The 72089-nt window shown below is 39.5% G+C and overlaps 1 protein-coding gene across 2 annotated transcripts; it reads left to right on the top strand.

Moving 5' to 3' along the window:
• Window positions 1-20867: 20867 nt before the first annotated feature.
• On the top strand, window positions 20868-67077 carry UPP2 (uridine phosphorylase 2). Of its 2 annotated transcripts, XM_068968685.1 has the most exons (8): window positions 20868-21038; window positions 25520-25637; window positions 32207-32365; window positions 35524-35638; window positions 42589-42798; window positions 50105-50251; window positions 65231-65382; window positions 66985-67077. In XM_068968685.1, the coding sequence occupies exons 1-7, from the start codon at window positions 20977-20979 to the stop codon at window positions 65380-65382; spliced, it is 963 nt and encodes a 320-aa protein (XP_068824786.1). In that variant the 5' UTR covers window positions 20868-20976; the 3' UTR covers window positions 66985-67077. The 2 variants fall into 2 exon arrangements, with proteins under 2 accessions (XP_068824786.1, XP_068824784.1); XM_068968683.1 differs by lacking the exon at window positions 66985-67077 and having other exon boundaries at window positions 65231-66367.
• Window positions 67078-72089: the final 5012 nt, after the last annotated feature.

Below are 72089 nucleotides of genomic sequence, written 5' to 3'. Positions count from 1 at the left end.
ACCTATAAAGAAAAAGAACCTGAAAAAATATATGTATATAAAACTGAATCACTTTGCTGTATACCTGAAACAATGTAAATCAACTATACTTCAATTTTTAAAGGGACAAATAAGTTAGGGAAAAAAATGCAATTTAACTACCTTATGTGTCTAGTAGCGATCATACTGGACAGTGCAGGCATAGACACCCTGAACAGGCCTCTGGGAGCCTTTCTGAATCCCTCGGGATCTTCTCTGGCCCCTTCCCTGGGCATCTACATTATCACTCTGGGAACACATGGGCACATTCAAGGTTTTTAACTACAGGTATGCAACTTTCCTCAGGCAGGGAAGAGGAACATGCTGTTAGTCCCTGATGTTCCAGACTCTTCCATATCTATGAAATGTTCACTATCCAGCACCACCCACCAGTGGTTCTGACCCAGGGATGGGCTGCAAAGAGTTAACCCTGGAATACTCTTTTTCTGTAGTCTACTGGGTTAGGGATGGCACTGTTCCCTCCTTTCTCATGTGGCTGAGGCTTCTCTTACAAGATGCTGTATCCTCCTCCTCCCTGAGATCACATCCATTCTTTCCCCTTTCCAGGACCATCAGATGGATGAGGTACAGAAAGAGAAACAGCTTAACCACAAGGGAAGGCTATCATATCGGCATTCCAATACATGTCCTTCATAGGACTGCTGCATTAACTTGGTTTGTATAAGATAGAAGCTGGACTATGCTCAGATTCAATGCACATTTGTTGAGTACCTAAAGTTTTAGGCCCTCAACCCACTGCTAGAAAGGACCCACTCTCCCTCTTCTCTCCCTCTTCTCAAGCTGACAAATACAGTTCCTAATTACCCCTTTGACTCTGCTTCGGTAGCTTGAGAAGAAATACTTGCAACATAAGAAGCATGGAGTTTTCTTGAATAACTTACATTTTTCTAAACTATTACTTTTATATAGCATTTATACCTGAAATAGCACTTATCACCTGTCAAACTTGATTACCTAATTAACTAATTTCCTGTTTCCACGTTCAGAATATAGGCTACATGAGAGCAGAAATTTTTTGGTTCACTGCTGTAGTGTACAGAATTGCACCTGAGAGAAGGTAGGTGCTCAAATATTTCTGAGTAAACAAAAACATGTGGGTTATACCTCATAGGATGCCTTTGATATTTAAAAACAAAACACCTTCCACACCAGTGGTGAAGATGGAGATGGAGCAGGCTAAAGAAGTTGAAGGCTGTAGAGAATCCTTCTTCACAGCCTTGGTAGGGATAGTGAGCGGCAGAAATTGTAAAACAGCATGGAATCTCACCTGCATCATGGATTAAAAATCCACAACTTTGAGAAGTTAAACGACGACCCATTGTTGGTGGAGAAGATATATAAATTCACACGCCCTGCTTTCTAAATTTCAAGTGTTCATCCATTCTTTACTTGACTATAACTACTGAGCTGGCTGTGCTGTGCTTAGTCAGTCGTGTCTGACTCTTTGTGACCCCATGGACTGTAGCCCACCAGGCTCCTCTGTTCATGGGGACTCTCCAGGCAAGAATACTGGAGTGGGTTGCCATGCTCTTCTGCAGCAGATCTTCCCCATTTAGGGATCGGACCCAGGTCTTCTACATTGCCAGTGGATACTTTACCATCTGAGCCACGAGGGAAGCCCAAAAATACTGGAGTGGGTAGCCTATCCCTTCTTCAGGGGAATCTTCCCGACCCAGGAATCAAACTGGAGTCTCCTGCATTGCATTAAGGTTCTTTACCAGCTGAGTTACTGGAGAAGCCCTATAACTACTGAACCTGAGATTAATTTCTGAAACTCACTTATTTACCTAAAATTTCAAGTCATCAACTTCTGGATGTATCTTTATTCTTTTAGTAAAAAAATTAGGTTGTGGAGATTACTTAAGTTTTTGTTTGAAATGAACTGGAATCTTTTCTTAATTATGTTTTGCCTTAGCATCTTTCAGCTGCAAAACATCTTCAACTAGGCTTTTTAGTTAAAAAATAAAGGGCTACTTGAAAATAAACTTTCTGAAGATTTATTTCAAATGAAATAATGTATAGAAAAGTATATCATAAATATTAAGTATTCTGCGTTAGTAAGCCTTTGCGACACTATTGTCTTTATCAGCAATCCTGAAAAAAGAAACTTTGCAATAAAGTTTCCTTTCTCACCTTACAAAGAGTGTAAAATTATGTAAGATTTTGGAAATCGCCTAACATTTAGTTCCTTAATGAAAATAGCATAGATTTCCCATTCTGTTGAAGTGATAGGAATCTCTACAACCTCATCAGATAAAAAGTGATGGCTTTGAAAATGCAGGAGAAGGGTTAAAGTGGGAATCAATGGAATTGTTTTTGTACTAGTAATTATAGATTGGGACGTGCCGATTTGGTTTTAAGGGATTTTGAGTGGGAATGTACATGAAGGCAAACTTAATATCAGGGTCGTTAACCCAAGGAGAAACCAGTCTTTATAAGCTTGCTGCAGAGCATTATGAAGACATGTCTTCCAACAATCTCATTTTATGTAAGTGAACAAAGTCTGTGTAACACAAAGAGCCCAAATCTAGTACAAGTGCTTGAGACAAATCCACATATACATGTATTTCTTGTCCTTGACAAACATCTCCCCATTCCCTTTTCTCCCCAGTCCTTGGCAACCACCATTCTGCTTTCTGCTTCTATGAGCCTGACTATTTTAGATTCTGCCTGTAAGTGAGATCATGTAGTATTTGTCTTCTGTGCTTGGCTTATTTTACTTAACATAATGTCTTTAAGGTTCATCCATGTTGACACAAACGGCAGGACTTTTTTCTTTTTTAAGACAGAATAATATTCCATTGCATGTGTATATTACATTTTCTTCATCTGTTATTGAACATTTAGATTGTTCCATATCTTGTTAATAATGTTACAATGAGCTTGAGAGTGCAGATAGATATCTCTTCCAGGTCCTGGTTTTATTTCCTTTGCCTATATACCCAGAATTCTATCTATATTTTAAGAAAAAGAATTGAAGAAAAGGCTTTTCTCAAATTTTCATCATTACTTGCCACTTTTTCTGCTCTCCAGTGATGAGTGTGCCTCTAGCAGAGAAAGACTGAACGAGTAGAAATGAGTCAGTCGTTGACAGAGGGGTGCACGACATGCTGCCTGGTCCATTGTTCCTTCACATCATCATTGTGGATAAATGGAAGGTTAGCTGCATCCAGAGAAATGTATCACAGGGAGCACTTTCTTGTCTGTCGCCCAGAACAATCACCATCTGTGTTTGAAGTCTGATTCTCTGGGGCAGAGCCTTGCTGAAGATACAATACAGTCATGGAAACACTCCCAGTGTTAGTTCTCCTGGAAGCCCTCCTTCTGAGACTGCTTATTTAGCTAGGGGATTTGGGTTCCAAGAACCACACCTAATTTCACATTTCTTTATTTGCATGTTCTGTAATTTTTTTTTAAAGAGTGTGTTAAGATAATAAGTGGTATTAAGATAACAACTGCCATCCTTTATGATGTGCTAATGAACCAGGTATTTAATATATATTTTCTCATTTTCTCTTTCAGAGACTCCCTTATGGTAATTACTGTTGTTTCACTTTATACCAAACAAACTAAAGTTGGGAGAGATTACAAACTTGTCCAACAGTTCAGTCCACCGTATTGCCTCTGTGGTTGCAAATTTTTTAGCCTACCATTTTGAAACAAAACAGCATCCCTATACTGCAATAGAACTGTGCTTACTGTTTCCTTCTGCTTCCAGAGCCAAGAGTATGGCTTTTCTCTGAATGCAATGACTGTCCATTTATCCACACACTGATTATACTTAAGGACAATACATCATTTGATATACTGTTGGTCTATTTTTATAAATTTTCATGTTTTTGTTTTTTAAGCATATTAAAGCCATAATTCTTTTTTTCTAGCTAGCTCAATTCAAGTAAAAACTTGCCAAACTGCAATTTTTTTCTCTACTTTGCAACAGAACTATGAAACTGTTACCAAGATCAGAGCCTTTGCATTTTGTTTACCAAACTATGATCTCATTGGTGTGGGAATGAAGGAGTAATTAAGGCAAAGAAATAGAGGATTAGAACCAGGAGGAACATCGCTGGTACTTGTCCACTGCCCCTTCCTTCACTCCCAGAAAGGAGAAAGAGTAGGCTCTGTCTAAAAGAGAGGGGAGATGCCCAGTAACCCGGGTTATTTGTTAGAAAGCCACATATTGTAGCATTTTAAAAATATTCATTTAAAGGCATTTATTTTAAAATATTTTCAAATAAAACTTGCTATTTAAAAACATGGTATACCACACCTGTGTCCTATTTTAAATGTTGATTTGCTCTATTGTTACATCCCAATTGAGTCAGAGAATAAGAATCAAGTATTGCAAGCAAAATATATGCATAGACATATTCTCATAAAAGAAATTACAGAATATGACAGAATTTTGTGAAATGCTGATATTGGTATCAAGTTTGATAAGCTTAGAAACTACTTATGTCAATTCTTTAGTATTTAACTGAAGTAGAGTCTACTTTTAGTGCTTAACAAAAAATCAAGGCTATCAGCCAGGACATGAAAGCAACCTAAATGTCCATCAACAGAGAAATGGATTAAGAAGATGTGATATATACATATATGTATATATATAATGGAATATTCAGTTCAGTTCAGTTCAGTCGCTCAGTCATGTCCGACTCTGCGACCCCATGAATCGCAGCATTACTCAGTCATAAAAAGAAATAATGCAATTTGCAACAACACGGATGGATCTAGAGATTGTCATACTGAGTGAAGTAAGTCAGACAGAGAAGGGAAAATATCATATGATATCACTTATATATGGAATCTAAAAAAATAGTATCAATGAGCTTATTTACAAAACAGAAATTGAGTTACAGATGTAGAAAACAATCTTATGGCTATCAGAAGGAAAGGCAGGGGGCTAAACTGGGAGATTGGGATTGACATACACACACTGCTACATAGAAAATAGATCTGAGGACTGTATAGCACAGGGAACTCTACTCAGTACTCTGTAATGACCCATATGGGAAAAGAATTTTAAAAAGAATGGATATATGTATATGTGTAACTGATTCATTGTACTGTATACATGAAACTAACATGACATTGTACATCAACTATATTCTAATAAAAATTAAACTACAGCAAAACATAGGCTATTGAAAAACACCAAAACCTTTTGTCCTGATCTATATTCTTTGTAACGAACCATGTTTTTCTTTTGCCCGAGTGCTGGGTCAGTTTTAAAAAAAAAATCTCTGTCTAATTTTTACAGCCAATTATCTGTATTTACTAAACAAAGCATGCGCATGTGCAGGCAACATGGAAAAGTGAACTAGATATCTTTCCTAAAGTAAACAGAAAGAAGTACTGTGCAAAAGTCAGCACTGGGTGAGCTTTAAGGAAGGAAGCTAATCTTAAATTTCAGAAATGAAGAATGTCATAAATCATACTAATATTTTCTTAGGTTAGTCTCCCAAGATAATATAAAAAAATCGAAAATAAACAAATGGGACCTAATAAAACTTACAGACTTTTCCAAAGGAAAGGAAACCATAAACAAAACGAAAAGACAGCCTATAGAATGGGAGAAAATATTCGCAAATGATGCAACCAACAAGGGCTTAAATTTCTAAAATATACAACCAGTGCATACAACTTGACAACAACAACGAAAACACAACCCAAGTGGGAAAATGGGCAGAAGAGCCAAAGAGGCATTTCTTCAAAGATGAAATACTGGTGGCCAATGGGCACATGAAAAGATGCTCAACATCACCAGTTGTTACAGAAATGCAAATCAAAACAACAATGAGGATCACCTCACACCAGTCAGAATGGCCATCATTAAAAAGTCTACAAATAAAAAGTGCTGGGGAGAGTATGGATAAAAGGGAACCCTCCTACACTGCTGGTGGGAATGTAAGTTGGTTCAGCCACTGTGGAAAACAGTATAGAGGTTCCCCAGAAAACTAAAAATATAATTACCATATGATCCAGCAATCCCATTCCTGGGCATATATCCAGAGCAAAGTTTAATTCAAAAAGATATATGCACCTCTACATTCATAGCAGCACTGTTCACAATAGCCAAGACATGAAAGGCTTCCCCAGTGGCTCAGAAGTTAAAGCATTTGCCTCCAATGCGGGAGACCTGGGTTTGATCCCTGGGTCGGGAAGATCCCCTGGAGAAGGAAATGGCAACCCACTCCAGTATTCTTGCCTGGAGAATCCCCTGGATGGAGGAGCCTGGTAGGCTACAGTCCACGGAGTTGCAAAAAGTCGGACACGACTGAGCGACTTCACCTCACCTCACCTCACCTTAAGACATGAAAACAATGTAAACATCCATTGACAGGTGAATGGATAAAGAAGATATGTTACATATATAAATGGAATATTACTGAGCAACAAAAAGAATAAAATCGGGCCATTTACAGCAACAAGGATGCAACTAGAGATTGTTATACTAAGTGAAGTAAGTCGGAAAGAGAAAGACAAGTACCATATGATATGGTACAGACATAGAATCAGGGCATAGAGAATAGATTGGTATTTGCCAAGGGGAAAGGGGTGGGAGAAGGTTAGATTGGGAGTTTTGAATTAGCAGTTGCAAATTTTGTATTAATATATATAGAATGGAAAAACAACAAGCTCCTACTATATAGCATAGGAACTATATTCATTATCCTCTGATAAACCATAATGGAAAAGAATACAAAAAAGAATATATACATATATATATGTTTTATATGTATGTGTGTGTGTATAACTGAGTCACTTTGCTGTACAGTAATAATTCATACAACATTGTGAATCAACAGTAGGTCAATAAAAATTATTGAAAGTTAAAAAAAATGAAATGAAGAATGTCAGCTCACAAGCTGATGGAACTATAGCCCAGTGAGGATTAGCCTTGGAGTAGACCCTCATGCCAAGTTGCTGGGTTTACAGGACACACAGACATGGTCCTGGTCCTTAGAGGTAGAACTTGGACCTGAAATTCCTATATTAAGCTGGGACCTTGGAAATTCTATACCTTCAGTGAAAGAGGATTAAATATTCAGATGACCAGTCTTAAAATGCAAAGAAGCCTGTGTCTAACAGCCGATGTGGTTAGAAAAATTTTCTAGTGAGAAACTGAAACAAAACATGCTATGTGGTTGTAGACACAACTTATGCTAGCCATGTGGTGCTGAAATCATTTTTACAGGGATTTAATGTAAATCTGGTCCTGAGGATACCCCTGGGGCTCCTGGCAGAAGCAAATACAAAACCACCGCCTTGGGACAGTTTCCTGAATCCATCTATACTGTGAAAGGTGAAATGTTACTTGTTCAGTTGGACCTAACTCTATGACCCCGTGGACTGTAGCCCACTAAACTCCTCTGTCCATGGGACTTTCCAGGTCAGGTTACTGGAGTGGTTTGCTGTTTCCTTCTCCAGAGGATCTTCCCAATCAGGGATCAAACCCAGGGCTCTTGCACTGCAGGCAGCTTCTTTACTGACTGAGCTGCCAGGGAACTGTACACACATAGAAAAAACAATATGGAGTCGAAAATTAAAATTATAGATAAAATGAAGAAACAGTCCCTTAGGAGAGAAATCAGGGGACATGACAAACAGAAAGATGAGCACTGTAAGAAATTGACATAATTTAACATAATTTAAATGGTGCTATTTAAAATGATTAAGTGAAAAAATGATGGAGTAGAAATATATAGAAACACTAGGAAACAATTTACAAAGAATAGGCAAGTTTGAAAAAGTAACAATTAGAATACCCACAAATGAAAAAATATTCATCGGAAAAAAGTCTCAGTGGATGGTATATCAGTTACCTATTGCCATAGTATGTTGCCTTGGACTCGAGAGGTGTGAAAGTCTGAAAGTATTAGTTGCTCAGTTGTGTTCAACTCTATGCGACCTCATGGAGCCCACCAGGCTCCTCTGTCCATGGACTTCTCCAAGCAAGAATACTGGAGTGGGTAGCCATTCCCTTCTCCAGTGGATCTTCCCGACCCAGGGATCGAAACTGGGTCTCTGGCATTGCAGGTGGATTCTTCACCTTCTGAGCCACCAAGAAAGCTGAGAAGTATACAATAAGCATTTATTCCTTATGTGCCTGGAATCAGCTGGGGCTGCCTAGGTGGCATTGGTGCCCTTGGCTGGGATTGCTCACTCATGAGGGGTCAGCTGGCTTTTGGCTGCTATAAGTTGGCCTCAGTTGGGGTGACAAGGGTAACTGGGCTCCATTTCACATGTTTCTCTTCCTGCAGTAGACTACTAGGTATGTTCTTATGACAATGATAGAGCAAGGGCATAATAACTGACACACTGTCACTCCTGCTTCATTTTCTTGATCAAAACCATGACCCGACCAAGCCCTGAGTCAAGGGCTTATTCATGATGAGAGAGCATTGCATTGCACAGTCATGTGGAATAGGATATTTCAGGGAGACGGGAAGAATTGAGGACATTACTGCAATAGATTGCAGATGAGTGAAAGAGCTTGTTAAACACACCTGAATAGAGAATGAGTGAAAAAGGAAAACCTGAAAAAAACTCTCAATTTACAGCAAGCAGAGAAGCAAAAAGATAGGATACATGAAAAAGTTAAGACATCAGAAGTACAGACTGAGATGGCCTGTCATATATCTAACAAGAGTGCCAGAGAAGACAGTACATTGAAGGAAGAAATAGTGAGAATTTTCCTGAGTTTATAACAGACCTATTTTCTCGTAATTTGAAAGCATGATGGGCCCTGAGAAGAACTTTATTTTTTTTTAAGTCATACCTGAATGCACTTTAGTAAAACTTGAGAATGTGAAGAGAAAATTTCAAAGCCACAAGGAAGAATAGACAGATTACTTACTAAAATACAACCAATTGCTGCTGCTGCTAAGTCGCTTCAGTCGTGTCCAACTCTGTGCGACCCCATAGACGGCAGCCCACCAGGCTCCCGTCCCTGGGATTCTCCAGGCAAGAACACTGGAGTGGGGTGCCATTTCCTTCTCCAGTGCATGAAAGTGAAAAGTGAAAGTGAAGTCGCTCAGTCATGTCCGACTCTTCATGACCCCATGGACTGTAGCCCACCAGGCTCCTCTGTCCATGGGATTTTCCAGGCAAGAGTACTGGAGTGGGGTGCCAGTTCCTTCTTCATAATACAACCAGTAAATGAAAGCAAACTTTACATCGACAACAATAGATACCATAAGGCAACAAACTATACCTTACGGGGATTGAGGGAAAATAGCCATCAATATGGAATTCTATATGATACAAAAAAGTCACTACAAAATGAGGGCAAAATAAAAGGCTATGCTAAACAACTATTACCTAATGTGCTTTAGAAAGAAAAATAAATAAATCCAGGAGGAAGGAATAAGATCAGAGAAGCAACAATGATCACAGACAGTGCAGATGGGAATAATTTAAATTTTTATTAACTGATGATACCACAATAACTGAAATAATGGCTATGGCTGAGGGAGGCTTGAAAACAGTAGATTACGCTCCTTCACAAGGAAAATGTGAAGGAGTAACTAGAGTTGAAGAATTCCAAGTTTCTTGTGTTACTCAGGAGAAGACTTGAGGTATTAATTAACTGTAAATTTTGTTAAGTCAAGCATGCTTGTTAAAATATAAGGGTAATTATTAGAAGGACAGAAATAGAATATATAGCTTCAGAATCAACAGAGGAAAGTGGAGTCTACAGAGAACCTAATCATTCTATAGAAGGCAGGAAGTGAAAAGAAGCACTCTCTATCTTTCTCTCTCTATATAATTAGAAACACAAAATAAGGTAGAAGAAATGTAATCACACTGTTTGTAAATGTATTAAACTCAAAAATGCTTGGCCTCACTAACATTCAGGGAAACGTAAAATGAAGAAAAGAGATACAATTTTATGACCATCACATTGTGAAAAGAATTAAACTGCTAATAACACCAGATTTGTTGCCAAGCATATAGAAAATAGGTCATGTTATACACTGTTGGCCCAAGTGTAACTCAGTACTTTGTAAGGCAGTGTAATAAAACCTAATAAAATTGAATAGATACAAACATATGTCCAGATGTTAGAGAAACTCTCATGTGCGTACAGAAGGAGATACACATAATGATGTTAACAAGGAAAAACAGGAAGCAACCAAAAACTGTAAGGAAGAGGCAACCTATAAAAAGCAAACAGTAAAGAATATATATAGTATTCTCCTGTCTCTCTGTGTCACATATGTGTGTGTGTGTAACATACACATATATACCTTAAAGTATATACTTATAAGTTTATTATAACTACCTAAGCAAGTTGTATGTATATGCCTTAAACCTGCCAATGCCTTGTGAGTAAATAAAAATATACTTATAAGTAGAAGCTATAAAATGTGCCCTAGAAGGACATCCACCAACCTCAGGGTGGTGGTTACCTCTGGGGAGAAAACGAAAGTTATCTAAGTATAAAGAAGGTGAAGAGGGCTTTAATAGACTCTTTTTTAAAAGAAATCTGTATTAAGTACGGCAAAATGTTGGCAACTGTAGAATTTGTGTGGCAACTTCACAGTCATTTGATACAGCTGTACATTTCTAAAAGTTTGAAAAATTTCATAATTAAAAATTTAAAGAATTCTGGCTAACATAAAATACTCAGAGAAACACCAGCAATCATCACAGCAGAGAATGAAATTCAAAGCCAAGGAGAAGTGTTCAAAGGAATCACATTTTTGGAAAGTCATGACATTCCTAAGGTGAGGCATTAACAGAAATGTAACTGTAATCACGATTATGTACTCAAGATTTCCTACTTCTTTAGCAAAAAATTAATGTTTAACCCAATGTATTGCACTTGGTCGTGTTAGGAGAGCACCATAAACATGCTGTTCTCTGTCCCTCAGCTAGATTCAAATTATAATCAGTCAGCTTTGACATTTCATGACTTTCTGGGTCTGGAATTCACCACCTCCACCAAGTATTAGCATTATTTTCCCATCTGAGCCCTTTTGGACCACAGCAGTAATAACCTTGGTTTTTTTTTGTGAGCGGTTATAACTGAACCTTCCTTGCGTTCCAAGGAAAATAGCCCCCATCTCATTTCAGTGTGAAGTTTGTCAAACTCAGAGCTTCCTTCCAACTGTGAGTCTGATTTCCCAATATTCTTCATGTTCCATCTGGGGCACTTTCATCTGGTGCTGAGAATGAACATAGGCTTTAATCTCCAAGGCCCAAAGGGATTGGAATGAATAGGAGCCTCTCAGTGCTGTGCTTTTTTAACACCCTTTTCAGGGATAGCTCAGGAGCAGACAGAACTTTCTGCAAGCAGGGTGTTGAACTGGACCTAGCTTTTGGGGTAAAATCATGGGAAGTAGTAAGCCTGAGATGAGTTAAACTGTAAAGTGTATTTGAGGCACATTTTAAAGGTCAATTTAAATTTTGTCAATGAGGTGATTTTTTAAATCAGCATTCAGTTCAGTTCAGTTCAGTCGCTCAGTCGTGTCCGACTCTTTGTGACCCCATGAATCACAGCACGCCAAGCCTCCCTGTTCATCACCATCTCCCGGAGTTCACTCAGACTCATGTCCATCGAGTCCGTGATGCCATCCAGCCATCTCATTCTCTGTCGTCCCCTTCTCCTCCTGCTCCCAATCCCTCCCAGCATCAGAGTCTTTTCCAATGAGTCAACTCTTCGCATCAGGTGGCCAAAGTACTGGTTTCAGCTTTAGCATTAGGACCGGGCTACCAATCTAATGGTAGCCACAGAGCACACACTTGCTATGGCTTGGCTATGCCCTCTGCTCCCATAAATGCATGAAACCAACAACCCTTCCAACCAGGGTAAGATGTTTCAGAGAGATGCTCCTCACATCCCAAGAGACATGTGGCAAATTTCCTTCTCTTTTTGATACCATTCTCTGTGGATTACTGTCTTCTTTAAGGGACACTAACATTTAAAAGGGTTTCCCTGGAGGCTCAGACAGTAAAGAATCTGCCTGCAATGTGGGAGACTATTTCTCACAACATTGTAGTTGGACAAACCTAGGTGTGAATTCCAGTCTTGGATTACTCATTGTAGGATCTTAGGTACCTTATTTAACCTCTCTTTGCTCCAATTTCCTCATCTGAAAATTGGGAAAATAATAAGACTTATTTCAGAGGCTTGTTGTGAGGACTGAATGAGATAGTACAGAGTCTGCCCTGGCATAATGCTGAATTAATCACAATTGTTACCAACATTGTTCTTTCCATTAATTTTCCTTGTCCTTCAGATTTCCATTCTGAGTTGAGAGGGATTATTTTGAACTTAGAGAAAAGCATTTTCATTTTATTCTTATCTGCTATTGATTAAAAATATGCTTTATTTCCAATGAAAGAGATTTTTTTGAATTTTTTTTGGTATTCTGTGTCTTACCTTTCCTTTTCTCTAACATCATTAAGAACAGAAACATTTGAAAAATTGAAGTCAAGCATATTCAGCAGTCAAGTGGTTTCGGTCTTAAGGGCCACTGTTCATCAAGCCGCTTGAGGGACTTCTGACCTTTGCTGACTTCTCAGAGTGCCTGTTAATTCACTAAGGCATTGGTGTTGGTGTTAAGATCAGCCATTGGGGAACAGGACATCTAAGCTTTATTACACTGTGGGAGTTGTATTTCCAGTAAGAAAGGCCAAGAAAACAACCAGGGAAGTTATAAGTTAAGTCCTTTCCATTTGCAGGTTGCCAGGAGAATAAGTCTGAGAACAAGTACCATTCCTTTATGTCTTTTAAGCAACGTCAGGCATGAACAAACATAGTTGGTACTTAATAGTCACTTGCTGAGTAATATGTAATCCCTCCCATGGGGAGTCACCTCAAGACAGATTGTCATGGACTAGTTGTGTCCCCCCAAATTCACATGTTGAAATCCTAAACTCCAAGGTGATGATATTAGGATAAACTAGTTCACAGGGGTGGAGCCCCCACGAATGGGCTTAGTGCCCTTCTAAAAGTGACCTCAGAGGGCTCCTTGCTCCTTTTCTACTATGCAAGGATACAGGGAGATGATGTAGTCTATCTATACCAGGAAGCGGTCTCTTACCAGACCCTGGATCTGCAGGTGCCCTGACCTTGGCCTTCCCAGCCTCCAGAATCATGAGAAATAACTGTTTGTTCTTTAAACCAGCCAGTCTGTAGTATTTTGCGGTAGCACCCCGAACAAACTAAGAAACAGACCCTATCAAGGATGCTGACAATCATCAAGTCTTCCCCATCCCCCAAAAAGTCCTGAAACTAAATGCCTATACAACTTGAACTGTGTTCTTTTATTTATTAGTTTCAGTCATTGCCCAAAGGAAAATGTGTGGCTATATATACTTTAAATATCAGAAAATATAATTCTGGAAGGAAAAGCAGATCAATGAAACTTTGTAAATCAAGAGAAATCATTTTCCTCAAGAGAAATTCAACTTTGTAAAGATTCCAGGTATCAGTGCTCTGTGAATCCTGGAAAACCTGTCATTGCTTTGTATTTGTAATCTCATACACAATTACTGAACTTCAAAAACCTAACCACAGTAACTCCAGCATCTCGTGGGACTGAGAACAGGCAGCTGCAGTTCTATGCGGTCATCCTCGCCACGGTCTCATCATGGTTCAGCTTCCACTAGAGAGCCCTTCCAGGGGCCCTGCTCTTGGCAAAGTCTTCTTCGTCTGCTCCCCCTCTGTGTGACCCTGCCTAGAAGAGTCTCATATAGCTCATCCAGACCGAGTATAGCATTTTAACAGAACAACAGAGGGACAAGCGCTCCAAAGAACAATACAAGCCCTGTGGTGTTCCTGGCATTTGGGCTAGGAAGTCAATTCTTATCACTTATAATGCTAATGGAGACAGTACTTTTGAGACAAATTACTGAACTCTTTTTTCCTTTCTGTGTACCTGACCATTTTCATAGTCCATATTCCCACCCATCTGCTGTGGGGATGGGAATTAGAGTAGAGAGTTCTATATCTATTCTTTTTCAGATTATTTCCTATTATAGTTTATTACAAGACATTGAATATAGTTCCCTGTGCTAGACAGTAGTATCTTGTTGTTTACCTATGGTGTAGGGAATTCTGATGATTTGAATAGAAATTTTGAGTCCCTAGTCAGGCAATGGGAAAAAAAATAAGGATTTGAAAAATGTTTATGTTTTGGGGGGAAAGGTGGGGGAAGGAAAAATTGGGAGATTGAGATGGACATAAATATTCTATTATATATAAACTAGATAACTAATAAAGACCTACTGTATAGCACAGGGAACTCTTCTCAATTCTCTATAATGATCTATATGGGAAAAGAATTTTAAAAATTGTAGATGTATGTATGCTAGTGCTAAGTCGCTTTCAGTCGTGTCTGACTCTTTGCAACCCCATGGACTGTAGCCCACCAGGCTCCTGTGTCCATGGGATTCTCCAGGCAAGAATACTGAAATGGGTTGCCATTTCCTTCTTCAGGAGATCTTTCCAACCCAGGGATCAAACCCATATCTTTTATGTGTCCTGCATTGGCAGGTGGGTTTTTTGCTGCTAGAGCCACCTGGGAACCCCAAAGATGTATGTGTGTGTGAAAATGAAAGTGAAAGTCACTCATTAGTGTCCGACTCTTGTGACCCCATGGACTACACAGTCCATGGAATTCTCCAGGCCAGAATACTGGAGTGGGTAGCCTTTCCCTTCTCCAGGGGATCCTCCCAACCTAGTGATCTAACCCAGCTCTACCACATTGCAGGCAGATTCTTTTTCTTTCTTTTTTTATCTTTTAAATTTGTTTTTTAATTGAAAGATAATCTCTTTATAGAATTTTGTTGTTTTCTGTTACACCTCAACATGAATGAGCCATAGGTATACATATATCCCCTCCCTTTTGAAACTCCCTCCCATCTGCATCCCCATCCCACCCAGGCAGACTCTTTACCAGCTGAGCCAAAAGGGAAGCCCAAGGATACGGGACCTATTCCTTCTCCATTGGATCTTCCTGACCCAGGAATCTAACTGGGGTCTCCTGCATTGCACGTGGATTCTTTACCAACTGAGCTATCAGTGTGTGTGTGTGTATGTATAAATGTATATATATATATAACAAAAATAAATTTAAAAATTAAAATGTTTATATCTCTATTAGCTTACTGAAAGCTAGATCTGCTGAACTTGACTGGAGATTGCTAGAAGTCAGACAGAATTCAGTACATAAGGGCATTTCACATCAGACAGGGAGAAACGGTATGAAGGGGACCTTATTTTCTAGTTATGAGAATGAGAAGGCAGGAGAAATGGAGTAAGAAGATCAGACAAAGGTCCTTGGTTCCCATCCACTGTTGTGGATAGAATTCAAGGAAGAGAGCACTATTAAATGTCTAATTAGGCATAGGTCAGCCTGAGAGCATTGGAGCAAGAGACCTGCCTCTTTTGATGTCACCCAGGGGAAGATGTAGGGATGGCCTGACAGGAGGATGCAAGATGTCTCTAGAAGAAGTTCCGTATTCAACCCAGACCATATCCAACATGGGGTGAGTGAATTAGCAGCACGGTAGAGAGAGAAGAGTCGGGAGAAACAGCCAGAGACCACACTAGTGGCTCCCCAAGCCTAGGTCTGGCAGGTAGGGTCTTGAAACTTCCTGAGTGTTCTCTTGAAGAATGCAGAGGTTCTTGGATGTTGGAGCACTGTCAGAAGCTAGGAGACTGAACAGGAAGGACACAATGGAACAGGGCTTTGAGGCTGGAGTGGAGGCCACAGACTTCAGAGATGGGTGCATGATGTTCCAATTGTGCTAGACGGAATTAGCTGGCCTCTCTCAGTGGCCTCATTCAGGGACTCATAGACCAACCCAAATAGTCACAGATTCCTCACAGGGACATGGTGGACAAAGCCTGACCTGCCACCTGCCAAACGGCAAGGAACTGTGCACATGGCTCCAGAGGCCCTCCTTTTCCTTACTGCCAAGGAATCAAGTAAATTCTCCCACCCGCTCTATTTAGTAGGCGTCATTTCAGATAGAAGAAGCGGACAGAGGCAGGAGATTAGAAGAGATTGTATACGTGTATCAATCAGGGCAGGTCATCTGAATGAGGCCATTTAACCAAAGACATGAAGCTGCTATTTACTGGCAAGTTTAAAGTCACCACCCTCTGCCCCAACTTCCAGGACAGTGGGTACTGTGAGAAAGACTGGGTGCCTAATAGATAATAACGTACATTCTCTTCACACATACGTGTAAAAATATTAAGCTGCAGAACATCTATACAGCAAAGGAAACAGTTATGTATTTTTAAATATCTCCTTTCTTCTAAAAAAGATTTGAGGCATTTAAAACCTATATATTGTAAAATAAACACTTAAGGGAAGAGCCAAAAATTGAGTAAGTTTTAATTAGTAGGCATGAAGAAGAAAATGATGCAGACATACTTAACATATGTGTTACAAGCTATAGAAAGATAGTATGAGACGGGTGATACCTTGCATCTTCTCTATTCATGCAATGTCAATATGTTTGTGGAAGAAATCAGAAAAGCAAAACCTGTGCTAGTCACACCTGTATTGCCAGCACTTCCTAGACTTCTTAGAGCATAGTGTATGCTCAGTAAATATTTACTGAATGAATAAAAGAAAAAATACAGGAAGCATTAGCATAACAAGACATTTTTTGAACTCTCAAGTCATCGATAGTGGGCCAAATGATGGAGTTGGGGGAGGGGTTCTGGTATGGCAGGAAGTAGGGAGACCCTGTGAGACCTGCAAGGAAGTGGGAAAAAGAAGGGAGTGGGTGTGGGGACTTAGCTGTGCTTCTCACCTCATCTCCCCCAAGCTGTGAGTTTGGTGCTGTTGTCTGTGTGTGGGTGTGTAATTGTTTTCTTGGGCAGAGGTGCCTGCTGTAGTTTCAGGTGAGTGGATATGACCTTCAGTGGTACCTTATGCAGCAGAGATTCAGGGCCAGGGCAGAACGGATTGTCTGGGAGCAAGGAACAAGGCACTCAGCATGGCTTCTGGGAGGGAGGCCTAGACCGGTGGGCCCCAGGGGGGCCTTTGGTCTACAATTCGACTTCATATACATATACTCATAACTCACTGATTACCCGGAAAGAAAGAGAAGAACATGCTGTAACTTTAAACTGTGTTTCATTAAACTTACATTGTGTGATGAATTAAGAATTGGTTTATTAATCCTGCAATATCTGGTTACTAGCACAATTTGACTATTGTTTATTAAAAGTTAAGAGGCCAGTTCACTAAATGTCAACGTTTAAAGTACACTGCAATTAGTGTAAGTTTGTGTTGGCTTTTATTTTTTTAAAAGCCAGAATCTCAAAAAGAAAAAGCCACTAAAGGCCCTGTCTGAGATATTCTGTTGCCAATAGTAAAACTACACAGCGCTACTGATGGTTCTCTCAATGTGATGCTTTTTCTGTCACCTCTATGCATTTCACACACTGTTCCCTGGGCCAGGAGCACAGACTTCTCATATTTAGCCCACTTCCACCCTCAGCAATATTTTTTGGGATTACATCTTTCTTCAAGACTCAACCCACGTATCACATCCTCCCAGAAGCTCCCACTTCTTCCATCTTGGGTTCAAGGCCTCTCTTTTCACAGCACTCGTCATACTTACCGCTCATCTCTCTTCTCTGCTAGAGTATAAATTCCTTTAGGAAAGATACCGTCCATTTCGCCCTTTTTGTGTTCTTAGAATTTGACACAGTGTCTGGCACTAGACAGATGCCCAGCCCTTACAGCAAAGTTCTCGGAATTCCAAATTTCTAGTTCTATCCCTCCCCAGCATGATCGGAGCACAGTTTTGGAGGGTGGGTAGGTGGCACTAAGCGGCAAAGAGCCTGCCTGACAATGTAGGAGACAAAAGAGACGTGGGTTCCATCTCTGAGTCAGGAAGATCCCCGGGGGAGGGAATCGCAACCCACACCAGTATTCTTGCCTGGAGAATCCCATGGACAGAGGAGCCTGGCGGGCTACAGTCCATAGGGTCACAAAGAGTCAGACACGACTGAAGCGACTTAGCAAGAATGCATAGTTCTAAGTCTACACGAGTAAATAGCACAGATTCAGCAGAAAGTATGTCAACTGGGGAGAGACACGAATGCTACCCAGGTATACAGCAGGGCTCTGACTTCTTTTCTCCAACATTAGAGGTTTGGGGGCAAGATTAAGGCAGAGAGAAAATTTTTGTTAGACTGAGGATAGGAGGCTGCTGTTACTGTGCAGGAAGACAGTTGGAAGTGAAATGCTTTGTCCCAGGCCAGGCACTGTGGAGGACGGACTTGGTGGGGCTGTTGCAGCTCCTGCTAATCTCAAAGCTGTGCTGAGTCATGGGCTCTTCCTGGCACGCAGCCTCTGCTCACAAAACACCCAGTGATGGTGTGAGTCTGCATTGTGCATGCTTTCTAAAAACAAAAACTTTTCCTGTTCTTGTTTAGATGACTGGCCTTTTGCAATACAGGAAGTTTTAAAACATTATCGAGGACCAATCTGTCATAAGAAAGGGCTTGAGTCTTAAGAATATTGAAAACCAGGGAAATTAAGACAACTCAGAAGACATGAATTAGTACTCCACTTTCATAGACTGTACAAGACTGTTCTGCATTCCACCCAGAGGATGAGCACTTGTGTACTGTCCTGGAGAGCTGTTATATGGGGTCCATAAATCTTTGCTGGCATTACCTGGCACAGGCAGTGATGAAATCATTAGCTGACAGGCATAGAAAACAAACTTACGATTGCCACAAAGGAAAGGATAAATTAAGGAAGGGATAAATTAGGAGTTTTGGATTAGCAGATACAAAGTACCATATATAAAACAGATAAACAACAAAATCCTAATGTATAGCACAGAAAAATATTTTCAATATTTTAGAATAATCTATAAATCAAAAGAATATGAGAAAGAATATATACATGTGTGTTTGTGTATAACAATCACTTTACTGTACACCAAGAACTAACACAACATTGTAATCAACTATAATTTTGAAAAAAAGATCATTGGCTGACAGAAATTGCACTGGAAATCAACATGTCAACTGGCCTAATTAATTCACTGGAGTAACTAATTGTATAGCATTTTTCTAATTAGTGAATGTTTTCACCTGTCAGAACCAGAGGTAAAGACCACACTGGAATTGGCGGCGGTGGGTGGGGGGTGCAGGGTTCCTCCTCATGATACTCAACAGTGAATTGAGAGGAGCATAGAATACTAAACATAAGACGGAAGGTCCCAGCAGTGGGAAGTGGGTGTGCTGGGTCTCAACACTGTCAGTGGGCACTGGGAAAGAGCAGCGAGTAGACCACTTTGAGGTAGGTCATGAGGTCAGAGACATATGCGTTCTTATAAACTACAAACACGAACCACCGTACCAAATTGCAAGCAACACGCATGTGCAGGCTTATTGTGCTTCCAAGTTTTGTTTACCTTCAGTTTCCTTGGGGATTTTTGGATACCCAAAGTGGCAAATGCATGTTTGGTGGTGGCAATGACAGGATTTAGGCTGCTACACTGGTTCCCTATTTATGGCCTTTCCTTTTCAATCAGTAAACTTTGCTAGCTGACTAAGATGGACCAAAGGAAGCCAGTATGGAATTTGAGGAGATTTTCCACAATGATTGTCACCAGGAAGAGGAGTATCTTCTAACATGCAGACCCCAGTTAAGACATGGGTGTTTGATACCTAACAAGGACATGTTGTATAGCACATGGAACTCTACTCAATACTCTGTAATGACTTGTGTGGGACAATAATCTAAATAAAAGTGGATATGTGTATAACTGATTCACTCTGCTGTACACCTGAACCCAACACAACATTATAAATCAACTATCCTCCAAAAAAAAAAAAAAAAGATATGGGCATTTGATTCTCCACTGTTATGCACATTCTTACAGAGAAATCCACGCACATTATGGAGTGCCTTGATCTGGTGCTGTTTGGGTATTTACGGACATTTGAAGCTCCAGTTTGCTTGAAAGTTATGAGATTAATATTCTTGATGCTCTCACCAGCATAGAATCTCAACTGATTGCCACTGGAGCTGAGCCAAAGTGAAACAGGATGGTGAAGTTCCTCTAATGTCTTTTAGATTTTTCTATCTGTAGAAGTATGAAGTGATAAACAACAGCAAACATGGTGAATTCATGGATTTCTTGACAGAAATACCCTGTTTTCTGAAAATATTAGTCTGTATTTTGTTATTCTACCTTGGTTGATTTCTGACAGCTGCTTCATTGGATTTCACAGGCAGCCTTGGGTTTAGCTAAATAAAGAGTACCTGGAAACAGGTTTTGTTTAATTATCAGACCTTCTGTGTGAATTTGAACGGGCAAAGTTCAAATGAAGGGGTGTTCTGAGGTCCTAAGTTTGTGTGTTTTTCTCACTGTGATCACAAAGAATGAAAACAAGTTGATGAGAGGTAGGATGGGGTAAGAAAATGAATGTTTGGGAACTGAAAGTTCTCACGTGTACCGGATACATTTTGAGACAACCTGGTAGATTTGTTATGGAAATCAGTGGAGGACTTGAAACCATATACAGTTGTCTTAAAGAAAATAAGTCTGTGTGCTACCCCAGACCCATACTGGACCAAGGCCAAATGTAAGGAGAAGGTGCACTGGTCAACAGTTAACAAATCAACCAACCTATCCTATTAGAGAGATAGATGCCCCACCTTCAAAGGGGGCCTATCTCCTCGGGGAAGTGTTGCCCTGAGAGCTGGGGTATAGTATAAAAGGCTATGTCAGAGGGAATATTTTTGAATTGATAAGGGAGTTTAGAAAGCTAAGGGGAAATTTCCATTAGCAGTTTCAGAAGAAAACAAGTTTAAAGAGAGAGTGGCATTCTACCATCATTCTACTGTGACTTGATCTGTAATTGAATAGCAAATTACAATATTTTTGTTTTCTATTATCAACTTAAGAGTGACTATCTTCATATTATAGAATATGGCTTCGATTTTACCTGCTTCCAACACATCCATGAGATCTGACAGGAATACATATGTTGGGTGAGTAATTTTGACTTTTTTCTATTGACTTTGACAAGATGGAGGTTCTTTGGACTTTATATTAAATGTTCAGAAGATGGATCTCTACAGTTATGTAAGTTTCTTAAGTTTAGAGATCACTTAGTTGGAACACAGTTCAGAATACAAAGCAAAAACAATGCCAATTTTCTTCTCAGTGGCATTTTCTTTCCTCAGTTCTTGGGAGAGTTTAGCTCATCTTTAAGAAAGTGGGGCAATATGTCAATTACATCTCAATTAAAGAAAAAAGAAAGTGGGGGCAAAACAAGTCACCAAAAAACATGGAAAAGCTGAACCAACCTGCCTGAATGAACAAATTCACAGTTCAGCCTGAAATTCAATGTGCAGTTCAGTCTTTGATTCCAAGACTATGTGCTATATCTGAGATATAATTAAAGGGGCCTCCTGGTATCTAAGGCAGATTTAACTGTGTTGCAGCATATTACAAAGTGATTTCATATGCTTTGTGATGGACTTTACATAGAATTCACTTTTAAAATACATGTAGCTTATTCATCTCAGAGGTAGACATAAATCTGCAAATTTAGCCCCAATTCTTGTCCCAGGTTCACAGAACATAATAGAGCATTAATCTTCATGAAGCTTAAGGAATTTTGCAAGTTCCCTCTGATTTGCTGAGAGTTGTGTAAAATGTCTGCTTAAAGCCTCCATCAGGTCAGCATTTCAGAAAATGCTACACTTACACATCTCAAACAGAAGTAGCCTTCCACTGTGTTCATTTCTTCAGGGAAGCCAAGGAGAAAGAAAAGCAAAAAGTACGAAGATGGAGGTAATAGTAAAATGGAAAGACTTCTCAGCCAGCACTTTACTTTGGTTAACAATATTTAATACTGACAGTGCTATGTAACTTGTCATAGTTTGCTAAAAGACTTTATTCCCAACCCCATCTCTGGCTTATGTTTTATTAAAAAAAAAAAAAAAGCAAAACAAGATAGAGAAGACAGTAAATGCAAGTCTATTTAATAAAAATTATATATCTTGGAAAAACTGAAGCACTTGTCTGATTCATACTGGATTGAATTTGGTATGATACCCCAAATTAATACTTTATCTGGTCATTGGTAAGCATGATCATCTTAGAAATGCTTCTCGATGAACCCAATGTAATAAAAATCTACAGACATCTCCCTGCCCCAATTTCTAGTCCAAGGGATCATTAGACAATGGAACAGACATCAAGGAAAACTAAAGAATGAATTAAGAGGAGTATTATTATTAACATGAAAGAATATAATTAATGGTTATGCCAGTTTGAGAAGTTCTTCTTGAAGATAGAAGAGGTGGAGTAGATCAGTGATTTTAAAAATACAAAGTCCCAGATCTCCTTGACCAACTAAATCAGATTTTCAAGGAGCTGGGTCCAGGTATCACTACTTTTTAAAGCACCGTGGGTGATTCTGATATGTAGTTAGATTTTGACTCTCTGGAGTAGATGAACTCTTTTAAAGAGTAATGATTCACTCATTCAATTGGGAATCCAAAGGAAAAATATCCAGATAGTGAAGCTGTTTTGGCAGAGTAAGACAGGAAGCATAATAGAAACTGGAAGAGAAAGTGGATGGTGGTGTTTCTCAAACTTTAATGTGCATGAGAATCACAAAACAGTTAGTTGAAATGTAGACTTCATTAGATCTAGGGTAGGGAGTAAGATTTTGCATTTCTAACAAGTTGTCCAGGTGAATGCTGCTGACCCTGCTGGTTCATTGACCACTTTGTCTAGCAAGGGACAGTGGGTCAATGTCCTCTTGCCCTTCATCAAGAGAAGAGAGATATCCTTTTGCTTTGAAGCTTATTCTGAAAGTGCACTAATGCCATGGAATATTTTATTTTTGAAATCTACTCTGATTCACTAAGAATCTGTTATCCTAAATGTCTTGGAAATTAATAGTATTTCTGTTCTACTTCCTGAACAGTTAAATTTAATTCAGCAAGTAGAATTTTTAAAGATTTAGGAATTAAAAAAAAAGATGTATATGTACAGCTGAGTCCCTACGCAGTTCACCTGAAACTAAAGCACCGTTAATCGGCTATGCATGTGTGCTCATTGTGTCCGACTCTTTGAGACCCCATGGACTGTAGCCCACCAGGCTCCTCTGTCCATGGAATTCTCCAGGCAAACATACTGGAGTGGATTGCCATTAATTAATTGGCTATACTCGAACAGACAATAAAAAGCTTTAAAAAAAGATATATGAGAGAGCTTGCATGAGGGAATTCATATCTTTCTGGGGAGGCAAAAAAATTAACATGTGAAATGCTAAAATATATGCTTTAGGAGCACAGTGGGGAGGAATTCATACTGACCAGAGAGGAAAGATGCTTTGAAAAGCCTTCACAGAGGATATGGTATTTGAATTTGACCTTGATGAATGAGTAGGAGGGTTTCCTTTTCTCCACACTCTCTTTATTGTTTGTAAACTTATTGTTTGTAGACCTTTTAGATGGTGGCCATTCTAACTGGTGTGAGATGGTACCTCATTGTAGTTTTGCTATGCATTTCTCTAATACCTAGTGAGGGCTTCCCTGATAGCTCAGTTGGTAAAGAATCCACCTGCAATGCAGGAGATCCCAGTTTGATTCCTGGGTCGGGAAGATCCCCTGGAGACGGGATAGGCTACCCATTCCAGTATTCTAACCTGGAGAATTCCATGGACTACAGTCCATGGGGTTGCAAGAGTCGGACACGACTGAGCGACTTTCACTTTCAGCATCTTTTCATGTGCCTCTTGGTCATCTGTATGTCTTCTTTGGAGAAATGTCTATGTAGGTCTCTGCCTATTTTTGAATGAGTTTGTTGTTTTGATATTGAGCTGCATGAGATGTTTGTATATTTTGGAGTTTAATCTTTTAATCAGTCATTTCACTTGCAAATATTTTCTCTTATTCTGAGGGCTATCTTTTCATCTTGTTAATGGTTTCCTTTGCTGTGCTGAAGATTTTAAGTTCAATTAGGTCCCATTTGTTTATTTTTAAAATTTTCATTACTCAAGGCCATTTTACTCCAATAAAAAATCTATATATATCTGCAACCATACTTTTTTAAAAAATCGAGTAGGATTCCAGTAATTAAAAAATGGAAGGGTAGCAGAAGGCTGTTTCAGGAACAAAGGCCTAGAGCAAGGGTCCTTAACTTTGGCTTCACATCAGATCATCCCAGAAGATCTGAAACATAATCAGAGTTTAAATTAATTGGGACCTGGGCAACAGTGTTTCCTACAAAGCCCCTCGGTGATTTTAATGTTCAATCAGGTTGAAGATCATCAGAGATCTAGAAAGATGCAAGGTTTTTGTTAGGGGATTTTGAGGTATTTGGAGGGAAATGGGAGGTCTATAGAACAGAGAAGTCCCAGATGGTTCTTGGTAAAGATGGCAGATCCACTGTGGTATAGGGTACATAATTTTTTATTACTACTAATTAAAGCAGTATATAATTATTATTGAAATAACCAAAGTCTGTATAGATGATGTGCTTCATAAATATGAATGTTTGAATTAAGGTGATTTCTATAACAGCAGTCAATTCACTGTCTTGACTTCCATGTCTTGTATTACTTTACCAAGAGAGGGATGAAAACCTGGTGGTTCAGCTTGCACTGCTGTGATGGAGGTCTAAGCTGGGGCAGTGGCCACTGGCGTGGAGAGGAGGTGATGTATTCAGCTTGGTTGATGGAATCCTCAATGGCAGTGCTACTCTGAGTGTGATCCTTGGGCCAGCAACATCACACCAATGAGCAGCTTGTTTAAAAGGCAAAATCTGACACACTCAACCTGCTGAATCAAAATTTCTAGAAAAGAAGTCATAAAGTGTCCAGTGATTCTTATGCTTGTTGACCTTTGAGAAACACTGGTCTATGGAGCTGAAAGACACTATTGGACTCACAGATTACATGTACACATACACTCAGATACAGACATACACAAAACCCCATGGAAAGTTAAGGAGACAAAGAAATATGCAGAGATGAAAAGACAGCAGTGATAATATTCCCTCAGCAGAGTGTATGGAAAGATTGCCATGGGAGCAAAGCCTGCCTGTGCAGAAATGACTGCCCTGCAATTTCTTGGTTATATAATCTTCCACAAGTTTCTCAACTTCTGTAAGCTTTGGCGTCTTACAAATTGAATTATTAGTATTTGTTACCTAATAGAATGATTATAGGATTAAATGAAGTAATATATTTATTATATGCAGTTTTTATGACATTGTGGAATTTTCATGCCTAATGCTATGCCTGGCACACAGTAAATGCACAGCAAATCTTTGTCATTTTTATTCATTATACCATATTTCTTCCTTACAAATCAATTAATCCTAAACGACGGTTTGTGTCCAATATTTGGGCTTGTGGTTATCATAGATGTAGAATGCTATTTCTCTTTTGTGTGATATCTCTCCAGATTGCTTTACATCTTCTTTGCATTATTATTATTTTTTTTTTCAGAAAAAGTTTTGTTCATGTTAAAAATCCTTACCTGGACTCTATGGATGAAGATGTTCTCTATCACTTGGATTTAGGAACAAAAACACACAACCTACCGGAAATGTTTGGAGATGTAAAGGTAAAATATTTCTAACTTTAGGGAAAACAATTTAATTTCCTCTGGTGATATTTCTCCTTATTTTCCTAACATAAACACTACTCTTTTAGCTAGAGAAATGTCAGAGGTCCGATAGGAACCAAAGTCATGCTCATTCTCTGAAACAATTTAGATTGTGTATGTCATAAACAATCATTTCCAACTCAACAAGACACAAAAGTTCCCGAACTAAGTCTATCTGCAAACATTGTTATTTGACTTCTCTGGACCCTAGAGATAAATCTGACTTTATTGACAATCCTGCTGGGTGTTCAGAATTCATTATGATTCAATTCACTGTTTAACATCTTTATTTATAGATGAACCTCACTAATCTTCATTTTATCAAACTATGAAATAACTCAATGGAACTAACAATAGGATCTACCACTTCCTGAAAAAAACCATTATTCAATATTTCATATTATTAAGATTTTTGTTATTTCATAAAACAATATTATGAGGAAAAATTGTTTATGGAATTTTACTAGGAAAATTGTATGTCTATATTATTTATCTTAAATGTATATATTAATTATAAAAGTGGCTCATGTTCATTATTTAAAATTGGAAAAATATATAAAAGAATAATGACTTTAAAAAACACACCTAAGAAAAACTCCTACTCCTAGACATAGATGCCATCAATTTATTTTCTTTTCTTTTAAAACTTTTTAATAAATAGATTTTATAATAGTTAGAATTTTATAACTTTACATCTTGTGTTTTTTCATTTAACTTGATGTCATTAATATTTCCCCATATTACAATATTCTCTTTGAAAGTTTTTATGGATGCCAAGCGCCTGTGCCATACATTATGTAGTCTAAAATTGGCTTTCATGTTGAAGTATTTTCCATCATAAACAGCGCTTAAATGGATATTTTTGTACCTAAAATTTTTTCACATATAAGTCTATTTCTTTAAGATGATTTACAGAAGTGGTCAAAGGGAATAAACTTATTTTTAAATTAATTTTTATTGGAGTATAGTTGCTTTACAATGTTGTGTTAATTTTTACTGTACAGAAAAGTGAATTATAAATCTATATGTATATATGAAAGTGAAAGTGAAGTCGCTCAGTCGTGTCCAACTCTTTGTGACCCCATGGACTGTAGCCTACCAGGCTCCTCCCTCCATGGGATTCTCCAGGCAAGAGTACTGGAGTGGGTTGCCATTTCCTTCTCCAGGGGATCTTCCCGACCCAGGGATCGAACCCAGGTCTCCCACATTCCAGGCAGACGCTTTAACCTCTGAGCCACCAGGGAAGCCCATATGTGTATATATATATATATATATGTGTGTGTGTGTATATATATACATCCCCTCTTTTTTGGATTTCCTTCCCATTTAGGTCACCAGCTAGCACTGGGTAGAGTGCCCTGTGCTATATACTAGGCTCTCATTTATTATCTATTCCATATGCTGCTAAGTCGCGTCAGTCGTGTCTGGCTCTGTGCGACCCCATAGGCGGCACCCAGCAGGCTACCCTGTCCCTGGGATTCTCCAGGCAAGAACACTGGAGTGGGTTGCCATTTCCTTCTCCAATGCATGAAAGTGAAAAGTGAAAGTGAAAAGTGAAAGTGAAGTCGCTCAGTCATGTCCGACCGTCAGTGATCCCATGGACTGCAGCCCACCAGGCTCCTCTGTCCATGGGATTTTCCAGACAAGAGTACTGGAGCGGGTTGCCATTGCCTTCTCCAATTATTCCATATACGAACTTAAAAAAATTTTTTTTGTGCTCTAAAAGGCCTACATGGACACAGTCCCGCTACTAGAGAACTGTGCAGTTTTCAGCTGAGTTTTATTCACTCCTCACTCCTTTAGCAGTTATACTTGGAGAAGGCAATGGCACCCCACTCCAGTACTCTTGTCTGGAAAATCCCATGGACAGAGGAGCCTGGTGGGCTGTGGTCCATGCGGTCGCAAAGAGTCAGACACACTGAACGACTTCACTTTCACTTTTCACTTTCATGCATTGGAGAAGGAAATGGCAACCCACTCCAGTGTTCTTGCCTGGAGAATCCCAGGGATGGCAGAGCCTGGTGGGCTGCCGTCTATGGGGTCGCACTGCAGTCACGACTGAAGTGACTTAGCAGCAGCAGCAGCAATTATAAGAACAAAAATTAAAATTCCCACATCCACTATCTCAAATCTTCACATTCCCTCTTTTAAGTGGGTATAGCAGATATTCATTTCCTCCATAAAATAAGGAAATTGAGTTCAGACTGATCAAAGGTGGTTAACAAGTTATGCCATATAGTGGCAGTGCTAGGACTTGTCCAGTTTCCAGGATTCTTGCCTACTGCACTAGGTGGGCTCTTTGAGTCATCGTAACTGAGAATAGTCCATTAATTGGTCGGGGGCACTGGAGAAGGGGAGCAAGAGGAGGAGGATGTTAGGTACGTGAAGAAGGAGGAGAAGGAACGAAAGCAGGAAGAGGGAGGTGAAGCAATCAATCTATGATGCTCATTAACAGTAGGTGTTAACTTGCTTCCTCCCTCCCGTTGCTCCTGTGGCACAAGGTGTGAAGATACAGGCTGATCTGATGCGACCTGCCTGTTTCCTTACTCCCGTGCAACCAGTTACTCCCTGCCCTCTCATGGCATCCCTCAATCTTTTGCTTCATCTTTTCAATGTAACCTCTTTTCCTACTGCTGTTTCTGATATTTATGCTCCAAGAGAAATTGATCAAGGCTGTCTGTGATACTCATTAACCAGACTTTATCTGAATTCAGATGTTAGGTTTGAGGTTCATGCCTCACAATTTTTCCAGGACCCTTATATAAAGATAACTCTGATTAATTAAATGATCCATCGTAATTAATAAACTAAGGTGCACATCTAATTAAAAAGACATGTTTTTGAGACAGAACATGATCATTATTTACATATCTAGGTATCTCTCTCTCTTCTACCTGACTAGATTTTTATCAGCACTCATTCTTATACTTTGTTATAACCACTATCCAGTCTTAAAAATTCACAACCCACCTGGTTCTAGACCACTTCAGTGATTCTCTTTTGGATAAAAAGACATGCTCTGGTTTAGAACACATTTCTACCAGAGAACAACTCTATTGATTGGGCCATTTGCATGGGTAGGAGGCAAACGTGTATGTGTGTGTGTGTGTAGACTGGTAAGAAAGTAATGTAGTTTCAAATAATCTGAACTGGCTGCTTAATCTATTCTTTAGAGGCAGCAGGTAAAGTCTGACATATTTATTAATGCTCTTCTCAGAAACTTGCCTCCTTTCAGTTACATTCTTATCTTCGATCGAGAACATGCTAGGTTCAGTTGCTTGACTCACTTAAATTCCAGGATAGCAATCCTAGGTAAGGAGAGAGGACATAACCCATCAGTACCTGAAAACTTATCCTTATCTTCACAGAGATGATCATTATTAATGCCACTATGTTCAAAGAAAAGAAGAACTTTGAGTGTGTAAAATTTTAAAACTTAAAATTTTAAATCGTTGAAATGATCTCTATTTTTTTCATTTTCTTACTTACTGTACTTAAAGGGCTTTGTTAGCTGCTACTTCAAAATATCAGCAGCATAATACAATGTAAGTTTGTTACTCACTCACAGTGAGTGCCAAGTGGGTGCCCCTGGGTCAGTGGGTGGCTTTCCTCCAACTGGTGATTCAGGATCCAGACTTTTCTCATCTTGTTGCTCTGTCATCTTCAAGGGGTGCCTTGCTAGGAGTGCCTGGGTGTCAACACCCATTCAGCAGACACGTGGAGGACAATCTATAGGACCATTACTGGGAGATTGCTGTGGGTGAGAACTGGAAGTGACACTCATCACTCTGTTCACATTCTAGCAGCTGGAACTCAGGTATATGGCCTCATCTAACTGAAGAGAAGGCCGGAAAGTTACATTCAGTAGTGTACCCAGAAAGAAGGGGAAATAGCTTTGGTGAACAGCTAATGTCTTCTGTCATACTGACTTGGCTTAATCAATCATCTGAAAAATATTGTGAGGGATCTTTAGAAGCTATCTACTCAAATTCAGCCTCCAAATATATCTTTTATAAAATCACTAACTGGTACACTCCATTCTCTCCCTAGGAATTTCAAGTAATATGGAAAATCATTATACCACTATATAATGTGTATTTTAAGTCTTCTTACTCCTTTATTAACATGTGAAATACATATACTGAAACAGGACTAGATTAATGCAACATGGCAAAGCTAAGTCTTTCAAAACAGTAGGCAAATTTGAAAGTGAGCTCATTCTGGCAGTCATTAGGCCAAGTCCTTAACATAGTTTTGCAATGCTTCAGACTCCTTCCCAGCACATTTGTGTCTCCTTTGATAAAACCAGGACAAATCATAATTGAAGGGAGCATAAATCTCAGTAAGTGTTGCTTAAGGTTAATGTTGGTTGGTGGTCTTCAGTTGTATTTTACTTCTCATCAAAGCAACCAGACTGAAAATTGTGTCCAGAGGTGATATTTAGTAAGTCTGATTTAGAAATAACTCTTTAAGAACAAAAATGCTTTTGTCTATACTTATCATCTTTATGTCTCCAGAAACACTCAGAAATTCCCATTGATCACAGCAATATCTGCGTTCAAAGAAGAATTCAAACCGCAAGCTATTCCAACATCTGTTTTGGTTTTATGGTCAATCTGAATAGCTGTAATTTACATTTATGGTACCACACAATGAGGTTATTTTCAAACTACTGTATTTTGTAAAAAGGAAACAACAACAACAAAAATGACCTCCTTGTACTTAGATCTTGAGCCAAGTCTTAACTATCCATACTCACAAGGGGAAAATTTCATGAATAATCAATAATAATTCAAAAACTCACCTTAGACCATGGCTTTATTCTCTTCGCTACTCAGGCTTGACGGCTACCTTCCATTACAGTTCATACCAACTTTAAGCCCTAACCAAGAGCCTTGTAAGAAGGCGCAGAAAAGACAGTAATGAGGGTAGAAGAGAAGCAGAGGGCATGGATAAAAGGGTAATCACATCCCATAATTGAGAATGAGGGTGGCATAGAAGTTATTGCTAAATGGAAACAATGCATCATGTAATGAGACCACCCATGATTCACAGTAAATCGTTTGTGAATTGGGCACCTAACTCTACAACCCCAGTTAGGTATTTCCTTAGGCAGATACTCTTTATCCCTGTGAGAGACCTCATCGACAATCTTTCTGAAGCTCTGCCCAACACTGCCTGCATCAGTCAGGCAGCACCAGCTGTCTTTTCCTTGCTGGATTTGAACCAGCTTCATTTGCAAAAATTATGCAAATACAGAAACACATAAACAAGCTAAAAGCAGGGCTAGGAAATTGCTCTATAATACGAAAGATGGAAGTTACCATTTGTTGACCACTCAGAAGGTGCCTGTCTTTGTCCTCTATCACACTCAACAAAATCCTCAAAAGGGACTGTATTTTTTTTTCCTGTTTTGGTGATGATGATCTGAGGCACATAGAGATTACATGTATAACACTGAACAAGCTTCTTAATCAGAGACAGAATTGGGGTACAACACCAGGCTTCTCTAACTTCAAAGGGCAGTCCTCTAACCACTGTGTTACAGTATCTCTCTGACTTGGGGCTTCTTCAGACGCTGTGCACTTTACCACTCAGCTCAGATTCCAGAATGACTTTGCAGCTGGTACCTTTCCGTGGACTATGCTTCATTGGGTCTCTGATACCTGCTGCCATTCACCATCCCACTGCTGAGCACTGGTCCCCACAAAGCTGGCTGCTCATCCACACTTCACTTAGGTCATGCCCATCCTGTCTCTGGCATCCACCTCTCCCATCCCTGGGGCTGATGTACCCCTAACAGGCTATTGCAAAAGCAATTACCAGATGATTTTATTACTGTACTTTATTAGATTTGACACTCTTGACTGCAACACATATTGTAATTTCAAAGATGTTAAAACATGAATGAATAAGACAAAAATAAAACCAAATCATTGGAAGTGATGAAATACCATACTGAGATTTTTAGTCTACAATGATAAGGCTTGTTCCATGAGGATTTCTTCTGAATGAGAAGTTGGAAAGCCTTGTGCTTTCTTTTAAGTTTCATGTTAACGTTGTGTATTTCACAATAAAAACATATGCTTGGGAGGGTGGAATCAGAAAACATATCTAAACTTGTCATTCTCCTATGGTTACTCTTATATTACTTACATTCCATGTCCTCGGTATTGCCATGTTAAGCCTGTAGCCCACTAATGCCCAACAACAGGTTGCCTATATAAACTTAAGATGCTGGTTGATATTCACTGTGACAAAAATACCCACTTGAGCAAAATCAACACTTATTTTGATTATGTGATTATCTTTTTCTTTACAAATTAAGTACATCAAACTTTTTTTCTGGTTGCCTTATTTACCAGTTAATGATGCCAATTATTTAACTCATGAACATTAACCCAGAATGTCTACATATATCCCTATGTATATAACTGAAAAACAAAGTAACAACACTAAAGTTGAAAGATGACGCTTGCCTTTTATCTTGGGTACTCAGGCGGGTAATTGTTTATTTTTATTATCAGTTTGTCTGTGTTGGTGGGAGCCCCAACAGAATGAAAGCATTTGCACTGTTTATGCACAAGGAGCTCAGACTGGCAGACAGTGAAGAGGACATCAAGGATATCTGTGCTGGGACAGACAGATATTGTATGTACAAAATTGGTCCTGTGCTCTCCATCAGTGTAAGTACTCAATAGCTGCATGTCACGTAGTCATCACAAGCTAGCAAAAGAAAGTGGGACCTTCCAAATATAGGAGTTCCTGTTAATCTCCTTTGCATTTTCACGCAGTTAAATGAAGTGACCAGGTGTGACATTTATAGTTGGAAAAAGTCCTAGGGGCAGAAAATAGCATTCTGTGCCACTTTGGTACACTTTATTAGTTACCATTAAGCTATGCAAGTTAGGGGAAAATGCCTTCAAAGCATACTTCCTCTCTTTAGTTTGTAACTGATTAATAAGCCACCAGCAATTTTTCTCCTCTATGTCTTATCCAACTTTGGGAATGTTGGGCTTTTAGTACACAGGGTCCAATTTTCAGAATTACCAAAGTGGTGCCATTTAACACTATACTAAGCTTGCTGAAAAGCTGCTAATGCATTTCTATGGAGATCTTGTAAATTGCTCTCCTGTATGTAGAACATGCTAACAGCTCTGGACACACAGTGTCCCGAGACAATATGAAAGTGGAATGACTTGCAATCTTAGGGAACACAAGGCCACTTTCCCTCTTGGACCCAGGATAGCATATACTTAGCCAAGTGTAAATGCATGTGCACCCAGCTTGCCTTCCAAGTGGGTCTCTCTGCCACAGGGCTATTTTCTGAAACAACAGTTCTGAGGCTGTACGTGTCTAGACACTGAAGCCCCCATAAGGAGACAGTTAACCATGTCAGATGACAAGGGAAGAATCTACAACAGGGTGTGACAATTCCAAGGAGCTGTATTATATATGACTCCTGCACTAGGGGATAACTACTTTTCCTCAGTCACTCTGGAGGTGGAAGAATGGATGATCATGGCTACAAGCTTGGACTGAAGAAGGGGGAACTATGCAACACTAGTGGAACAGCCAAGCTGATCTCTCCTCTGGGTCAAAACACATGAAACCTGCTTTGGACTCGAATGGGAGAAACCATTCATTCATGTATTTTTTTTATCCAACAATTATAGAATATCTACATTAGAAAAAACTGAATATCCCCTGATCTTGGCATATTTTGTCTTACTAACTTTTGTTTGACTTTTAGACTACAACTCTTTGTTCTTTTTTGCACAATAAATGGGGAAGGACAAAAAGGTAACATTTATAAAAATGAGAAACTATCATAAACAAGTAGTAAAACTTCAGATATAAAAACAGCAGTGACTGATACTGTTGGCCCGTCAGAAAAAGAACTGAAATATGTATCATGCCCGAAGAGGTCAGCCAATTGGAAATGAGCCTCAGTAGGCAGAAAGAGGATTTCCAGTTGAGATCCCTTCTTCGAAAATTCTTCCTCTCCAAAAGCTGCTGGGGTCTGTGTGGGTGTGTGTGTGTGTGTGTGTGTGTGTGTGTGTGTGTGTGTGTGTGTGTGTGAAAGAGAGAGACAGAGAGAGAGTTCAGTAGAAATACACAAGCCCATTTGTCATTTTATCACTATGCCATATATAAAGTGATAATCATAAACCTATCAAGTATCTGATTTAGGAGGAACCTAATAGACTTCCCTGGTGGCTCAGACGGTAAAGCGTCTGCCTATAGTGTGAGAGACCCGGGTTTGATCCCTGGGTTGGGAAGATCCCCTGGAGAAGCAAATGGCAACCCACTCCAGTATTCTTGCCTGAAAAATCCCATGGACAGAGGAGCTTCTTAGGCTGGAATCCATGGGTTTGCAAAGAGTCGGACACAACTGAGCGACTTCACTTTTCACTAATAAATCAAATAATGGTTCATTCTCTTCATTTACAATTGAGGAATGAGACTTAGAGAGTTTACTCATTAGTGGCAGAGCCAAGACTAGTTAATCTTGGACATACAATTAACACAGGTTTGATTCAGGCCTCTAGGAGACTTACGATGCATTTGGAAGTCAGAACATGTTCCATGGTAACCAAAAATAAACCTAGTTTCCGTAGTTTAATATTCTTGATGGTGAGAAAAAAGGAACTCAGATGAAAATATTGTGCCCGTGACTGCAGTGGTTTCCCAGATTTGTTAATGAAGAATTAGTGGAAGCCATCATCTAACTGCCAAGATGCCCCTGGTGCTTTTGTGCACACAAAGTCTTTGTGCCTGAGTAGAACACTGAAGAACACCTTTGACTCTCTGGCATTATGTTAGAAATGAAATAGAAACTGATTCTAAACTTAGCTCCATCTACCACAAATTCCAGCATGGAGGATCTTTCTGGAACATTATTAGAACATATTGTAAATGCCAAATGATTTGGAATGGCCAAATCCTCTAACCTGTGTTGATCTTTATTCTGTGACAATGATTCTACTCTTCCAAATGCTGAGGAAGACGGGGTTGCAATCATGATCTATAGCAACTTGTTCAACAACTTAATCTCACATTTAGTATGGGCTTCCCAGGTGGTGGTAGTGGTAAAGAACCCACCTGCCAAAGCAGGAGACATAAGAGACGTGGGTATGATCCCTGAGTCAGGAAGATCCCCTGGAGGAGGGCATGGGAACCTACCCCAGTATTCTTTCCTGGAGAATCCCAAAGACAGAGGAGCCTCGTGGGCTACAGTCCATAGGGTTGCAAAGAGTCAGATACAACTGAAGTGACTTAGCAGGCATGCATACATTGAGTATATGCTCCAATTTTTAGGTGTAGGTATAACCCATATCTCTAACTTTTTACCTTTCAGAGCTCACACAGAATTACCAGCAAATGAATATGGACACGTGAGAGCAATGAAATGGACTTACTGTTTCATTTAGTATGATGGAAAAGGACTAAATACATGGCAGCCAAATCTATATTTCCTCGAAATCAAGTCAATCTTGCAAAAAGCTCTTTTTCAAAGACTCACTGAAAAGCCCAGAAATGGCACTGCCCTGACACACCAGTACACCACCCTGTCCCCACCTTCTGGTCTTGACAATGAGGGTTGAACTCAGTTTAACTGGCAGGGAGATGCCTCTCTTTGATCATCACAGATGGACCCATCTATCAGCATGTCATGTGGGCGTCAGTTAGAGCTGACTTACGGTTTTCTCTGCTTTGGCAAAGTCATAATGATTATGCAAATTTATCTGCGGGCTGTTAACTTGTAATGAAGGAAGAAAATATGTCCTGTGCGTGTATCAGTCTGCGAGATGTATAATGACTTTCCCTTTTCTCTCCACAGCATGGCATGGGCGTCCCCTCCATTTCTATTATGCTTCATGAACTCATTAAATTACTATACCATGCCCGATGCTCTGACGTTACCATCATCAGAATCGGCACATCAGGGGGAATAGGTGAGATGAACTGATTTCTATACTATTCTAATAAATTCAAGGAGTGGTTCCATACAGGGTAACTAGCTGCCAAAGCATACCAACATACCCAGAGCCCCGCTGAAACCCAGATGGGCTGAAAAGTGTCAGGAGGCTGAGCTTGAGGCAATTTGGAAATTTAAACTTAGAGAAAACTAAAGGAATTTAAAGAAATGTGTGTGTGTGTGTATATATATATGTATGTATGTATATATATATATGTATGTGCACATATATGTGTGTATAATCTTTCTCTTTTTACCTGCATGGAAACCTGGAGTGAGACCTCACACTGCCTATTGCCCAAATAGGCTTAGGTGTTCTTAAGGGGAAGAGTGGAACAACTGCTAGGAAATTTGTTTTGAGGTTAAGAGTAAGTTTCAAGGGTTAGCATAAATTTTGAAGCTTAAACATTTTATAAGTGACAGAAATAAGTGCCTTCAAGTGAAAAAAAATCACTAAGACTTGCTTTGTTTATCAGCTAAGTAAGAAGATGGCAATAGTTCTCAGGAAAACATTGCTTTTAGCTCACGTTAGTGTCACCCTTTACTTGCCTTGGTCTGGGCCTTTTCTACGTGGACATACCAGAAGACATCAGGCCAGGCTGTTAGAGAAGAGTCGGGAGATGCTTCCAAAGTTTTTCTCAGCACCTCACCTCCTCCCTTACTCCTCGGGTGGCCAGGCAACTGGTCAGGAGCCTTGCTAATATATCTACCCTGGGTTCAGGTAAAGTTCTGAGGAGACCTTCTATTTCAACCGGTTCCTCAGGAGCAGATCTTGTGAGAGGATAATTCTACTATGTCAAGAAATGCAAACAGAGCAGGGCATTGTAACTGAAAAGGTTGGGTTGACAGAGTGAGAGGACTGAATGGGAATTATTTTTTTTTTAAGATGGGAATTATTAATAAAAATTTGGTCTTAGAATTACACAGGTGGCTAAGTAGTGCTTCACTGGAAACAGACATGTTAAAAAAAATCATGTCCTTTCCACAGCTATGGTACAGGAAAGTCCACCAAGACCCTCACAGATGGATTAAAGGACATCTATGGATGTTCATTTGGAAAGAGAAGGAGAATGTTAGCAATCATTGTTAGATCAGGCATCCTTCTGGATGGTTGTTTAGCCAATGTTATGCCAAATAGGCAATAGTAGGGAATGAGGCATTTGGGGATGAAATGGATAATGTTGTTATAAAAAGTGCTCAGAATTCTTGAGTTGTGGAATACAAGGCTCTGTCTGTGCAGCCCGTGCCCATGCAGTGTACCATCCTGACCACTGAGGTTTCCCTGTGATATTAGCAAGTGTCCAGGGCGGGCAAGGTACCCTACTGACCATCCAGCTTAATGTCATGGACTCTAGGTGTTTTGCTTCATGATACATACATCCCTCGCAGCACAATGAAGGGCGATGAATTGTGGGAAATTAAAGCAATGTGCTGTTGTGGATATCTATCATTTGGAAGTTCTGGTCTCATTAAGAATTCTTAGCTTATTGGTAAGATGTGTTTGTTTGTTTTGTCTTAAGAAACATTGATTTGGAGATGAAGAAATGCAACTTGTTCCCCCCCCCCTTATGTTTCCATTCTTTAAATGAGCCAACAAAACTGATGATGATGAAGTACTTGAAAAAATAGTAGATAGTACATTAGGTTTTAACTGGGATATAAATGTTCCAAAGCATCTAAATATTAGGATGGCATGTGAATAATTTCATTATTGATGTCCACATTTTCAGTTTCCTTCTCAGTCACTTTCTTGTCTTTAGGACATTGTAAATAATTCAAGAAGCTACTTTTTTGATTTATTTAAAAAGTATTTGACCTACCAAGGTTCTATCGTCATAGTCCACTTTGGGTCTCTACCTGGATTTTCTAAATTAACCACATGTCGACCCATGTTGGAATTTATTAAGAACCCAGAAGGATATGGCTAGGCACTATGGTAAGAGTTTGTAATTTTTTTCTATACTAAGTCACATAATAAATATTTTAGGATTTGCAAGCCATATGGTTTCTGTTGCAACATCTGAACTCTGCCATTAGTGTGGAAACAATCATTAAAAATATGCAAATGAGTGAATGTGGCTGTGTTTCAATAAAACTCTATTTACAAAGATGGACTGGATCTGGCCCATGAGTTGTAGTTTGCAGATCTCTGTCTATGGCATCTCTATGGAAACATTTCACTCATTCAATGAGTTTTTACTGAGTACTTATAATGTGTCATGGATCACAGCTTTGTTGTGGCAAAGGGGCTTGCATAACTCAATGAAGCTATAAGCCATTCCATGCAGGGCCACTCAAGATGGACAGGTCATAGTGAAGAGTTCTAACAAAACGTGGTGCACTAGAGGAAGAAATGGCAACCGCTCCAGTATTCTTGCCATGAGAACGCCATGAACAGTATGGAAAAGCAAAAAGATATGACACCAGAAGATGAGCCCTCCAGTTCAGAAGGTGTTCAATATGCTACTGGGGAAGAGCAGAGGGCAACTACTAATAGTTCCAGAAAGAATTAGGTGGCTGGGCCAAAGCGGAAATGACACCCAGTTGTGGACATATCTGGTGGCGAAAGTGAAGTTCCATGCTGTGAATAATAATGTTACATAGGAACTTGGAATGTTAGGTCTATAAATCCAGGTAAACTGGAGGTGTTCAAGCAGGAGATGGCATGATTGAACATCAACATCTTAGGAAACAGTGAACTATAGTGGAACAGAAAGGGTGAATTTAATTCAGGTGACCATTATATCTACTACTGGGTGCAAGAATCCCTTAGAAGAGAGTAGCCCTCATAGTCAATAAGAGTCCAAAAGGCAGTACCTGTGTGCAGCTTCAAAAACAACAGAATGATTTTGATTCATTTCTAGGCAAACCATTCAATATCACAGTAATCCAAGTCTATGCTCCAATCACTGATGCCAAAGAAGCTGGAGTTGATTGATACTATGAAGACCTACAAGACCCTGTAGAACTAACACCAAAAAAAGATGCCTTTTTCATCATAGGGGAATTGAGTGAAAAGGTAGGAAGTCAAGAGATACCCAGAATAACAGGCAAGTTTGGTCTTGGAGTATAAAATGAAGCAGGGTAAATGCTAACAGAGTTTTTTCACAAGAAGATACTAGTCACAGCAAAGACCCTTTTCCAATAACCCAAGAGACAGCTCTACACATGGACATCACGAGATGGTCAATACTGAAATCAGATTAATTATGTTCTTTGCAGCCAAAGATGGAGAAGCTCTATACTGTTAGCAAAAACATGACCTGGAGCTGACTGTGGCTCAGATCACTAGTTTCTTATTGCAAAATTCAGGCTTAAATTGAAAAAAGTAGGGAGATTGACTAGGATCTCATCAAGAAAATTGGAGATATCAAAGGAATATTTCATGCAAGGATAAAAAGTGAAAGTGAAAGTCACTCAGTCATGTCTGACTCTTAGTGACCCCATGGACTACAGTCTGCTAGGCTCCTCTGTCCATGGAATTCTCCAGGTAAAAAATACTGGAGTGGGTTGTCATTCCCTTCTCCAGAGGATCTTCCTGACCCAGGGATCGAACCTGGGTCTCCTGCATTGCAGGCAGATTCTTTACCAACTGAACCACTATGATAAAAGACAGAAATGGTAAGGACCTAACAGAAGCAGAAGAGATTAAGAAGAAGTGGCAAGAATATACATAAGAACTATACAAAAAAGGCCTTACTGACCTAGATAATCATGATGGTGTGGTTATTCACCTAGAGCCGAACATCTAGGAACGTGAAGTCAAATGGGCCTTAGGAAGCATCACTATGAACAAAGCTAGTGGAGGTGATGGATTTCCTATTGAGCTATTTAAAATCCTAAATGATGATGCTGTTAAAGTGCTGCACTCAGCATGTCAGCAAATTTGGAAAACTTAGTGGCCACAGGACTGGAAAATGTCAGTTTTCCTTCCAATTTGATAGAAGAGCAATACTAAAGAATGTCCAAATCACCATACGATTGAGCTCATTTCACATGCTAGTAAGGTTATACTCTGAATCCTTCAAGCTAGGTTTCGGTAGTAGGGGAACTGAGAACTTCCAGGTTTACCAGCTGGGTTTTGAAGAGGCAGAGGAACCAGAGATCAACTTGACAACATTCATTGGATCATGGAGAAAGTGAGATAGTTCCAGAAAAACATCTATCTCTGCTTTATTGACTCCACTAAAGCCTTTGACTGTTTGGATCACAACAAACTGTGGAAAACTCTTAAAGAGAAAGGAGTACCAGACTACTTTACCTGTCCCTTGAGAAACCTGTATGGGGGTCAAGAAACAACAGTTAGAACTGGACATAAAACAAAAGACTGGTTCCAAATTATGAAAGCAGTATGACAATGCTGTATATTGTTACCTTGCTTCTTTAACTGTTATGCAGAGTATATCATGCAAAACAGCGGGTTGGATGGATCACAAGCTATAATCAAGATTGCCAGGAGAAATATCAATAACCTCAGATATGCAGATGATACCACTCTAAAGGTAGAAAATGAAGAGGAACTAAAGAGCCTCTTGATGAGGGTGAAAAAGAGAGTGGAAAAGCTGGCTTGAAACTCAACATTCAAAAAATTAAGATCATGGCATCCAAGCCCATCACTTCATGGCAAATAGAAGGGGGAAAACTGAAAACAGTGTCAGATTTTATTTTATTGGGCTCCAAAATCACTGCAGATAGCGACTGCAGCCATGAAATAAAAAGATGCTTACTCCTTGGAAGGAAAGTTATGACCAACTTAGATAGCATATTCAAAAGCAGAGACATTACTTTGCCAACAGAGGTCCATCTAGTCAAAGCTATGGTTTTTCCAGTAGTCATATATGGATGTGGGAGTTGGATCATAAAGAAGGCTGAGCACCAAAACTGAAGCTTTCAAACTGTGGTGCTGCCCTTTCGGCTGGAACTGCCACCTTCCAGTAATTCACAGAAATGACCAACACAAAGGGAAAGAGGAGGGGCACCTACTACATGTTCCCTAGGCCTTTCAGAAAACACAGAGTTGTTCCTTTGGCCACATACATACAAATCTACAAGAAGGATGATATCATGGATATCAAGGGAATGGGTACTGTTGAAAAAAGGAATGCCCCACAAATGTTACCATGGAAAAACTGGGAGAGTCTACAGTATTACCCAGCATGATGTTGGCAGCATTGTCCCAAGAGAATTAATGTGCATATAGAGCATATTAAGCAACCGAAGAGCTGAGATAGCTTTCTGAAATGTGTGAAGGAAAATGATCAGAAAAAGAAGGAAAGCCAAAGAGAAAGGGACTTGGGTTCAGCTGAAGTGCCAGCCTGCTCTACCCAGAGAAGTACACTTCGTGAGGACCAATGGAAAGGAACCCGAACTACTGGAGCCCATTCTCTATGAATTCATGGCCTGATGGATGTAAAAATAAAGACCTGGACTTAAAAAAAAATTGTGGTGCTGGAGAAGACTCTTGAGAGACCCTTGAACTGCAAGGAGATAAACCAGTCAATCCTAAAGGAAATCAATTCTGAATATTCATTGGAAGGACTGCTGCTGAAACTGAAGCTCCAGTACTTCGGCCACCTGTTTGAAGAGTTGACTCATTGGAAAAGTCCCTGATGCTCGGAAAGATTGAAGCCAAAAGGAGAAAAGGGGTGGCAGAGGATGAGATGGTTAGATCACATCATCAACTCAATGGACATGAATTTGAGAAAATTATGGGTCTTAGCGAAGGACAGAGGAACCTGTTGTGCTGCAGTCCATGGGGTTACTACGAGTTGGACTCTTAGTGACTGAATAACAACAAACCTATAATGTGATAGGCATAATACTACCAAGGAGAAAACAGAGGACAAATACTGCTCTTGCCCTTATAGAGCCTATGTTTTATCAGGACAACAGACAAACAAATGAGGAATTACGAAAAGTGTAAGGAATCTTAGGACAGAGAGAATCTAGTGAAGAAAGTGCTGGTCGCTCAGTCATGGCCAACTGTCTGTGACCTCGTGGACTATAGCCTGCTAGCCTCCTCTGCCCATGGGATTTCCCAGGCAAGAATACTGGAGTGGGTTTGCCATTTCCTTCTCCAGGGATTCTTCCCAACCCAAGGATCGAACCCAGGTGTCCTGCACTGTAGGTGGATTCTTTACCATCTGAGCCACCAGGGAAAACCTTCCTGGGGAAATTGAATACAATCTATCTGTGTGACCTTTTAGACCTCCCCACACCCCGCTGTGGATTCAGATCTTTTGAAGGAAGTGATTTAAGCTGACACTTGAAGAATGGGTTGGAGTTAGTCTGATGAAAGTGCATGGGGGAGGATGAGAGAGCGAATCAGGCCAGGGGAATAACAGTTGGCAGAAAATGGTTTCTCAAGTCCCAGAGACTTGAGTTCCTGAGTTCCAGGAGCAAACCAGACTTTGTAGCAATGGAAGGTCAGACAAGAGGCCTAATTTACATGGGGTGGGAGAGGGGAGGAGGGAACGGATGTGATGAAGATCAAACAGAAGAGAGGACAGTGATGCAAAGAAATTATAGTAATCAAAGAGTTGCAGAGAAGATTAAATATCAAGTAGTCGCATCACTTTATGAAGACTACTTGCTGGCAGTCTCGCTTAGTTTATTCCTGACCTAATTTATTCAAATTTGAGCCCGAAGGACAATACTAATTTGCATGCCCAAGAGTCATGTTTGTCTTGAAATCTAAACCCCATCACATTGTAAATGTGAATCTGGAAAGACAGCAAATGTAAATGCCTGTTTGGAATGTTATTATTAATTGCATTTGGAAAAGAAAATAATTTAAAACTTGAAAATCCAGAGAATCATTAGCAACTAGCATTAATTAATGCTGGAAGAAGAGATTATATACTACGTGTTACAAGTCAACTCTAAGTGACATTCTTCTCTAACCACCTATTTATTCCCACACTGCAGGGATTGCGCCGGGATCTGTTGTAATAACAGATGAAGCTGTAGACTCCTTCTTTAAGCCCCGGTTTGAACAGGTAATCTTGGACAACATTGTCACCAGAAGTACTGAACTTGACAAAGAACTGGCTGAGGAACTATTCAACTGTAGCAAAGAAATTTCCACCTTCCCAACCCTCATTGGACATACGATGTGTACCTATGATTTTTATGAAGGTGAGAAGAATTTATAAATTGCGAAAGCAGCAGAAAATTACCAGTAATACTTTGTTATTCAAACGTATAATTTATATTAAAAACTTCACCGTAGAGAATTAATAGTTGGGGATTTAAAAAGGCACTGAAACAGCCTTTTCAACTTACTAAAGTAATGTAAGGACATAATAAGCAGAAGAGACATACACATAATGAATTTATTTTGAGAGTGAGTTTAATCCTCCAAGAACAAATTGGATACTCTATGCAATTAGTGATGTTAGCAAAATCTTATCTCTGTTTATACCTTTAATTTAAATTGGGGAAAGGGGATAAACTTCTATACTTCTGCCATTTTGAGGTACATTCACCTGTACCTTGAAAAGAAGCAGGTATCTATTAAAGAGTGGGAACCAGGAAATCAGGAGAAATACTTGGAGGAGGAAATCTTGAAGGGATGGAATAGTCTCAGATCAGTTCTCTCCTCTCTCAGCCATGAGTAAAATGTCCTCAAATCAAGTTTAGGAACAAATTGAAGGTGACTTCCAAGTAGCAGTTCTTGCTACAAGGGGTGGGGGGCCAGGAGAAAAATTGCTCTGGGACAGACCCTGCTCATTCCACAAGAAAGAATCTAACCAGGGTTGGTACCGTTCCTTGGAGGGCATTCTAGAAATCTTGTAGTATAGCTGCGTCTGAGCATGTTCATCAAACTACATATTACTTCACTTTAAATTATTTTTCTTTTCCCTTTGGATCAAACTTAAAGTATTACATTGAATTATAAACAATTATGTATGAAGATACATTATATTATCTATACTGGTTACTTCAGGTTAGCAAACGTGTTGTCACAACATATGTGTTATAAAATAGGAGGTGCTTTGGGTCTGATAGGGTAAAGACTCCATCTCAGGCCACTGGCCCCTTCATTGGGAGGGTCACCAATGAGTTTAAGCCAGAGCTTGCAAACAGCACATGTAGGAGTCAAAGTTCCTTTGGGCTGCACAGTATTTTTAAAGTGTGAATTAGGCATGGAGAGAAGATGGCGGAGGAATAGGACGGGAAGACCACTTTCTCCCTCACAAATTCCTCAAAAGAACATTTCAACACTGAGCAAACTCCACAAAACAACTTCTGTAGGCTGGCAGAGGACATCAGGCAACCAGAAAAGCAGACCATTGTCTTCAAAAACAGAGAGAAGAAACCCAGCTCCACCCACCAGAACTCCAACACAAGCCTCCCTAACCAGGAAACCTAGACAAGCCACTGATACAACCCCACCCACAGTGAGGAAGCTCCATAATAAAGAGAACTCCACAAATTATGAGAATATAAAAAGGCCACCCCAAACGCAGCAATATAATCAAGATGAAGAGACAGAGGAATACTCAGCAGGTAAAAGAACAGGAGGGTTGCCCACCAAACCAAACAAAAGAGGAAGAGGTAGGAAATCTACCTGAGAAAGAATTCTGAATATTGATTGTGAAAATGATCCAAAATCTTGAAATCAAAATGGAATCACAGATAAATAGCCTAGAGACAAGGATTGAGAAGATGCAAGAAAGGTTTAACAAGGACCTAGAAGAAATAAAAAAGAGTCAATATATAAATGAATAACGCAATAAATGAGATCAGAAACACTTTGGAAGCAACAAATAGCAGAATAACAGAGGCAGAAGATAGGATTAGTGAAATAGAAGATAGAATGGTAGAAATAAATGAATCAGAGCGGAAACAAGAAAAACGAATTAAAAGAAATGAGGACAATCTCAGAAACCTCCAGGACGATATGAAATGCTCCAACATTTGAATTATAGGAGTCCCAGAAGAAGAAGACAAAAAGAAAGACCATGAGAAAATCCTTGAGGAGATAATAGTTGAAAACTTCCCTAAAATGGGGAAGGAAATAATCACCCAAGTCCAAGAAACACGGAGAGTTCCAAATAGGATAAACCCAAGGCGAAACACCCCAAGACACGTATTAATCAAATTAACAAAGATCAAACACAAAGAACAAATATTAAAAGCAGCAAGGGAAAAACAACAAATAACACACAAGGGGATTCCCATAAGGATAACAGCTGATCTTTCAATAGAAACTCTTCAGGCCAGGAGGGAATGGCAAGACATACTTAAAGTGATGAAAGAAAATAACCTACAGCCCAGATTACTGTACCCAGCAAGGATCTCATTCAAATACGAAGGAGAAATCAAAAGCTTTACAGACAAGCAAAAGCTGAGAGAATTCAGCACCACGAAACCAGCTCTCCAACAAATTCTAAAGGATATTCTCTAGACAGGAAACACAAAAAGGGTGTATAAACCCGAACCCAAAACAATAAAGTAAATGGTAACAGGATCATACTTATCAATAATTACCTTAAACGTAAATGGGTTGAATGCCCCAACCAAAAGACAAAGACTGGCTGAATGGATACAAAAACAAGACCCCTCTGTATGCTGCTTACAAGAGACCCACCTCAAAACAAGGGACACATACAGACTGAAAGTGAAGGGCTGGAAAAAGATATACCATGCAAATAGAGACCAAAAGAAAGCAGGAGTGGCAATACTCATTTCCGATAAAATAGACTTTAAAACAAAGGCTGTGAAAAGAGACAAAGAAGGCCACTACATAATGATCAAAGGATCAATCCAAGAAGAAGATATATAGGACATTTCACCCCAAAACAATGAATTTCACCTTTTTCTCAAGTGCTCATGGAACATTCTCCAGGATAGATCACATCCTGGGCCATAAATCTAAACTTGATAAATTCAAAAAAATCGAAATCATTCCAAGCATCTTTTCTGACCATAATGCATTAAGATTAGATCTCAATTACAGGAGAAAAACTATTAAAAATTCCAACATATGGAGGTTGAACAACACACTTCTGAATAACCAACAAATCACAGAAGAAATCAAAAAAGAAATCAAAATATGCATAGAAACTAATGAAAATGAAAACACACCAACCCAAAACCTGTGGGACACTATGAAAGCAGTGCTAAGAGGAAAGTTCATAGCAATACAGGCATACCTCAAGAAACAAGAAAAAAGTCAAATAAATAACCTAACTCTACACCTAAAGCAACTAGAAAAGGAAGAATTGGAGAACCCCAGAGTTAGTAGAAGGAAAGAAATCTTAAAAATTAGGGCAGAAATAAATGCAAAAGAAACAAAAGAGACCATAGCAAAAATCAACAAAGCCAAAAGCTGGTTCTTTGAAAGGATAAATAAAATTGACAAACCATTAGCCAGACTCATCAAGAAGCAAAGAGAGAAAAATCAAATCAATAAAATTAGAAATGAAAATGGAGAGATCACAACAGACAACACAGAAATACAAAGGATCATAAGAGACTACTATCAGCAGTTGTATGCCAATAAAATGAACAACGTGGAAGAAATGGAAAAATTCTTAGAAAAGTACAATTTTCCAAAACTGAAACAGGAAGAAATAGAAAATCTTAGCAGACCCATCACAAGCACGGAAATTGAAACTGTAATCAGAAATCTTCCAGCAAACAAAAGCCCAGGTCCAGATGGCTTCACAGCTGAATTCTAACAAAAATTTCGAGAAGAGCTAACACCTATCCTCCTCAAACTCTTCCAGAAAATTGCAGAGGAAGGTAAACTTCCAAACTCATTCTATGAGGCCACCATCACCCTAATACCAAAACCTGACAAAGATACTACAAAGAAAGAAAACTACAGGCCAATATCACTGATGAACATAGATGCAAAAATCCTCAACAAAATTCTAGCAATCAGAATCCAACAACACATTAAAAAGATCATACACCATGACCAAGTGGGCTTTATCCCAGGGATGCAAGGATTCTTCAATATCCACAAATCAATCAATGTAATTCACCACATTAACAAATTGAAAAATAAAAACCATATGATTATCTCAATAGATGCAGAGAAGGCCTTTGACAAAATTCAACATCCATTTATGATAAAAACTCTCTAGAAAGCAGGAATAGAAGGAACATACCTCAACATAATAAAAGCTATATATGACAAACCCACAGCAAACATTATCCTCAATGGTGAAAAATTGAAAGCATTTCCCCTAAAGTCAGGAATAAGACAAGGGTGCCCACTTTCACCACTACTATTCAACATAGTTTTGGAAGTTTTGGCCACAGCAATCAGAGCAGAAAAAGAAATAAAAGGAATCCAAATTGGAAAAGAAGAAGTAAAACTTTCACTGTTTGCAGATGACATGATCCTCTACATAGAAAACCCTAAAGACTCCACCAGAAAATTACTAGAGCTAATCAATGAATATAGTAAAGTTGCAGGATATAAAATCAACACACAGAAATCCCTTGCATTCCTATACACTAATAATGAGAAAGTAGAAAAAGAAATTAAGGAAACAATTCCATTCACCATTGCAACGAAAAGAATAAAATACTTAGGAATATATCTACCTAAAGAAACTAAAGACCTATACATAGAAAACTATAAAACACTGGTGAAAGAAATCAAAGAGGACACTAATAGATGGAAAAATATACCATGTTCATGGATTGGAAGAATCAATATAGTGAAAATGAGTATACTACCCAAAGCAATTTACAAATTCAACACAATCCCTATTAAGCTACCAGCCATATTTTTCACAGAACTAGAACACATAATTTCAAGATTTGTATGGAAATACAAAAAACCTCGAATAGCCAAAGCAATCTTGAGAAAGAAGAATGGAACTGGAGGAATCAACTTGCCTGACTTCAGGCTCTACTACAAAGCCACAGTCATCAAGACAGTATGGTACTGGCACAAAGACAGAAATATAGATCAATGGAACAAAATAGAAAGCCCAGAGATAAATCCACACACATATGGACACCTTATCTTTGACAAAGGAGGCAAGAATATACAATGGAGTAAAGACAATCTCTTTAAAAAGTGGTGCTGGGAAAACTGGTCAACCACTTGTAAAAGAATGAAACTAGATAACTTTCTAACACCGCACACAAAAATAAACTCAAAATGGATTAAAGATCTAAATGTAAGACCAGAAACTATAAAACTCCTAGAGGAGAATATAGGCAAAACACTCTCCGACATAAATCACAGCAGGATCCTCTATGATCCACCTCCCAGAATACTGGAAATAAAAGCAAAAATAAACAAATGGGATCTAATTAAAATTAAAAGCTTCTGCACAACAAAGGAAAATATAAGCAAGGTGAAAAGACAGCCTTTGGAATGGGAGACAATAATAGCAAATGAAGCAACTGACAAACAACTAATCTCAAAAATATACAAGCAACTTATGCAGCTCAATTCCAGAAAAATAAACGACCCAATCAAAAAATGGGCCAAAGAACTAAATAGACATTTCTCCAAAGAAGACATATGGATGGCTAACAAACACATGAAAAGATGCTCAACATCACTCATTATTAGAGAAATGCAAATCAAAACCACAATGAGGTACCACTTCACACCAGTCAGAATCTGCGATCCAAAAATCTGCAAGCAATAAATGCTGGAGAGGATGTGGAGAGAAGGGAACCCTCCTACACTGTTGGTGGGAATGCAAACTAGTACAGCCACTTTGGAGAACAGTGTGGAGATTCCTTAAAAAAATTGCAAATAGAACTACCTTATGACCCAGCAATCCCACTGCTGGGCATACACACCGAGGAAACCAGAATTGAAAAAGACACATGTACCCCAATGTTCATCGCAGCACTGTTTATAATAGCCAGGACATGGAAACAACCTAGATGTCCATCAGCAGATGAATGGATAAGAAAGCTGTGGTACATATACACTATGGAGTATTACTCAGCTGTTAAAAATAATACATTTGAATCAGTTCTGATGAGATGGATGAAACTGGAGCCGATTATACAGAGTGAAGTAAGCCAGAAAGAAAAACACCAATACAGTATACTAACACATATATATGGAATTTAGAAAGATGGCAATGACGACCCTGTATGCAAGACAGCAAAAAAGACACAGATGTGTATAACAGACTTTTGGACTCAGAGGGAGAGGGAGAGGATAGGATGATTTTGGAGAATGGCATTGTAACATGTATACTATCATGTAAGAATCGAATCGCCAGTCTATGTCCGACGCAGGATACAGCATGCTTGGGGCTGGTGCACGGTGATGACCCAGAGAGATGTTATGGGGAGGGAGGTGGGAGGGGGGTTCATGTTTGGGAATGCATGTAAGAATTAAAGATTTAAAAAAAAGAAAAAAGAAAAATATCTAGATTTGGGGCTTCTTGAAATAACATAGTAACATAATATTAAAAATATAAAATAATTTATGCATGGCCGCCCTGGCAAGTCACATCTGGGGCTGCATTCATTGAAGGTGAGGTGAGACTGCTCCCTTCCCACCAGGCCCACCTTATTGACATTACCTGCTTGACTTGTAGGCCATCTGAGTTTAGATTGGTTCATTAGTGGTGTTAGCAGGCAGCTACAAGGAGTGCAGAAGTAGGCAGAGTAGAAGTAGCATGAAAGATAAAGAAAAGGGGAAAAGGAGAGGAAAGGGAGACAAAATAAAGAGAAATTGTGCAATATGGCTAACAGTGTATACTGGCCTCCCTGCTTCAACAGGATACCCTCGGAGGTGGGACCCGGTGAAGTCTGTTCCCAGCGCATGTGCAGTGGAGGAGTCCTAGCATCTGCCTTTTCTCTGGCCCCACTAGCAGGTGCAGGTGGAATTAAGTGCTAAATAAACACTGAGAGCATCCTAAAAGAGAAAAATGTGATCACAAAGGGCAAGCGTGCAGCCTGAGGTGTGTGGTAGAGAACAGGGTTGACCAATCAACTCTCTGTATGTACCTACCATGGTCCATGATGGTCAGACGGAACTGCAATATCCAAACCACCCTCCTGATCTTTGAGTAGCTTAGGATCATCACTGGGGCCTAGAGCATTTTATTCTTCTGCAGCAACTGTTTCTGGGCCATCTGCCAGTCCCAGGAGCAACTTGAGATTTTCCTCAAAGGGCAGATCTTCCAGCAACCCTCCAGATCCTGCTATCCCTGGGCACAGTGCTGGCTGCTGAGGCCACTCAGTGGTTACTTGCCCCAGAGTTGGGGAGCTCAGTGTCATGGAGACCCCACTGTATGTGAGATGCTTGAGTTAGGCACACTCTTGCCTCATGTCCTCTAGTAGGACGATTCAGATGGCTAGATTTATTTTATCTGGGGTGCAGGCTCACAGGTTAGAGTTCGCCACAGAGCACGTGGTCTGACAGCAAGCCTCTCAGTGATGCCACAGCGACTGTAGTAGGACATCAAGTTGCTAAACATTTTCCATTCTCTTTCAGGCCAGGGTCGACTCGATGGAGCACTGTGCTCTTTTTCCAGAGAAAAGGGTTTAGATTACTTAAAGAGAGCATATAATGCCGGCATCAGAAATATCGAAATGGAATCTACGGTGTTTGCAGCCATGTGTAGACTTTGTGGTCTAAAAGGTAAGACTTTCATGAATGCCTAGGATCAAATTATCTTCTTTCATGAGATTATTTTCACACTTTAGGAGAAGAAAAAGGAATTCAGCTATATATTACTTTGGATTGAAAGCATGATTATGTCATAATATGTTCTGAGTGGGTAGGACATTATTCCTATTTTGCAAATGAGGAAACTAAACCTTAAGGGTCAAAAGTGAGTTCCCACCATTGCGAGATAGTGGTTATGTAGCCAAGACTTGACAGCAGGTTCAGTTTTCTCCATCCTAATAGTGACTGCTGTTTTCTGCTACAATTGGATTTACTGAGACATGACACAAATAACATATCCCTAAAACAGTCCATCAAAGGACAAAACATCAGTGGAACAGTGTGTTTTTAGTTAATTTACATGCATATGTAAATTTCCCACCCTTTTATTTTGGAAAGAAATCAAGAATACAGAAAAATTAAAAGAATAATACTTAGGATAATACTTAAAAGTATAATACTTAGGTACCCTTTACCAAAATTCAAGTTTTTAGTGTTTTCACATTAGTGCATATACATCTAAATATATATGTATGTGTGTGTATATATATATGTGTGTATGCATATATATATATATATATATATATATATATATATATACACACGTCTATTTGGTTTTTTCTTCTGAATCATTATAAATAAATTACAAATATCATGCCACTTAGCTTTTGTACCTCAGCATCATTTCCTAAGAATAAGGATGTTCTCCTAATGTCCATAATACAATTATCAAACAAGAAAAGCTAAGAAAAGTAAAAAGCATTTCATAACATCATTTAACATCCATTCCATACTTAAATTTTCTGATTGTCCTAAGAATATCTTTAAAGAGTACTTTAATCCAGTATTGAATTAATTTTATATGTTGTATTGCTTGGTTATTGTATCTCTGTATTTTTACAACTACAATAGTCTCCCTACTTTTCTTTTTTTCCTGGGACTGTGATTTTTTTTGAAAAGTCCAGGCTGCTATCCTGTAGCACACCCATGTTCTAGATTTGTCTGCACACATCATTTCAAGGTTTCACTTGGGCGTTTACACTGAATATTTCCTGTAAAGCAGAAGCGAAATCTAGGGGCTTGATTAGAGTCAGCTATGTGGCAAGAAGATTTCATAGTAATGTAAACTAGGTACATTAGTTTCCCTTATTCCATATCACAGAAAGGTAAGGTGAAGATATTCCACTATCAGTAATTTTGCATCACTTGGTTCAAGTGGTAACTGCCATCTCTCTCCATTGAAAAATTAATGCTTTCTCTTTGTAAGTAACAAGTAACCTCGGAGATGATAATTTGGCATTTTGATAATTTTAATTTTCTAATTCCATCATTCCTCCTACATATATTAGCTGGTATTTTTTAAAAAGAGGCTTTCTTTCTCACACTCCTCTCTCTCTCTCTCTTTTTGGGGACAGGGAGTTATTGTTTTGCTCATTTTGTTCAAAGCAGTGTGTATATACAGCTTCTGTCATTATTCTTTTGATATTCAAATTATCCCAAAATTGGCTAGGAAAAGTCTCTTCTAGCATCCTTTTTTGACATAATCCTCTTAGCATTTAGGCATCACTTGCACTGTCTTTGCGTCAGGTCTGGAATCATACATTTTTCCAAGAAGCTCTGCTTCTTTGGGTGGAGAATGGCATTATGAAGCCAAATATGGATGTGGCATGCATTTTTATTTTGGGTGAAATTATTCCCATAGAACCACTAACATTTGACCAATACCAAGAAAACCTATTGAAGTAAAACATAATTTTCATGAGAATTAATCAATATAACAATTCTTTTTTATTTAAAATTATTTTCATACTCATCTTCTAGATTAAAAAAATCAAGCTTAACTGATGGAAAAGGTAAAGCTTCAAAGTTAGTTAAATATTATATATTAACTTGGCTGTGAAAGCCTCAGATCTAAAGCTAAATAGCATCATCTAAAATAATATTTTTGAGTGGCAAGCAGTCCCCAAATATGAATAATGATGTCCAAGAAAACACTGGAGCAACTTAAAAAAAAATGCCTAGTTTTGTTTTTCACATGGCAATTGTCTTTTTTCATAAGAGTCCATAAAAAATGTCATCTATTCAAATGTGTTTTATAGCATGCCTACTGAGTGCATGGCACAATACAAGAAGCCTGGATTTTAAATCAGATTTTTGGCTGATAAGATTTGTCTCAATCATTGTCTTCCTAAAGAAAGAAGAACTTTCTCCTATGCATCAACTAGTTTCCTAAGCACCCAGGCAATATGGACCCAGCAAAGGATGACACAGAATCTCTGCCCTTGAGGAGTTCTAGCAGGGAGAGAAATAACAACAAAGAGTTATCTATAACAATATAGTAGTATGTTAGATGCTGAGGAGCATGATGGTGAAAAAATAAGGCAGGAAAAGGGCACAGGGACAACCAAGGTAAGGAGGAAAACCATAAATTAAAATAGGGAAGGGTGCACGGAGAAGGTGCCATTTAGGAAAATGCCACGTGGGTGTCTGGGCAAAGCAGTCTGGGAAATGCAAATCTAAGACTGCCAAGCAGGAGCATTCAGAGTATCTGGACACACGGGGAGACCAGTGTGTCTGGAGGGCAGTGACAGCAGTGGAGAGGGTAGGGGATGGAGTCAGTGAGGACTGTGTGGTCCCCATGAGAACTGTGACTTTCACTCTGAGCAACATGAGAAACCACTGGAGGCCTTTGAATGGAGAAGTGATGGGATCTGGCTTGCCTTTGAACAGCAGCACACTGGCTGCTGATCTGGGAAGAGCCTACTGGGGTCCATGGCAGAAGCAGGGAGATAGGAAGGCTGATCCCATAGTCTAGGGAGATATGAACAACAGTCGAGAAAGTGGGAAGCAATCATGCTAGATATAGCTTGAAAGCAAACCCAGCAAGATTTGTTGACAATGTGATGTGAATTTGGAGAGAAACACAAGAGTGAAGATCAACTCCCAGGCTTTGGGCCTGAACAGCTGGAAGGATGGAGTTATCACAGTTGGGACAGAGAATATTTGTTGGAGCTTTGGGGGTACTGTGAAAGTGAAAGTTGTTCAGTTGTGTCTGACTCTTTGTGACCCCCTGGACTATACAGTCCATGGAATTCTCCAGGCCAGAATACTGGAATGGGTAGCCTTTCCCTTCTCCAGGGGATCTTTCCAACCCAGGGATTGAACATAGGTCTCCCACATTGCAGGCAGATTCTTTACCAGCTGAGCCACAAGGGAAGCCCAGGAATACTGGAGTGAGTAGCCTATCCCTTCTCCAGTGGTTCTTCCTAACCCAGGAACTGAACCAGGGTCTCCGGCATTGCAGGCAGATTCTTTACCAACTGAGCTATCAGGGAAATCCTGGGGGTACTGTCAGTCAGTTCAGTTCAGTTCAGTCGCTCAGTCGTGTCCGACTCTTTGAGACTCCATGAATCGCAGCACGCCAGGCTTCCCTGTCCATCACCAACTCCCGGAGTTCACTCAGACTCACGTCCATCAAGTCGGTGATGCCATCCAGCCATCTCATCCTCTGTCGTCCCCTTCTCCTCCTGCCCCCAACCCCTCCCAGCATCAGAGTCTTTTCCAATGAGTCAACTCTTCGCATGAGGTGCCCAAAGTACTGGAGTTTCAGCTTTAGCATCATTCCTTCCAAAGAAATCCCAGGGCTGATCTTCAGAATGGACTGGTTGGATCTCCTTGCAGTCCAAGGGACTCTCAAGAGTCTTCTCCAACATCACAGTTCAAAAGCATCAATTTTTCAGTGCTCAGCTTTCTTCACAGTCCAACTCTCACATCCATACATGACCACTGGAAAAACCATAGCCTTAACTAGACAGACATTTGTTGGCAAAGTAATGTCTCTGCTTTTGAATATACTATCTAGGTTGGTCATAACTTTTCTTCCAAGGAGTAAGCATTTTTAAATTTCATGGCTGCAGTCACCATCTGCAGTGATTTTGGAGCCCAGAAAAATAAAGTCTGACACTGTCCAAGAAGTGATAGGACCAGATGTCATGATCTTCGTTTTCTGAATGTTGAGCTTTAAGCCAACTTTTTCACTCTCCACTTTCACTTTCATCAAGAGGCTTTTTAGTTCCTCTTCACTTTCTGCCATAAGGGTGGTATCATCTGCATATCTGAGGTTATTGATATTTCTCCTAGCAATCTTGATTCCAGCTTGTGCTTCTTCCAGCCCAGCGTTTCTCATGATGTATTCTGCATAGAAGTTAAATAAGCAGGGTGACAATATACAGCCTTGACGTACCCCTTTTCCTATTTGGAACCAGTCTGTTGTTCCATGTCCAGTTCTAACTGTTGCTTCCTGACCTGCATATAGGTTTCTCAAGAGGCAGGTCAGGTGGTCTGGTATTCCCATCTCTTTCACAATTTTCCATAGTTTATTGTGATCCACACAGTCTCAAGGCTTTGGCATAGTCAAAAAAGCAGAAATAGATGTTTTTCTGGAACTCTCTTGCTTTTTCCATGATCCAGCGGATGTTGGCAATTTGATCTCTGGTTCCTCTGCCTTTTCTAAAACCAGCTTGAACATCTGGAAGTTCATGATTCACGTATTGCTGAAGCTTGGCTTGGAGAATTTTGAGCATTACTTTACTAGCGTGTGAGATGAGTGCAATTATGCAGTAGTTTGAGCATTCTTTGGCATTACCTTTCTTTGGAATTGGAATGAAAACTGACCTTTTCCAGTCCTGTGGCCACTGCTGAGTTTTCCAAATTTGCTGGCATATTGAGTGCAGCACTTGCACAGCATCATCTTTCAGGATTTGAAACAGCTCCACTGGAATTCCATCACCTCCACTAGCCTTATTTGTAGTGATGCTTCCTAAGGCCCACTTGATTTCACATTCCAGGATGTCTGGCTCTAGGTGAGTGATCACACCATCGTTATTATCTTGATCTTGAAGATCTTTTTTGTATAGTTCTTCTGTGTATTCTTGTCAAACAAGAGATGGCAAGAGTGAATGTCGACATTCTAGGAATCAGCGAACTAAAATGGACTGGAATGGATGAATTTAACTCAGATGACCATTATATCTACTACTGTGCACAGGAATCCCTTAGAAGAAATGGAGTAGCCATCATGGTCAACAAAAGAGTCCGAAATGCAGTACTTGGATGCAGTCTCAAAAATGACAGAATGATCTCTGTTTCCAAGGCAAACCATTCAATATCACAGTAATCCAAGTCTATGCCCCAACCAGTAATGCTGAAGAAGCTGAAGTTGAACGGTTCTATGAAGACCTAGAAGACCTTTTAGAACTAACACCCAAAAAGGATGTCCTTTTCATTATAGGGGACTGGAATGCAAAAGTAGAAAGTCAAGAAACACCTGGAGTAACAGGCAAATCTGGCCTTGGAATACGGAGTGAAGCAGGGCAAAGACTAATATAGAGTTTTGCCAAGAAAATGCACTGGTCATAGCAAACACCCTCTTCCAACAACACAAGAGAAGACTCTACACATGGACATCACCAGATGGTCAACACCAGAATCAGGTTGATTATATTCTTTGCAGCCAAAGATGGAGAAGCTCTATACAGTCAACAAAAACAAGACCACGAGATAACTGTGGCTCAGATCATGAACTCCTTATTGCCAAATTCAGACTTAAATTGAAGAAAGTAGGGAAAACCACTAGACCATTCAGGTATGACCTAAATCTAAACCCTTATGATTATACAGTGGAAGTGAGAAATAGATTTAAGGGACTAGATCTGATAGATAGAGTGCCTGATGAACTATGGACTGAGGTTCATGAGATTGTACAGGAGACAGGGATCAAGACCATCCCCATGGAAAAGAAATGCAAAACAGCAAAATGGCTGTCTGAGGAGACCTTACAAATAGCTGTAAAAAGAAAAGTGAAAAGCAAAGGAGAAAAGGAAAGATATAAGCATCTGAATGCAGAGTTCCAAAGAATAGCAAGAAAAGATAAGAAAGCCTTCTTCAGTGATCAGTGCAAAGAAATAGAGGAAAACAATAGAATGGGAAAGACTAGAGATCTCTTCAAGAAAATTAGAGATACCAAGGGAACATTTCACACAAAGATGGGCCCGATAAAGGACAGAAGCAGAAGATATTAAAAAGAGATGGGGGTAATATAGTAGGTGTCAAATAGAAGTTAAATAAGCAGGTGGGTTTATCAATCTTGAGTACAGGTGTGAAGTTTGGACTGGAGAAGTAAAGAAAGAAAGTTGTACGTTGACAACATGTAGGTAGGATTTAAAGTACTGCAATGAATGAGATGACAAAGCAAATCAATGTAGAAACAGATGAAAAAGTTAGGGCAGGTGAGGGAGATCTAGCAGAAACCAAGGAGGAGGGGTCAGTGCAATTGGCAGAACACTTGGAGATCTAGTGTCCCAGAACCAAAGAAGAAATCTTCAAAGAAGCAAAGAAGTATAGCCCGATAATGATTTACTTGATCACGAGTAGAATTTTAATTCTAGCATTTGTCCTTATTGTCACCTAATTTTATTTTATTTATTTTATTTTTTTGTCACCTAATTTTAATACACAAAGCTACAAACAAAATGTATGTGGTAATCTAAAAGCACATCTTAGAAAGAAGTTGTACGTCACAAGAAGAGATTAATTGTAGAACCATTACTCTCATCGCAGAATGAAAGCACACACAAATCCTTGCAACATATGAGTGATGGATGTAATTGCATCCTTGTCTTCTTTAGAAGGCCATCATTAACACCCACTTTCAGGGAAGCAATAACATCTGCTTTTCTTCCACAGGTTAGTGAGGGTGGGAGCCCTAGCTGGGAGCAACTCGCCCTTCCCTGAGCAGCAGCCCAACCAGCAATGACCTGCAGGAACACCTGGATTCAGATGATTTCTGCTCCAGGAAATGTTTCCTCATGTTTCTTTCTTATGGAGATAGCAAGTGGTCACTTGAGTGACCTAACGTGCAAATTAGGTGACCTCCCTCTAATATGCAAATAGAGGAAAATTTGGTAACCAGTTTAGTCAAACACAACATGCCAGGTCACAAACTGCTGCCCTGATGTAAGTTTGGTGATCATCATCAGTTCTTTCTTAAGAGGCAGTCAGAGAGAGCTCTAGGCTTGTGAACACTGGACCCATCTTTCTCTCTTTGAAACCTCAGAGAAGTTACTGATATGAGAGAGTTTTTGCCCTTGCCACAAGTCCTTGTGACCTTGCTCTCTCTGCCACCTGCAGGCCCCCTCCTAGGCTCTTTCCTCTCTAGCATGCTCTAGTTCCTGCCCTCTGCTGTGTTTTCCCTTTTCTGCTGCTATTGAAGCTGTTGGTAGCTGATTTCAGCCTGCCAATAGCTGTCTTCCAGGCCACTGATGCTGCCTTTTCTTTGAGCAGATCCCTTCTGGGCTGCCAACATTCACACTAAAGGTTGTATCTGTAAGTACGTAATTCTGTAGTTCTTGGGAGAATTTCTGTCCAAATTTCTTCTTGGTGACAGGGACTCTTTATTTCCCTCAAACACCACTGTTTCCAAAGATGAATTCTTGGTACAGGAAGATCAACCCCTGGAAGGTCAACCACCAAGGACACAGATCAAAACCCCATGCATATGATTCTGCCATGTTCCCATCTTTCATCCCCACTTCATTATATTCGACCCTGAATGCAGTGAAGCTTGGAAAAGCTCTGTATGAGCTGGAAGAGCTTCCTCTGGGGAAGGGCTGTGAGAGCCTTCACAAACAGCTGCTTTAACATACTTATCAGGGAGGTTATATACCAATGGTAACAACACTGGTGGAGGAGGCAATGGCACCCCACTCCAGTACTCCTGCCTGGAAAGTCCCATGGACGGAGGAGCCTGGAGGGCTGCAGTCCCTGGCATCACTGAGTCTGACACAATTGAGTGACTTCACTTTCACTTTTCACTTTCATGCACTGGAGAAGGAAATGGCAACCCACTCCAGTGTTCTTGCCTGGAGAATCCCAGGGATGAGGGAGCCTGGTGGGCTGCCGTCTGTGGAGTCACACAGAGTCGGACACGACTGAAGTGACTTAGCAGCAGCAGCAGCAGCAAGCAACACTGGAAAATATGTTTCATCTGGCACCTAAAGCTCAAGACTCCCAGGCCTATTCCCATTCCCCTTCCATCTTGCTCCCACTGTCAGCAAAGACCCATTCCCCATGTGTCTCCAAATGGCCTTCTCTAATGGCCTTTTTTGTTCCTTTAGTAGTACCAGATGATTGGGTTCATACTAAGGCAATGATGCCTAATGGTTTCAGCTTATAAATAATATTGTATTTAAACAAGAGTCTTCTAGAGAATCATTGTTCTCAGAGGAGTCACTCATTGAGTATGGACTAGTGCAAAAACAGATCTTTCTGCATTCACCAGGACAAGGAGGTCCTGAGACCCCATGGACTAGCACTTCTTATCTTTATGATTCATGTAAGATCTCACTTACATTAAGGCACATAATTCTCACTTCATCAGGGACATTTTGCATGACTACCTAAACTACTCACTCCCATTCATTCTACTTACCCATTCATTCACTTTTTCTACCTCATTTCTCTGTATCGTATTTACTACTATACCAAACTACATTTCTTGTTTCTTTATATACTAACTTACATATAATTTTGCACATATTAATACATGAAGATACATATTTAGCATCTATCTCCATTACAACATAAATAGTACAAGAACACGAATGCTGTTTGTCATTTTCTGGCTATATCTTTCAGTTCAGTTCAGTTCAGTTCAGTTGCTCAGTCGTGTCCGACTCTTTGCAACCCATGAATTGCAGCACGCCAGGCCTGCCTGTCCATCACCAGCTCCCAGAGTTCACTCAGACTCACGTCCATCGAGTCAGTGATGCCATCCAGCCATCTCATCCTCTGTCGTCCCCTTCTCCTCCTGCCCCCAATCCCTCCCAGCATCAGAGTCTTTTCCAATGAGTCAACTCTTCGCATGAGGTGGCCAAAGTACTGGAGTTTCAGCTTTAGCATCATTCCTTCCAAAGAAATCCCAGGGTTGATCTCCTTCAGAATGGACTGGTTGGATCTCCTTGCAGTCCAAGGGACTCTCAAGAGTCTTCTCCAACACCACAGTTCAAAAGCATCAATTCTTTGGCACTCAGCCTTCTTCACAGTCAATTCTCACATCCATACATGACTACTGGAAAAACCATAGCCTTGACTACTTTGTTGCAAAGTAATGTCTCTGCTTTTCAATATGCTGTATAGGTTGGTCATAACTTTTCTTCCAAGGAGTATGCGTCTTTTAATTTCATGGCTGCAATCACCATCTGCAGTGATTTTGGAGCCCCAAAAAATAAAGTCTGACATTGTTTCTGCTGTTTCCCCATCTATTTCTCATAAAGTGATGGGACTGGATGCCATGATCTTTGTTTTCTGAATGTTGAGCTTTAGGCCAACTTTTTCACTCTCCTCTTTCAGTGTCATCAAGAGGCTTTTTAGTCCCTCTTCACTTTCTGCCATAAGGGTGGTGTCATCTGCATATCTGAGGTTATTGATATTTCTCCTGGCAATCTTGATTCCAGCTTGTGTTTCTTCCAGCCCAGCATTTCTCATGATGTACTCTGCACATAATTTAAATAAGCAGGGTGACAATATACAGCCTTGACGTGCTCCTTTTCCTATTTGGAACCAGTCTGTTGTTCCATGTCCAGTTCTAACTGTTGCTTCCTGATCTGCATACAGATTTCTCAAGAGGCAGGTCAGGGGGTCTGGTATTCGTACTTAAAATAATATTTGTATATGGTCTTTCAATAAATATTTCCTAAATGAATAAAAAGAATGACTACTCAACCTCTATTGCCCATAGAAGATAGCTATAACAGAGTCAGCTGGTTCCTTGTTATTCAGCTACATTTATTGCTCGGGATTATCTAAAGGACTCTGGAATGCCGCATACTCGTCCCAGTAGGAAGTGGCAAAACCTTATAAAGTTAAGCATCCTTTTGCTATAAGTTTCTTATAATACTTCTATATCTCCTAATATCTGATAGATGGACATACTACTTGAAATGGAGCCATGGATACCTCTACTCCACTTTTGTTATCCTGATCTCATTCATTGTACTGGAAAAGAATAGTGGGAGTCCATTGTCGCTTTAACAAAGATTTAAGTGAGGGAAATAGCGGTCTTCACTAAATTATTCTACCTTGAAAGACTGAACCTTCAGAACCATGTAAACATACTGCATAATGCTATATAAATATATTCATCTATGGTTCTATAATATGCATACCTCTTTCCAACTCTTAAAACAAAATCTACTTTAATTAAAACCCCTAACATTCTGGTTAAAGATGATATTCCTTTTGCACTGGGAACTTGTGATAAGTATGTTCAGTTTTTATCCATCTTTAAAAGACAGTGCTGGCTGCCTTTTGACACATGCTTGCTTGCACAACAATATATGAAACCTAGTATTTATCCAAGATTAGGTTCACTTAAATCTTCTTTGTCTTTAGTTTTTGGCAGCACTCACAGTGGTTTTTCTTTAGGGTAAAGGAAGAATTCACTATTATTTCTTTTGACATATACTGGGAACTTTGGGGATAAGTTCAGTCTTCATAATATTACTTTACTACAGCTTGATGAAAGGGAGCAGAATCCTGACTTTAAGTACATATTATATTCATCTGCTGATCCAAGAAATGAAGGCTGTTGGGCTCTGGGAACTGCAGGATGATCATTGATAGAGTAAACAAGATATTACAACAATGATTAAAGATTATATTCAGTCGAGCTGGAGTATTTCTTAACTCAAAGATGGGAAAACTGGGGTTTTAAATTATTATTATACAAAAGCAAAAGGTGACCCATTGCAGTTCTTCACCCTCACAGTATCTGCTGAGAGATACTGTGGCTCAGAGAGGCTAACAACTTTCCCAAGTTCTCACACTAAATAAGAAGTAGCTGAACTGGAACTGGAATTGACTTCTCTCTGACTTGAGGCCCCATGTACCATGCCCTGCTGTGTCTTCCTGGCAGCCTCCGATGGATACACAAGGTTCAGAGTCTCTATTCACAGGAAACAAAAAATAAGTGCAGATTTTTTTATTTTATATGTTGTGAGCAGATAGTTGTGCTACTTCAGAAAGCAAAGCCCCTAAAGGCTAATCATATATCAAGATAGTGTTGAAATCAAGTAAAGCAGCATGTTGATACTTATTCGTTTGTAAGTATAGATATTATTTTACCAAGAAAATAAGTCAGTGTATTTGGGAAACCAGACATAAATGATAAGTAATTCATTTATTATGCTTATAAAGGTAAAATTTTTTTAAAAATTGTTTCTTCTTGTTTTGCTGATTTTTACATATTTTTAATGAAAGTGAGTGTCTAGAATTTTGTTTGATTCATTTTAATTATACTCTCCTGTCCTCTATCCTACTTCTGCCTGTCTTGTGCCAACACACTCACCCATCAGAGAATGATTTGGATCCATGGATCCAACTTTTTGTGTGATAGCATTATCCGTGACCTGCCTCTCTCCATCTGTGACCCCAGTGAGGAATTCTCCCTGCTGGAGCCCCCAACCCCAGCATAGCAGGTTCCATCCTCTGCCCATCCTGACACAGCTCTGCTTGGAGGTCCAGCATCCAACAGAAGTGCACGTTCCCAAGATTGATCCTGGATCTCCAGGAGATGACAGCATGGTCCTCACACCAAGATAATGTGAGACACAGATGCTGAAGGTGTGGGCTTGGGCGAGACCTTTGAGGTCCAACCTGTTCCTTTCTCAGAGAATAAGACTCAGAGAGTAAAAAGTGACCTGTCAAAGGAAGCACAGCTAGATCAAAACAATGATGGACTAGCCCTGATAACTCCTGCCTCTTTGCTCCCACTTTCTACACTACTCCATAAGGTGTAAAAGAGTAACATATTTATCTATTGACAGATTACCTATACTTTCCCCATTTTTTGAAAAGGCATGAGCAGCAGCTCTCAATAAAAGATTAATGTATAAATAATTTAAGCAAAAGTAAAGAGAATAAGAGGCATGTAGTTAAGGGAGTGAATGGGATGTTCTCAACAGCAAACAGCTACCTAGAAGGGCAATACTAAATATAAATAGTCTGAGTTTCCTAGAAGCCAAGTTGAAAATGGAGACTCTGAGTAATACAGCACTCATTATCTTATAAAAGAAAGCATTTGAGGTTTGTCATAAAACTTTATTCAAGTATGTTAAACATAAGTGATCAGCTGTATTACATTGACTATGTCTTTAGTAACAATTTCATAAAAAATATGGGACAATTTTTGATGGAGTTAATACTAAATCTTGGTTCTAATCCAGCATTTCTTTGGGAATCTAAAGTGCTAGGGTGCAGGTATGAACATTTGTTTTCATTTGATTTAATTAGGGATAAAGTTTAAAGTCTTTAAGGCAATAGTTGTCAAATATCAATGTGCAAATAATTTTACTGATAATTGTTTTTTTTTTTAATAAAATACAGCTTAACTGTCCTTTTTTACTCCTCACTCCTAATTCTGTAAGTCTGCTGTTACTGCTGCTAAGTCGCTTCAGTCGTGTCTGACTTTGTGCTACCCTATAGATGGCAGCCCACCAGGCTCCCCTGTCCCTGGGATTCTCCCGGCAAGAATACTGGAGTGGGTTGCCATTTCCTTCTCCAATGCATGCATGCATGCTAAGTTGCTTCAGTCGTGTCTAACTCTGTGCTACCCCTTGGACAGCACCCTACCAGGCTCCTCTGTCTACGGGATTCTCCAGGCAAGAATACCAGAGTGGGTTGCCATTTCCTTCTCTAATATACAAATACTAGATTGGCCAAAATGTTTGTTCAGGTTTTCTCATAATATATGGGAAAATCCAAATGAACATTTTGACCAACCCAATATTTTATGTGTATATGCACACGTGTATTTATTTGAAGAGAGGTTCCAGTTACAGCTTTTATCAGAGGGGAAAAATTTAATGATCAAAGAGTTGAGAATCACTGGGAGTTCCTGGTGCAGCTCTGAGTGGATTGAGCTCCATGTTGGTGCTGGTGTGTTCCCACCCCATTGCAGCCTGAGGTCACTTAGCTGACAACCTCCTTGGTGACAGCTAGGTAACTAAATGTCCCTCCACAGGAGCCATCCTCCCTGCCCAATATGAGGATTATAGTAGCAAAACTGTCAGGCTTAATTCTGAAGAATTGTTTTGGGTAAGTTGGTCCCTTTTAATTGCTTGTGGAAATTGTAATTTTAGATGACAAGATTATTACAAGCTGCTTGTTAATTGGTCTGTCAGCATCAAGAAAACCCCACTGAGATCACAGTGACCTGTTCTTGTCCCTCTTTGGCACTACCCACAAAATCACCGGAGAAGACATTTAGTAAAGTCAGCTCTTGCTCCTTGACAAGCACGAGTTTCCTTTTATCCCTCTGCCAAGTGAAGGATTAGAGAAGGACTTTCATCTTTTCCCTGCTACCACCAGCCCATGTCAGCCTTCACAGACTAGCTGATCATTAACTTGAAAAGCTGAGGAAGTTTCTAGCCCTTCCATTTGCTTGTTTACCTGTTGGGCCAAGTTGCTTTACAACCGGATGATTTTTGAATAAATAAGGTCCTAGGTGATGAAATATCTGACTCGGTTCCAGTTGGATATTTTCATTGCTTTTCACAGTTCACTGAACAGGAGGGTCAGTTTGACTGGTAGGTCAGGACAGGTCTGCCTTATGGTTTGCCATGTGCCAGCTCAGCAGAGGAGGGATGGGAGGAAAACGAGTCTTCTCAGCAGTTTACGAAGTGGGGAGTTGATTGGCTATTTACTAGCTGTGTCTTCCTGGGCCTTTTGACCTCCCTAATTCCTCATTTCATCATTTGTCAAAAGAGACTAAGAATAATAGGTAGCTTACGGCACAGCAATGAGGTATAAATGGTATCGTAAATACCCAGCAAGAGCTAAACCAAACAAAAAAGATAGCACCTATTATAGTTACAGTCCATTCTTCCGTCTCAAATCCAGAAGTATGAGATAGCAGAGAAGTCAAAGAAATAAATATCACATTCATACCCAACTTTATCTTTATGACCTCAAAGCTTGTGAAGGTAGCTACATCTAATCCCAGATCCACTGAAATCCTTCTTTAAATGATGCAGATGAACATAGAGGTTATGATAACTGCTATCAATTCAAAGTGATTGTCACTGATTTTGTAACCATATTCCTTGAAATCAAAGATTTCATGTGAAACTGGCAATAAAAAATTGGTAGGGTACCCAGAGTTTCTCCAGAGTTCTTGATGGAACAAACCAAGATGTTGCCTTTATGGTGACTTATCAAAAATGAAGCTTTCATTTTTTAGAAAAGAAAGATGCTTGTTCTTTCCCCTTAGTTTTGCAACTGTCACAAGATTTTGTCATCATTCTTTAGAAACTAAATGCTAATAAATGTGCTACTTCATGGAGCTGATTCTTATGTTTAAACATATTGTTTCACTTTTTCCTCAAATTTCAGAAGTGTCAGGACTTGCCCTTAAGGCTATTTCCTGAGGTTAGCCTTCATATCTCTTCTCTGGTTACTTCCCTTTCCAGCAGGCACACTCAAACATTGGATCAAGGAGTAAAATGTCACCTCAGGAAAAATGGCTAGCTCTCTAGTTATATCCTCAAGAAAGAAAAGCCTGCTCTAAGAACTGGAAATGGGATAGAAAGCTGGAGGTCTGTGTATCTTGAATGGCAAAGATCCTTTCTCGTTCTTGTCTTGAATACAAAGATTTTCTGAGCCTTAATCTAACCAGTTGTAGGGGAAAGGAGAAGGGAGAGTACTGAAAACGATTTCAATTAATTTATTTAGATGGAGTGTTGGACGGGAGTCCACAGAAACATGAGTCATAATACAGGCGTCTAGAGGGAGAGCAACACAAAGCCCATGTTCGAGGGACACGGGGAGTGTCCGGTTAATGTTTCTATAAGAAAGATGAACCCATTTGCTCAGTAATGGTCTTGTTTACGTTTCCAGCTGCTGTGGTCTGCGTGACACTTCTCAACAGACTTGAATGTGACCAGATCAACTCTCCCCATGATGTTCTCGTGGAGTACCAGAAACGGCCTCAGCTCCTAATCTCCAAATTCATTAAACAGCGGCTTGGATTACGTGACCAGACATCATAGGTGGGCAGCTCAATCCTCTGCAAATTCACAGTTCCAGTCATAATGTTGAAGGCATATATTATTTGTGACATTTTTGTATAGTTCTCATCCACATGGTAAAATCATAATTGAATGATTTTATAAAACCTTTTCTCTTAAAAATGAATTTGTTGAAAAGAATTTAATAACACATTAAATTAAGTTCAAATTTCGTTTTAAAATGAGTTAGCTAAGTCAGTCTAATAATTAAAATTGTAAAACTGTATTGTGACATTTGGAGTTTCATATGCAGCATTAATTAAGTTCACATCAAAATAGATCAGCCACTTGTAGATTCAGTTATCCGTCACTCTGCTTCTGAAACCAATCCAGAAATTCATGTTAGGATGTTGTCAGGCACTTCTAGGTGTTGGACAAGTGACAGAAATTGATCATGCACATTCAAAATATTTACAGAAAAAAAGTGTCAGTGTAATGTAGATCTCTATGAAAAAGCTACTCATAGAGAAATAGGACCATACTTCTTTTTTTTCCCCTGCAGGATTTTAGTGCACCACAGAATAGGATTCGAGGCTGAGGTTTGCCCATGTTTGTGATTTTATCACAAGCTGTAACAACTCTAGATCACACATTGATTTTCAGATGAAAACCTTTGGAAATGCAAAGAAAGATCTTCATTTTTCTTCCAAAATCACACATGATTAAACTATTTTCTAACAAATTTTTCTTTTAAGGAAACGCATTTCGAAAGGGCTGTATTTTTAAATTTTCATTTCAGTATTAACCTCATAGGCTGAGGAATAATAACAACTGAATTTAGACTTGAGTTCAAGATGTTAAAGTCATCCTTTTGAGTGACTTTGAAGTGGTCTTGCCTGCACCCTGCCCCGGCTCTGGCAGACATGATGTCACTTGGAGGGTATACTATGCTTTGTATGAGTTGATGCTGCCTGGAGGGGGCAGTTCTTCTAAAGATGATACACTTAGGAGTTGGGAGGCATGGATGGAGGATGCGTGGAGGATGGCTTACAATCTTGAATAGTATGTAATGTTATATACATATATTTATATTGTTGTGGCTCAAATAAAGTTTAATCCCAACCATGATAGAGATTTTTTGCCTGCTATAATCAATGACAATAAACAATCCCCAGAGAGGAACATCAGTCTGGAAACATTTTTGGTAACAGTTATGCTTGGAGTGTTTTTAAAGCACAATGGCAACCCACTCCAGTACTCTTGCTTGGCAAATCCCATGGACGGAGGGGCCTGGTGGGCTGCAGTCCATGGGGTCGCTAGGAGTCGGACACGACTGAGCGACTTCACTTTCACTTTTCACTTTCATGCATTGGAGAAGGAAATGGCAACCCACTCCAGTGTTTTTGCCTGGAGAATCCCAGGGACGGGGGAGCCTGGTGGGCTGCTGTCTCTGGGATCGCACAGAGTTGGACACGATTGAAGCGATTTAGCAGCAGCAGCAGCAGCAGCAGCATGCTTGGAGTGTTTTTAAAGCCATCCAAATGATTGGCCATCAAATACCATGATTAGAACTAAAAGTAAGGTAGAATGACATTATAGTTATTAGGTGGGGTTCTCACTGTGTTTCATTTTTTTTTTTTTCAGACAAAGTGGAAAGTACTTCAGAGTGTTCTCCATAACCCTTCAATTTGAACTTTTATCTGTCTGTTCCTAGAAAATCTTATTTTCCTTTATATTGAGAGAAGAGGTTATGGGGTGGAGGAGAGAGAGAGAATTAAATACTCACAGTTAATCCTCCTTTCAGCTCCTATGTAGGGTGTGTATATGTGTGCACACATGCCAGAAATCTAGGAAACCTTTTTGATGATTCTGCCTCCTCATCCAATCAATCACCATGCCTATTAATTGATTCTAAGACATTTTTCCAATGAAAAGCCTTCTCTGTCCTCAAACCAGATTCCTCCCAGCCTCACCCATAGCTTCCCACAGGACCCTCTACAGCTTCTTTAAAGTATTCATGACAGCTTGCAGTTGTGTTGAGATTTGGGTCTTTAATTTTAGTGTTTAGACTATAAGATTCATAAGGACAAACACTACATTTGTCTTATTCACTGCTGTATCCCAAGCACCCAAAAAGTGCCTATCTCATTCTAGGTGCTTCATTTAAGTGAAGAATGTATTCTCTGCAAACATTTCCCTTATAAACTCTCACTAAAATGCCTTGTCTTTGCAAAACCCATCCTGTCGTTCTTCAATCCCTTGTCAGCTCAGCTCTCCCTGGCTTCCTCCCATGACATCCCACTTTGTGAGGTGGAAAGTCCTCTGTATCATTAATGTAGAGTTGGGGTGGTATCTAGAACTTCTTGTTTTCTCCTATAGCACGTGACTTTCCCCTCTGTCAAAGTCAAACCCCAAATTCACCCTCTTTAGGAAGGCCTCCAAGCTTAATTCCCCTTGATTCATCATAGCTAGTTCCTTAGAGAGATATCAATGTGTTCTCATTTATATGCTGTTTTGAGAACACTTGTGCTTTTATGTTAACTTGGGTAATGGATGCCCAGCTTTCTTTGGGAGGCTCATGTTTCCTTTCTATCCTTTGACTGCCATGGAGTGTCATTTACTGCAGGCATTCAGCCACTACTCACCTATGCCTGCCCTAAGTCTAGGAACCACCTCTTCACCTCACCCCTAACCTCACCTTCTGCACACTCATTCAGTCTTGCCCTCCTAGAAGTCAGTTCAAGAAACAATTAGACTTGCAAAAATTCCTCTGATTATTTCTATTCATTGGTGTTTCCATGCATTTTTGGTATGTTTTTCCTTTGTTCATTCATTTGTTATAAATCCATATCGCTCCTTTTTCCCCAGAAGAATAAGAGACAGTTTATAAGGAAAAATTTAAGTACATCAAGATAGTATAAACTAGACATAAGTGGGGGTGGGGAAAGAAAAAGGGAAGGGAAGGGCCGCCACTGACACAAATCTTGACACTAATACCACAATGCGTTGTGTATAGCCCATGCAGTGGCAGACAGTAGGTCCTGAATTGGCTTTGGGTTGCCCAGCAGTTCCTTCATAAAGAGAAAAAATTTACAGCACCTCTAAGATAAAATGTGAACTAATCATCAGAACAACTAGTCGTGATTCCAAGAGGTTAGAGTGTAGTGTAGGGGTGAGTGAGGGAGGTGGGGAGAGGGAGAGGTGTGTATGTCAATGCCTTTACTCCAGGTGGCTCTCAACACTGGTGCACACTGGGATACTGGAAAAGCCTTCAGAAACACTGTTTGGGGCCCCACCTCAAACCAGCTAAATGGGAATCTCTCAGAGTGGGATTGGGAAGCCCCATTTTAATAATTTCCCCTGATGATGTGCAGCCTGGGTCAAAAGACACTGATTTAAGAGAACAAATAGTCTGTGAATCTAGCAGGCACTCCTCCAGCTGAACTTCTAGAAGTCTTTTGATGATGACTTCATTGGAAGAGTTATATACAGATCAAGCTCTTTTACTTGATTCTTACCCCTCAACAGGAACAGTATCCTTTTGTTCTAATATTTTCAAGTGTACAATATGATGATTTGATAACACATACATTCTGAAATGATTACCACAGTCAAGTTAATTAACATATCCATCATCTCACATAGTTATATGCATTAGCCAAGCTATGGAAACAGCATGTGTGTCTGTTGACTGATGAACGGACAAAGAAAATGCGTTATATACGTGTGTGTAATATATACATATATATATACACAATGGAATATTGTTTAGCCACAAAAGAGGGGGAATCCTGCCATTTGCAACAACATGGATGAAACTGGAGGGCATTATACCAATAAAATAAACCAGACAGAGAAAGACATATACTGTATGGTATTGCTTATATGTAGAACCCCCAAAACAATCAGATTCATAGAAACAGAGAATAGAATGGTGGTTACCAAGAGCTGGAGCAGGAAAAGGGGAGACGTTGGTCTCAGTGGTCAAAGGGTACAAATTTCTAGTCATAAGATGAATAAGTTTTGAGGATCTGACATGCAGTATGGTGACTCTAGTTTAACATTGTATTATATACTTGAAATTTGCTAAAAGAGTAGTTTTTTAGCATTCTCACCAAAAAAACCAGAAACAATATATTAACCATTTTATATCCCCAGCCATGTGCACACTGCCTAACACATAATAAAAGTGGATTAATTATACATATTTTATATATCTATATATATATTGCTATCGATTCAATTTTTGTGTTCCCCTCACCTAATTCTTATGTTGCAGCTCTTACCCTATATTGTGGCTGTGTTTAGAGATGGGGCCTATAAGGACTTAGGTTCAATGTGGTCACAGGATGGGGCCCTAATCTGATAGAACTATTGTTCTCATCAGAAGGGACACCACAGAGTTCCCTGTCTTTCTCTCTCTGTACATATGCACTGAGAAAGGTCCATGTGAGGATGCAGTGAGAAGATGGCCATCTGCAAGCCAGGAAGAGAGCTCTCAACTGATATGGAATCAGCTGAAATCTTGATCTGGAACTCCTAGCTTCCAGAACTATGAGAAAACAAACTTCTGTTATATGTATTTAATCACTCAGTCCCTGGTTATTTTGTTATGGCACCCACAGCTAAGGTATATATCATATATATGAATTACATGTGTATACATATACATATATGCATACACATATACACACATGTATATGCATATATACACACATATATATGTATACACATGTAATTTATATATATGATATATATCTTAGCTGTGGGTGCCATAACAAAATAACCAGAGACTGAGTGATGGGGAGGCCTGGCGTGCTGCAATTCATGAGGTCGTGAAGAGTCGGACATGACTGAGCGACTGAACTGAACTGAACTGAAATATAGATATATATATGTATATATAACCCTGTAAACAAACAAAAAACATGATCAATTGATCAGTTAATGCAAATACATAGCTGACTGCCTGTCAACTTAATTTTGCCTGAATATTACCCCCTGACCAACCTTTCAGAATAACATGTGTTTATTATCCAGCGTAATTTTCTCTGTGAGATCATTACCAGCCAGTTCAGCTCCTCTGTTTCACGTTTCACTGCCAAACACACCAGACAGCTGACACACAATGCAATCTTAGTGAAACTCAACCTTTGGGCCAAAGTACACTCAGTAAGTTTTCCTGTCTTGTTTTTAAACAGTTATAGAATAGTTACAGAATGTCAGTAAGTGCTCTGCACTATGTAGGCACTTAACGAGGACTAAAAGCTATCACCTTCAGAAATACAACAAAGTGAGTTTAAATTTTATATCCTTCTTCTAAAAACATAGCTCTTAACATTTGGATTCATTTAGGAGACCGTTGATAGCAATCTATGCACCAACTCCACAGAAAAAGGCATTTTCACACATGTAACTCTGAGTTTGCATATAATTCACAGGTTTGTACACCTTCCTCAGGCTGTCAAGGCAGGATAGCTGCATCCCCTGCCACAGGCCACAGTCCTTCTGGGTGACCCTAGTTAGAGTGCTGCCCTTGATGTTCTGGTTATTGCTCCCCTCCAGCTGCCTCACTTCAGTGCTGGTAACAGCTGTTCCGGCTACACCACCTTTGTTGTTCCCTAAATCCTGCTCACCCTTTTGTAAATAGTTCAGTAAATTCTCTGTTTCCTAGTTTAATTGTGCCATCTGGTTCCTGCTGGGGCCCATTAATACAGCCTCCAAGATACATCTGGGGACCCAGAACCATTTGGAAAAAGTCTAAGAAGCTAAAGTCATTCTATATGCAGATCTTTCTATTATAATGGTTTTTTTTTTGTTTCACTGTTAAACAGAAGTTAGTATTTTTCTTCTTAACTGGTGGAGTACTTTAAAAAATATATTACCTTCTATTCAAGACTGTATATTTGTATTTAAAATTCTCCTGGAACTCTCCAGGACTTGTAGCTTGAAAAACAGAATGTTCAACTTACATTTTGTTAGCTGGCTGCTGGGCATCCCGTGTACAACAGAACTGAAAGCTTGAGTAAAAGACAGATAAATGGCTTCTATTGCTTGCCTCCAAGCTACATGTTTCGTCATTCTGTCATGGAAGGAAATTAAAATTGTCTGACATACTGAGCTTCATAAAGCCACACTGTTCCTCTCCAGGATCCTGTGTGCCTCTAGATGTCTGTATCACGAGTAGATTTTTTGGGGGATTTGATCTACAATCTTCATCTCAGGATTGAAACTTAGGCAAACTCAATTCTTAGTTATTAGGTTCTTTCTTTAACCCTTTTAAAAATAAACTATACAACCATTTCATTCATCAGTCCACCTGGACTTTCTCTACCTCTTAATAATCCTAAAATTTTGGCCAGGGGGTCTGCCATCCAATGTCTCCTAAGATTAATAACTGAAGATACTTATAATTTGCAACCTGCTTCATTATTTACTTCTTAAGGGTTTTCCTCATTTCTTATTTGCTCTTTCAATCCTTCCAAATACGTGTTACTCAATATAGAATCAGCTTAACATTTATTTTTCTAAAAACTGAGCAATTTTCACTTGAAAACAAAAGCTCACCATTAAATCACTTTTTCCCCTGAAATTTTAAATGTTATTTAAACATTATTTTTAGAAGTATAGTTTAAAAAAATCATCAGGCAAACAACCTAGAAACCAGGATCATCTAGTTTGTACAGGATTAGTAAAAAATTACCCTCCAAAAGGTAGTAATTTAAGATCATGTCCATTTATTTTCTGAA

Source organism: Capricornis sumatraensis, chromosome 3, assembly GCF_032405125.1.
Source record: "Capricornis sumatraensis isolate serow.1 chromosome 3, serow.2, whole genome shotgun sequence".
Taxonomy (NCBI): domain Eukaryota; kingdom Metazoa; phylum Chordata; class Mammalia; order Artiodactyla; family Bovidae; genus Capricornis; species Capricornis sumatraensis.
Note: the sequence above shows the minus strand (reverse complement) of the source record. Positions and strands in the feature narration are given on the sequence as shown.

What these genes read in the sequence shown, in the direction of transcription:
- UPP2 (XM_068968685.1), top strand. Translation starts at nt 20,977, where the DNA reads ATGGCTTCGATTTTACCTGCTTCCAACACATCCATGAGATCTGACAGG. An exon ending in GACAGGAATACATATGTTGG is followed by an intron (nt 21,039 to 25,519) that starts GTGAGTAATTTT and finishes TTTTTTTTTCAG; the next exon opens with AAAAAGTTTTGTTCATGTTA. An exon ending in AAATGTTTGGAGATGTAAAG is followed by an intron (nt 25,638 to 32,206) that starts GTAAAATATTTC and finishes TTTTATTATCAG; the next exon opens with TTTGTCTGTGTTGGTGGGAG.